This window comes from Macaca nemestrina, chromosome 7 (genome assembly GCF_043159975.1).
Source record: "Macaca nemestrina isolate mMacNem1 chromosome 7, mMacNem.hap1, whole genome shotgun sequence".
NCBI lineage: Eukaryota > Metazoa > Chordata > Mammalia > Primates > Cercopithecidae > Macaca > Macaca nemestrina.
This window is the reverse complement of record NC_092131.1, coordinates 51,645,350-51,706,297: the sequence shown is the minus strand read 5'-3', so window position 1 is coordinate 51,706,297 and position 60,948 is coordinate 51,645,350. Positions and strand designations below refer to the sequence as shown.

At 41.1% G+C, this 60,948-nt stretch overlaps 1 long non-coding RNA gene across 3 annotated transcripts; it reads left to right on the top strand.

The window, feature by feature from the left end:
• The first annotated feature begins 1,277 nt into the window (after window positions 1–1,277).
• Window positions 1,278–34,031, top strand: LOC105473596 (uncharacterized). Of its 3 annotated transcripts, XR_011625858.1 has the most exons (8): window positions 1,278–1,970; window positions 3,230–3,425; window positions 13,256–13,434; window positions 15,506–15,571; window positions 15,913–16,087; window positions 18,503–18,729; window positions 23,224–23,297; window positions 26,179–34,031. It is a non-coding gene; the product is annotated as an uncharacterized lncRNA (long non-coding RNA). The 3 variants fall into 3 exon arrangements; XR_011625857.1 differs by having other exon boundaries at window positions 15,913–18,729; XR_011625859.1 differs by having other exon boundaries at window positions 3,230–11,597; window positions 15,913–18,729.
• The last annotated feature ends 26,917 nt before the right edge of the window (window positions 34,032–60,948 follow it).

Below are 60,948 nucleotides of genomic sequence, written 5' to 3'. Positions count from 1 at the left end.
TTCCTCTTGGAACCTGTAAGTAATAAACTCTCCTTTCAAAGAGAGTTGTCTCTGTGTCTGTCATGAAACTGTCCGCAAAATTATGGCAGTGAGAGAAATCTAACATAACTGACTTCATCTTGCTTCTAACTTCACAAGCTAACTGCCTTTGCTCATTCTAAGCTAACTATGGGAGGGATTTTGTTTATAGTTTAACTTTAAGACAAATATGATAGCAGTTCCTTCCTAAAACTAAGCCCCACCTTACTTGGGGACTAAAATCACCTTTTTAAAACTAATGAAAGTCCACAAGGTTACAATTGTGATAGGAGCCTGAATTCTGCAAAGATGTAGGTAGAAACCCTAACCAGTCATTGTTTTATAACTTGCTTTTTAAAAACTACTTACTACTCAAGAGTCATGTAGCCACGAAATTTATAACTTCACCAATTGCCCCTATGGAGAACATTGCTATTGTAAAACCAAAGACTGGGGTTTGAGATATATTTGAGATCTTGAATTCTGTATGAACCAACTGGCACCACGTGAACCAGTAACCCACACCCAGGAACTAACTCAGCACAAGACAGTGTCGACCCTCTATGATTTCATCTCCCACCCAGCCAACCAATATTCCTCATTCCCTAGTCCCCTGCTTGCTAAACTAGCCTTGAAAAACCCTAGTCCCCAAATTCTTAGGGAGGCAGATTTGAGAATTATCTCCCATCATGCCATTTGGCTGGCCTGCAATAATTAAATCTTTCCTTGCTGTGAACACTCTTGCTGTGCTCAGTGCATTGGCTTTTCTGGGCAGTGGGCAAGAAGAACCTGCCTGGGCAATTACAACCATACCTGATTAAGACAAATCCCAGGGCTGGGTACAGTGGCTTACACCTATAATACCAAAACTTTGGGAGGCCAAGAAGGAAGGATTGCTTGAGCCCAGGAGGTTGAGGCTGCAAGCAAACCATGTTTATGCCACTGCACTCCAGCCTGGGCAACAGAGTGAGACCCCGTCTCTCAATCATTATCAGTCAAATCCCAGGTACGTTTTAAGATAACCCCATAACCACAAACAGTAGGGTTGAAGAATAATATGCAAATAAAAAAAAATCTCAAAACTGAAGTGAAAGTAAAAATAATGCTTTGAACACAAACATAGCTTTTATGTATAAATTTGGAAGTAGTTCTTTTCCCCCTCTCTTCATTACTTCCTTTGTCCTCCAGCTTTGGAAATTACTCACTACAGTAAAATAAATGATTTCCTCTTAAAAAAAAATGTGGAAAGAAGAAAGCCTTTGAATACAATATGTTGGTATAATTTATTATTTTCTCTCTCTAATCGTGTTTGGAAAATAAGTTATCCAAATCCCAGGCAAATAAATATTGGAACTCTGGAATTTCTATATAAATAAATACCCATTTGCTATAGAGTTCTTTAATAAAGAACCTACTTTTAACAAAATTATGGACAAGATTAACATTACCAGAAATAATCTCCAATACAATCTTTAGCAATTTAGCAGTTAATTTCATCTCATCAAAACATGTTCAGACTTGGACCTTATATTTTGAATTGTCTTATTTTATTTTCCAGAAAATTCTTAAGTGATTTCTTTTGTTTTTAGTGCCTAATTTTAAAACATCATGCTCTCGGGTGAGACATAACCTGTCCACGTATGAAACTAAGCATGTAAAGAAGAGTTAAATTATAATAGCTTCTTGGAGTAAAGAATGAAGAGGGCAAACGTGATGAGGAAAAGGAGACTGTCAGTAATTGCGATGCACACACAAGGGAGAGCATCCACGGTGAACACTTCATGGACAAGATGGAAAGTGTGCTCTGCACAGAGACTCTATGCTGTGAAAGGAGGGAGAATCAATTTATGGGCCAAGAAAGACCTGGACAAAATTATCCATTTTGAAGGAAATCATTTGTGCTGAAGCAATGAAAACTTTCTGGAGAGCTATTTGAGGAGGCACATGTTTAGGTAATATATTGCTGCTTTGCATTTCTATAACACCTTCCATGTAAGAGCTGCAGAGTGTAACACAAACATTAACTAATAAATTAAGCCTCGTGGCACCTCTGCATGATCGATAGACATAACAGCCATTTTTATAATGTAGGAAAGGCAGCACCCTGCTCAAAAGTGCTGAAGTCATTTACCCAAGGTCATGAAGTGGGGGAAATTGGCAAAGTGTTCCAAAATGAAGCGTTGAGTCTCACCACACTCACACAACCTGCCTCCTTCGATGGGGTCATAGAGGGAATGAAGGGGGTGCCATGTATGCCCTGGTTTCCAATGATTCACTTCAGGAGATATCTCTGTAATTTAACTTGAAGATGGTTTGGAAATAGTAAGTCTTAGATCAAAGCCTTAACTCCTTTCTCTCTGGTTTACTCAGGAATTAATTTGTTTGCTAATGCTGGTCTCTCCTGGGACCACACTGGCCTTTAGCTATGGAGTTCTGTGTTCATGTTACTTAATCTGATTATGCAAAGGACTTAAAATATTTCAAGAATATCAAACCACACAAACATGTCTATGTAGGCACTAATGTAATTATTTTAATTGTTATTTTAGTTTCTAAAAAACTCATAAAATCGCAATTGAAAAAGTGTGCCGTCTCTCCAAAAGATAGTGCCAAGTCCATAACAGAATCTGTTTATTTTTTTCACTTTGGTAAGACATCACTATATATCTTCCTAAATGTTATTTCTCTCCATTATCATAACCTTGGCTTAGTAATAGCCTGTTCCATAGTAACATTGTCTTTTATTCCTCGTTCTCTCTGATAACCACGTATTTTCTCCACTAGAAGGATCGGCAGAGAGAAAACAAAGCAAGGGAGTCAAATATAAATCCCCAGTGCTCCTAATACCTCTTGGAAAGAAAACGGACATCTCTGTTAACAAAGTTATGATGATTTCTACTTTGGTACACACTTCCGAACTTCTCAGAGAGGAACCAGCTCACCTCTAAGTCACTCATGTTCTCAATTTACGTTTTTTTTCTATAGAAAGAAAAAGACTTTTGTTTTAAATTGAAGCAAAGCATAATGCACTTGTCACTGTTTAACATTCAGCCCCGTTTCTTTTCCAGAGCGGTCCTTTGAGAGCATTAACACTCACACCCCATGCAACTAGAATTCATGACACTGGCAAATGATGTTTCTAGACTGTTTGCATTGGCCGACATGTCCTCACCCTGTTTTCTCCCCAATCCTTACAATTCTCCAACTGCAGGTGCAAACTGGGGTGCTGTCAAGCAACCTGGTGCTGAGGGGGCAGAGCCAGGATGGACCCAGATTCTGGATTCCACCATGTGCCTGGTGGATACCATGCGGATGTGGAGCAGGCAATGCTGGGTGCAAATCCCCGCCGGGAACTGTTCATCCTGAAAAAAACCTGCTGCACATTGCCCTGGTCACCTCAACGAAAAGTGAGTGCTTATCCTAATAGGGGTATGTGCACATCTGAGGACAAGGGTGGTGAATGTTCATCATTTAGGAGAAAATAAACCCACCCCAAATGATTCCAATACAGGCTTCTGGGATTCCGATTTCAACCTTTTGGTTGAAATCCTCAGAGATAATGTAGCTTTTTAAAAAGCACAGTTTGTCTTAGAGTTAGGATGTAAATAAGCTTTGGTGCACAGCTCATTTCTGACACCTGTGGGCAAATCATCAGGGAAAAAGGAGAGGAGGTGAAGAAGAAGTCAACAGAAACACCCCTTGGTCAACCCACAGTCAGAGATGCTGCTGCTACACAGACATTTTAGGTTTGGGTGCTTCTGGGCTTGTGTTAGTCCATTTTCATGTTGCTGATAAAGACATATCCGAGACTGGGAAGAAAAATAGGTTTAAGGGACTTACAGTTCCATATGGCTGGGGAAGCCTCACAATCATGGCAGAAGGCAAGGAGGAGCAAGTCACATCTTACGTGGATGGCAGCAGGCAAAGAGACAGAGAGCTTGCGCAGGGAAACTCCATCTTATAAAGCCATCAGATCTCTTGAGACTTATTCACTGTCACGAGAACAGCGCAGGAAAGACCTACCCCCATAATTCAGTTACCTCCCACCAGGTCCCTCCCACATGTGGGAATTCAAGATGAGATTTGGGTGGGGACACAACCAAACCATACCAGGGCTCCACAATTTCTTCAGAACTGTCTTGAGTATCAAGGTTGATAAACTCAAAGAAAGAGATGAAGACTTTATGCTAGGAGAGAAACCATCCCCTCACCTGCCCTGGGAATGAGGTTGCTTCTCAGCATGGGGCTCTGTGATTTGGAGCCTGGGTCCTAGTCAGCCCTTTTTTGTCTCACTCTGGAGACAAAATAGATAATGTCCAGTAGATAATGTCCCTGCTGCTGGCATCTCATTAGTAATGCTGTTAGGGGAAAGACAGCCTCTTCTTTGGGAATTCCTACTGCAACTTTGAAGAAGCTGTAACAAAAAGAGAGAGAGCATGAAATCAGTCCTTCTGATCTTCCAGGGAATCTGGATTTTGTGATAGAATAGAAAACTATTTCCTAATTACTCAAGCCCTTGTTTGACTGAAAATGGGCAAGATCAAATGGTTTTGCCACAGCAGAGGAAGATTTGTGGCTACCAATTCAGTTAAGATTCTCATTCTGTTAAAAAAAAAAAAAAAAAAAAAAAAAAAAAAAGCTGAAATTTTATTTTCAACTTGATTTCATGTATAATTTGACAATATGGGAGTAATTATTTGTTTTCTGTTTGTATTAATATTGCAAACCACAGAAACTAACATAGAGTAACTTAGGCTGAAAAAAAGTTACCAGAAGGATTTTATTGCAGATTTAACACGAGGGCTGGAAATAAAACAGGAAAATGGGCAAGAACCAGAGGAAATGACACAACAGAGCCATCCACAGCTGGCTTACCTGCATCTTAGTCCCTCCCTCAAGATGTAGCATCCTAGGCATATGCATTCTCTTAGATCTGCCTGAGTCAGTTTATTCCCCAAATGCCACCCTCAGCTTCATCTTGAGATTCCTCCAGAGTAGAAAGGGTGTTCAGATGCTAGGCAGCCAAGCACCACAAATGTCTACTGCAACTCCTCACATTTTTGTCTACCTAAAAATCTTCTTCCATACTCTTAAACTCATTCTCATCAGTTAATCTCTTTTTTCCTCTCTCCCTCACTTACTCACTCCCCCTGTCTCTCTCCCTTCCTCTCTCTTTCCCTCCTATGCTCCCTTTCAGTGCTCTCTTACCCTTCTTTCCCACTTCCCCTCCCTAGCACCCTGATATAGTTTGGGTGTGTGTCCTTGCCCAAATCTCATGTTGAATTGTAATCCCCAGTATTGGAGGTGGGTCCTGGTGGGAGGTGATTGGATCATGGGGGTGGGTTTCTTATGGATGGTTTAGAACCATCCCCTTGGTGCTGTCCTTGCAGTAGTAAGTGAGTCCTCATGAGATGTGATGGTTGAAAAGTGTGTGGCACCTCCCCCCTCCCTCTCTTGCTCCTTCCCTGACCATGTGACATGCCTGCTCCCCCTTCACCTTCTGCCATGATTGTAAGTATCCTGAGGCTTCCCCAGAAGCCAAGCAGATGCCAGCATCATGCTTCCTGTGTAGCCTGCAGAACTGGGAGCCAATTAAACCTGTTTTCTTTATAAATTACCCAGTCTCAGGTATTTCTTTATAGCAATGCGAGAACAGCCTAACACCCACTACCATATCACTCTTATGAAAAACCTTGATAATAGCATTTTTATTATGATAAGATACACATAACATGCAGTTTATGATTACTGCCTTTTTTAAGTGTAGAATTCAGTGCCAATAAGTACATTCACAATGTTGTGTAGCCATTAACACTTTCTATAGCAAGCTAATTTCAGTGAAGGCTTTCCTCTGATTAATGTGGTCTGAGGGGACTAGAGGTAATTTTGTAGAAACTAAGATGGAAAGTGATCCATTATCAGGGAAGGTGCCTGGCATGAAAAGGCACATTTTCATGCCTTGTCATAGAAGGCAACATTTGCCATTTATAGAATAGAACCACTTTTCTTACCACTGTGGCTTATCAGCATGTAGCTGCTGGTTTGTGTTGAAAAGTAGACTGCTCCCAGGTAGAACGCTTTGGTTCAAGCATGGCCAGTTAATTTAGCATTGATGTCTCTATCCAGGTCTCATTAGTTGCTTCATAAATAATTCTCCAGTGCAAAGTTAGGAAGTTAAGTAAATTCCCAATAAATGAAATAGAATCCAGTGTAACTCCAATAAACACTGGAATTGTCTAGATAACTAAAACATTAATTATTTACTTAATTATTTACTTTGTTTGCTAATGTGTTATCTGTATCTACATTCTGAACATATCTATCATGCTTACACATCATCTAAAAAGAAAATACTTCTCTGGCCCTCACTTTATCACAACTCTGCCATCACTGACTTTACATAAGACCCCCAACCACCGATGTTCCTGGGCAGGGGAAAAGTCGCCTCCACTAAAACATAACTCAGCACCGTTGACAACACCCATGCAATTGATTCTATTATTCTTCATCTTTTGGAATTTTAAAAGCTAAGTGACATAAATCCCTGCCATTAATAATGTCCTCACAATTATTATAGTTCTTCGCATTTCCTGACCACATTAGGCAACTTACCTGCTTAGGAAGTAGATTTTATAATCTATCAGTTTTCATACAAATATTTTAAACAGAGAAACCGGGACAGGTGTGAGAGTGGGGAAAACAGTCTTAGAGAACCTGGGTTCAATGCCTTCTAAATAAGGTGAGAGAGAAAGCAAAGAGTTACAAAACAGCCTAAAAAGTCATCAATTGTGTCGTTGTTGACAAATGGGTCAGAATCAAAGTTGATGGTCAGCCATATGATCTCCAGCAGCCTTGGAAGAGTGTGAGTTATCGGCATCCCATGCAGGACCTCTGAATGTACAGAAGTGCTGAGGAGGGAGCATACACCCGTGCGTGAGTATGGTTCATGTCGCCCCTCGGTTGGAGGGTGGTAATTGACCTGTGACACTGAGTTGAACCTGGGCTCTAACCTAAGGATTCAACAGCATCCTTCCGCTGGGGGAAGCACCTGCCTCCTACCATTGAGAAGTAACAATTATGCTTCTCCTTGGAGCTCACTGTTTGATGACAGTGTCATCTCCCAGCATTCTAGTCCCATTTCCTCCTGTGCTGAGAATCAACTATAGAGTGGAATTGGCAATTTTAGGGAGCCTTGAAATGTGAATCTTTTTTGTCTTTTTACTATTTTTTATCCACATGATGAATAGCTGGTAAACAAAATCACAGAGAGCTTAAGTCACAGATGAACTCAATTTCTGGTGCTGGTATCTCCCGAAATTGCTTGTCTTCTCCTTTCTAGGTTTTCACTCAGAAAGGTACAGAATTACAAGTTGATGAGTTACCATGGCAACCCCTATACATTGTCTTTTAAATGTCCCAGACATTCAGAGTCTAATTTGATTGTAGGGATTTTAATTCATGACTTCTATGTTTTGTATAATATCATGTTTTTAAAGTTAATGAATTGTAAACAGAAAAATGTAGTTAAATTGGTTTTGATTGAAAGATAGCTTATTTAGCAATGCTGCTCCCATTTATGTTGCTCAAACAACAGAACATTATTTCAACCTATTTCAAATCTATACCACTGAGAGACTGCTAGTCACTTCTGCAATAGGCTGTGATCCTGGGAACCTGGGATGGGAGCCTCATTATTAGTAGAATCTAGTAGATTTGGTCTTGCTACGTTGGTGTCTGAGGCTGGCTCTTTCTGGTTGTCTCATGATGCCATCAGAGATTAGTAAATAATAAATTATACCAAGGAAGAAGCTCATTTGATTATTTAGTATGACTTGCGAGGGAAATTAGGGACAATGAATAGACCTATTCTCTTTGCACTTGATTTGCAAAAATATTTGTTTATTAAATGAGTTATTACATGGACAGCAGTTAGAACAGTGCCTGGCACTTTGTAACCACTCCGTGAGTTTCATCATCATTGTTTGCATTTTTACAATGATTCCCAATACAAAAGCCTTCAGCATCTTGGGCTCCTCAACATGCTGGGCTTGCGTGATCCGCATCACACTGTTTATCTTACTCTTGACTACTTCTGCTGTGAGCCCTGGATTCAAGTGTTCCACATGCCCTCTCACCGTTATGTTTGGACAATTTTAAAGAGATTTCTGTTTTAAAGAAATGTAGGAAGAAGAACTTCGCAGCCTCTTCGGTTGCAGTCTTATTTGGTGGTTAAGGTGAATATAACTTAGATTGTGCATATCATTATTAGGGGAATCTTCACTAACCTACAGAAGCAATAAAGAAGTTGTATCACACGGTCTTGAGCTTCTCAAGTTTATTTCTGGTGCTCTCCAGAGCCACTGGCATCTGTTTCAATGCCCTTTACCCGAAAATGGTTGGGAATGGACACGCACATTATGGACAGTGTAGATGGCATGGTGGGAAGAAAGGGCTTTTCACTGAAAGATCAGGTGATTCTGAGAGGGGACATTAGAGTCTGGGAGAAATAAAAGGTGAAACAACCAACAATAGCAATTCCCTTAGCCGTCCTCCTGCAGCATAAATAGGAAGAACCAGCTAAACACAGTTACCTATGACACCTGTTTTCCTGGGGTATGTCCCACCCTCCCTCTCTGCTCACTGGCTCCTAGCACCTCCTCCACCCCTAATGCCTCACAAACAGCCTAGCCCCTTCCCTCGGAAAGCTCCTAGCACCTCCTCTACCCCTGATGCCTCACAAAGAGCCTAGCCCCTTCCCTCAGAAAGCTCTACACCTCCCCAAAAGAAGAGAAGAGTAACCTCAACATTTTCCTCCACCTTGCAATTTGAGTAATGCCTCAGCGCTTCAACCAGTCTTTGCAGATATTTTCCTCGTCTTGAGTATCATAATCTCTGGAGGAAGATAATGACGGGTCCAGAGAATTAGATAAATTGGGGCGTCCCAATCTCAGACCATTCTCTACTCCTAAGAGAGCTTGCAGCTGAGGTAAACCTTAATATTTTTTTAGAGTCACTAACCCAGTTTCATCTCAAAGAAAGAATATCTATTCCATTGTCATGACTTTGGTCTTTTTCTTCTGATAAAACAGGCCCCGCCACCTGACCGTTTTCTGCCCCTGAGCCCTGCTGCCTCTTTAGAGAAACACTTAGTTGTCAATGGTTGTTCTCCTTGTTTTCTATGTGGGATGAGGCTTGTAGTTATGTGCCACTTTTTTCAAGGATTGTGTCACGTAGTGGGACATGGTGTTGGGGAGGGGTGGTGGAAGGATTCAAGAAGGGGATTGCCAATTCCATCACAGGGCTAGAAAGAACAGTAATTCTCCTGGTCTCTAGTTGAGAGCAAGGGGAGGTTTGTGGACTCTGTGAGGGAGACAATGGGGCACTCTGCGCATAAAGGACTGTGTGCACCGCATGATAGGTGCTCAACGAATCTTTCCTCTTGAAATTTAACTACCTTCTTGATATTACATTGCTCCTTAGCTCCTCCAGAAAAGAGAGTAAGAAAAGACAAAAGGGAGGATAATATGATTTTTCACTGACTTTTTAAAGCAATGGGATGTTTATTTTATTAAAGACTTTTGATACATACTAATGGCTTTAAGCATGGTAATGAATATAATGCATTTTACATCTTCCCTACTCTTATGCCTGTCTTCATCTTGGACAGAATGATTTTTACCGTAATTAGGGAACATGAGCTGACAGAGAAAGCTACAGAGTGTCACTTGCTCATATGTAAAGGCTGGATGTATAAGAAGCCCCCCATTTTTTATAAAACATATTCAGTCTGTGGTCTAATCTATGTCTCAGCAGTTAGCAGAAAGTGACTCTGATTTGGGCCCTAAGAAAGACACCAAATAAAAACCCCAAACTCCACTCTTCTAAGATCTTGCAACCAAAGCTGACTATTGGTGGCTACACTGTGTACTACATGGGATTAGTGCTACATGCAAATTATGTGGAAAAATAAAGCAAGATGACTCCACAGATTTTTACCCACAACCACAGCTGCATCTGTGTGGGGAAAGGCAATCCTGCCATGCCACCCACCCCCATCTCAGGCCTAAGAGTGCTGGAGATGTGTTCAAATGAGAGTCTGTGACTCAGCCTGCCAGACCTTCCTCTCCAAGTTCTACTCAACGTGGAAACCAACTGAGGCCAGAGACTCAGGTGTCGGCTCCCTAGCTCAGTGTCAACTTAGAACCAAGCAGCAAAAAAGGGTTGGTAGCTCAGTGGAGAGATGGAGTAGCAGATGGAGCCATTTTAGCCTTAATTAACATAACAGCTGTAAACAATCTCTCCCCACCCCCATAATCTTACCAACAACACTGAGGGGTTTTACCTGTGTTTATTGGCTGTTTGTGCTGTGTGTTTCAAATAATTGATAACATATGTGATTTTGTTAGTCCATACTGAGCCTGCTTAATCTGCAGGCTCAGATTTTTTAAATCTTTGTCAGATGTTCTACATCTGAATCATCTTCTAGTATTAAACCACAGCCAAGAACTTTTATGTCTTTTATCACATTAATATAAAGATTCGTGGAAATCTGGGGACTTGGTGGTTGAGAATTTTTCTAGTTTCTCCAATTCGTTTACTTTTTAAAGGCAAGCTGTAAATATTGGTGGTAATGATGTGCTGAATGGAATTATATTTCTATATCCACTTCAGAAAGATTAGACTAATCCAGGGGTCAGAAATCAGTGCAATTACAAACTATCCAATGCTTGGTTGGAGTTTTGAAGGAAAGTTTTTTAAGAGTAGTTTGTGGTTTAAATTGCATATTCCCTCTGTAGTTTACTCTGAGCTATTTGAAATGCAGTACATATGTGTAAGATCATCCGTTATATCATGCATAATATATAAAATGCAGATAACTGTGTAAGGCAGCTCACCAAATGGTACCTGGCATGTAACAGGCATTAAATGAATATGAATGAATAAACTAAAGAAAATGTGCTGTCCCTAATAGGGTCCATATCTGATTCCTGTGGCCAAGGAAGTGCAGGAGTCTGTAGGAGGTAATACCAAACATCCCCAAGTATGGCCTGGGGAAACACATCACCACGATGGACAGTGCTCTTTGATATGGTGAAAATGGTGAAAATATGCTTTATTTACTTGAAAAATTCTTATAAATCAGCCACAGAAGTATTTCTTGTGTGGATTTTAGCTTTTCCTCTACAAACTCTAAGTTATAGAATTGAGCCCCTCCGGTCTCTGTTGGAGATAGTCAGAGAGGCTGACTAGCTGGTGTTGAATTTGGTCTCAAGAGCCTCTTCATCATCCTCTTCATCATCCTCCTTCAGCTTGAATATCAGTAAGGCAAAAATAAGCTACATGTAATGTGGGCATCAGGAAGGTGAAAGAGTGGTTTACAATTAAGACAGCAGTCTCCAGACATTAAAAGATGAGGGAAGGGTGTAGGGATGGTGGACTCCCAAATAAAATTTTAAAAATCTCCCCCTGCAAGGAACCATGTAAGGCAATCAAAAGATATAATAATAAGCAACATCCATGCAACTCCTGCCAGGTGCCAAAAGCTGGATGACCTCACTATGCTCATGGAAAAGGAGGTGGTAAGTACTGCTCATATCTTTTTCATTTTCCTTTTGAGGGAACCAAGAAACAGAACGATAAAGTAACTTGCTTAGGTTACACCATTAGTGAGAGGCAGAGCTCGGTTTCAAACCCAAACTGAGCTATTAATATTTCAGTAAAGCACCTTTGTATAAATAAGGAGGTAGTTCCTAAGATCTTATCATGGTTGTGTGGCTGCAGACCTCTTCACCACTCCAAGCACTTTCTTTCTTTTTTTTTTTTTTTTTTTTGTGAGACAGGGTCTTGCTCTGTTGCCCAGGCTGGAGTGCAGTGGTGTGATCTCAGCTCACTGCAAACTCCGCCTCCCGGGTTCACACCATTCTCCTGCCTCAGCCTCCCGAGTAGCTGGGACTACAGGTGCCCGCCACCACACCTGGCTAATTTTTTTGTATTTTTAGTAGAGATGGGGTTTCACCGAGTTAGCCAGGATGGTCTCGATCTCCTGACCTCATGATCTGACCGCCTTGGCCTCCCAAAGTGCTGGGATTACAGGCGTGAGCCACCGCGCCCGGCCCACTCCAAACACTTCTAAACATAGCATGGTGTTCCCCTACAACTAATCATGCTGGTGATCTTGAGAAAATCCCAGACCCTTGAAAATCCAGGGCAGCCACTCCATGGTCCCTGCTCTCCCTGCATGAACCATTTGCATCTCCAGACCATATTCCTCTCTGACCCCTAATGTTTGTCAGCCTCTCACCCCTGCACACACCAGGGTGCCCATTCCTTCCTGCACTGCCTTCTTCCTTATTCTTCAGCTGTCAGATTGACTCCTCCTTTAAAACTCATAAAGTTTTTCGTGGCCAGTCCAATGCCAGGGATTATAATGCTGTACTCATTCATCCACTCAGTCAACAAACATTTATCAATATGCTTTCAGCATCCAGTTACAGAAAATCCATCTTAAACTGGATTTAGCAGCAATGAAATAGTTGGTTCGCATTCCTGGAAGTCACGGCAGGAGACCAGTGTTTAGGTTGCCTGGTCTGGAAGCTTTAGTTCTATTTTTCCACAAATTCTTTTAATAAGTTTGTGTGTGTGTGTGTGTGTGTGTGTATGTCAATGAATTTGTGATTCTACCCTCCTCTGCATGTTGGCTTCATCCTCACTTTGTAGAAAGATGGAATAAAGAGAGTCGGTTCTGGAAGCAGAAGACAGACCTTTCTCAGGAGTCCCTAGCAAGCTTCTCACTGGTGTAATTGAGTGGCATGCTTCTCCTGGACTAATCACCAGCAAGTGGGATGAAATGACCCCAGTGCTATCATTCCCACACTTGGAGCCAGGGTTGTGGTTGGCATGTATAAGGGAACTTAATTCCTATGTGAATCTGTGAAATAAAATAATTCATAGTTTGTAGCTCATACATGCACAAGTATTTCATCCTTACCAAGCAGGGAAATATTGCACAAAACTAATTCAACTATTTTTGTTTCATTTCTTGATATGTGCACATTCTGCTAACACTCTCTACATTGCTACTCATTGTGAGTAAGGAAGGACCTAAAGAAATAAAAGAACCATGGATTGCCTTATCTTTCCCTTCCATCATTTTCAGCATAAGTATTTGACTAACACAAAGATGTAACATGAGTAAGAAAGGCTATGAAAAGCTTCCTTGATCATTTGTGTTTCTTAGAATGCCACTGCCTTCTTTCTGTGTCTAAGCAAGTTACGATTGGAATGGAAAGTATAGCCACCCAGGGCTGTCAGTACTCCTGCCTATTCAACTGCAGACATGTTGATACAGAACATGATCATCGAATTCTAGTGAAGCCACAGTGATGGCCATCCAGCAAGAGTGAAAGCAAGCAAAAGGTAAGTATGTTACGAAGGTAGCAAATGGAATGGCTAAGATAGCAGATGTGCATATTATGTTTATCTTCTCGGCTCCCTGTGTGCTGTGTTGTCCCATCAGACTTACTTGCAAACCAGAATTTCTAAGATAAAATTATTAAGCATTTCAAGATGGTGATAGCAGAGCATTTCCCCAAACACAGGGCCCTTCTGAGCATGAGGCCCTGTCACATGTCCATGAAGTAGACCCCGGATGAGTAGTTACCTAAACAAAATTAGGGTTCTGCTAGAAAGGAGGGGATGGAGGTTGAATTCCCAGTCAACCTTGTCCTGCATTGGCATTGACTTCATTTTTTAAGTGAGGGATCAGGGACTCAAAACTGTCTGTCTAGTTGTTGTAAAGCTGATATTCAAACCTAGATCAGTCTATGAAACAAGTACATGTCTGCTACACTCTTCCTATTCTCGTATTGATAACCTATAAAATGGTATATTAGTCTGTTCTTCTGTTCTGCATTGCTATAAAGAAATACCTGAGACTGGATAATTTATTTTAAAAAGAGGTTGAATTGGCTCACGGTTCAGCAGGCTTACAGGAAGCATGATGCCTGTATCTGCTCAGCTTCTGGGGAGGCCTTAGGAAACTTAAAATCATGGTGAAGGTGAAGGGGCAGGTGGCATGTCACATAGCTGGAGCAGCAAGGGAGAGAAGTGGGGAGGTGCCACACACTTTTAAACTACCAGATCTCACAAGAATTCACTCACTGTCGCAAGGACAAGACCAAGGGGCATGGTGCTAAACCATTCATGAGAAACTACCCCCGAGATCCAGTTACCTTCCACCAGGTCCCACCTCCAACACTGGGGATTACAATTCAACATGAGATTTGGGCGGGGACACAGATCCAAACTATATCACATGGGAATCAGTTTTACGTCTGGATTTGTGTGTTCCAGTGGATTGTCACTAAGTAGAAATCTATGCTGCTGGATCCCTCACAGAAATCAATTGGAATTCTGTAAACAAGAACACTTCCTAATGAATTCTAGGGAGAATCATTTATGTGGGTTTATATATTCAATTTGTTATCACTGCTTCTATTGCTAGGAGGTGTGCATAAAAGGAAGGATTCCAGTATTACATTAAGGGAATCCAGTAAAAGTCCCTTAAAAGGAAGCCAGATACCAACTGTTTGAATTGCTTAGTCTCATTTTGGAACAGCCTTTTTAAATGTCTGGGCCTTGAAGCTGGAGATTCCGCTTCCCCTTCTCTGGGCTGGTGTTTCACAGGGCACGGCTGTAGGGGTGTATTTCAGAGAATGACACTCAGATATTGGGAAGAAAATGATGAATGAGCAGACATTATTTGAGCAATGCAGTTTTCAGACAGGGACTGCAATGGAATATATTTTCAGTGCTTCTGTTGGTATTTAACTCACAGACTGTATATACAGTAAATCAGAAAGGCCAATAATACAGTACATAGGGGGATGTTTTATGTAGGGTTGTGACAATGTAAAACAGCTGCCCTAGCAGAAGGGGTGTGGATTTATGGTCACTCGCTTGCAGGTGGTGACAGCCAATATGTAGCATGGTTCTCTATCTATACCTGGAAGTATTTATTTTTTTGGTTCATCCTGAGGTAAAGGAAAAATGTAAGGCAACTATGGACCTTTTGACACAGATATGCAACCTGTGTAGCAATTGCAGAGCTTTTAAAGGATGGAGAAAGAGCTTAATATAACATACTCACTCAAAGTTCTTTTTAAGACTCAGTTTCTTGGTGGCAGTACCACCCAGCAAAGGCCTCCCTTTTTTTTTTTTTTTTTTTTTTTTTTGCTTGCATCCCTGATGGTTCTCTCATTTTATCTGTGGGGCGGGGCCAACTTATCCCGTAGGCACAATAGGTGCAGCGGCTGAACCCACACCAGTTTCGGGGTACACAAAAAATGTTTCAATTTTAGTTTCTTTTAAAATCAGAAGAAAAATGAATATAATAATAACAAATATATAGTCATTGATCCAGCATAGATTATACTTGTCTTTACACCAACGAAGTCATAAAATATTTTAACTATTTTTTTAAATGCAGGAAGAAGCCCAGAAAAACCAAAGTGCCTGAGGTCCATCAAAGCTGTAATGACTCCCTACCATGAAGGTGACGCTAGGCTTAAAATCTCACTTTTTCCCATGTCCCCAGGCAGGCACAAGAGACTGCCCGTGGCCTTGGGCATTTGATGAGGGTGAGCTGTTTCTGGTCTCGAACTCTCTCTGAAGAACCCCAGCTAGGGTTTGGGGCCTGTCCATGAACCAGGCTCCCTCAGCCCGTCCAGAAGGCACTCCCACAACCTTGACTCGATTTTCTCCCTACCTCACCCCAGAGCTGAGACACTTTCATGACTCCTTTGAGCGTCTCTCCAGCTTAGCAGTTTCCTAGGGCTGCTGTAACAAATACCACAAACTGGGTGGCTCACACAACTGAAAGCTATTCTCTCCCAGTTCTGCAGGCTAGAAGTTCAACTCGAGGCGTCAACAGAGTTGGCTCCTTCTGAGGGCCGTGAGGAGGCATCTGTCATGTGCCCTCCCCTAGCTTCTGGTGGCTTGCTGGCAGTCAGATATCCCTCGGCTTGTAGACGCATCATCCAGATCTTTCATCTTCACATGAAGGCATTCTGTGAGCATGTCTGTCATTCTGTGAGCATATCTGTGTCTATTTGCCGTTTTTTGTTTTGTTTTGTTTTTATTTTTTGAGATGGAGTCTCGCTCTGTCACCCAGGCTGGAGTGCAGTGTCGCGATCTCAGCCAACTGCAAGCTCTGCCTCCCGGGTTCACGCCATTCTCCTGCCTCAGCCTCCCGAGTAGCTGGGACTACAGGCGCCCGCCACCTCGCCCGGCTAATTTTTTGTATTTTTAGTACAGACAGGGTTTCACTGTGTTAGCCAGGACAGTCTCGATCTCCTGACCTCATGATCTGCCCACCTCAGCCTCCCAAAGTGCTGGGATTACAGGCGTGAGCCACCGCGCCCGGCCCATTTGCCCTTTTTTATAAGGACACAAGTCATATTGAATTAAAGGCCCCTCCACTACGACCTCGTCTTAACCAATTACCTCTGTCCTGTTCCCAAATAAGGTCACATTCTGATGTACGAGGAGATAGGGTTGCAACATCTGAACCTTTGGGGGCCAGGGAGGTGTGGGGTAATAGAACTCCTAACATCAGTTCATGATGACGCTTGGATCTCAGTGTGGGCTTGAAGCGTGAGCCCCTTCTGCCTGATGTTCCAAAAAGCAGCTCAGTGCGAGTGAGGCCTCTGCACCTCTCTCAGTTCACTCTTCTCCATCCCGAGGGAGGTGTGCGCCCCCTCACTTCCAGGAGTGTAATCAGGGATTCTCATGCCCGGTGCCAGGTAGAGGGGAAGGGAAAAGAGACGGGGTTCTCCATCATCTCCTGTATAACCTCAACGCCTACTCAGCAGGAAGCGGGTAAAGAGTGGTTGGAGGAGTTGAGGTGAAACAGAAGGTCGCCAGACATGGGAACAGAGGAGGAGGTAGCCGACAGGTAGGACCAGAACCCGCCAGCTTTATCTGATTGTCTCGATGTCAAATTCACACTACTCTTTTCATGAGCAGGTTGGAGGATCCAATCCAGGCCAGGGTCAGGAGCATAGATGCTGAGTCTGAAGAGCGAGTGTGGGTGTCGGGAGGCAGGGGGGTTTGTAGGGCTGGCATGGAGCCCAGGACACGTGTGGGAAGCACTGAACTGTTCAGCACAGCAGCTGTAGGCATTAGCCAGTTTACTTAATCAGCAGTGCAAGCCCCGAAGGCTCAAGCCCTCTTTATACAAAGATCACAGTAAACAGGAGTGGGCACAGTGGGAAAAGAATAGACTTGAGAGTTAACCAGATCTGAATTTAAATTCTAATTCTGAGTCCACTTGGCCTTAGGCAAATCACTTTATCTTTCTGGCCGCAAGTTCTCACATCTATTAAATATAAAATGGGAATAATAATAACAACAATACCTACCTTATAAGGTTGTTGTGAGGGTTAGGTGTACTTACCTGAAAGAGAGAGTCCTGGCAGGTGGTAGGTGATGAATGAATTGTAGCCAGTAATGGTGGTGAGAGAATTTTGTACTAACTAAATAGTATCACTCACACTATGTGCTTGAAGTCGGAACCAAGGCTTAAACTTCCAGGAGTGGTTCTTTAGTTGTGGGCTTAAAATGTACACACAGCGTCTCAAGTATTGTCCCTGGGTTAAAATTCTTGTAAAATAAGTGTCATTTTTCTCCCTATGGGGTACAGATAGAAGTGGTCAGGATGGCACACTGAAGTTTATTCTTTCCTATTATCAAAGGGGTGGTAATGCCCAGTTATTGTCCTGGCAGTTGGACCTCTGCTCTGTTGTCCTTAAAAGTGAGTGGAGGCCAAGTGCAGTGGCTCACGCCTGTAATCCCAGTGTTTTGGGAGGCTGAGGCGAGTGGATCACTTGAGGTCAGGAGTTCGAGACCAGCCTGGCCAACATGGTGAAACCCCATCTCTACTAAAAATACAAAAATTAGCTGGGCGTGGTGGCGCATGCCTGTAGTCCAAGCTATTTGAGAGACTGAGGCAGAAGAATTGCTTGAACCCAGTAGGTGGAGGTTGCAGTGAGTTAACATCACACCATTGTACTCAAGCCTGGGTGACAGGGCGAGACGCTGTCTCAAGAAAAAAAAAAAAGAAGTGAGTGGCAAGATAATATAATAAGCACTGATGTGGTGCTTACCATGTGCTAAATCCTGTTCTTTACATTTATAGATATTACCTTATTAAATCCCCACCATAACCCTATGGAGTAAGCATTATCCTCACTCCATAGGGTGAGGATATTATTATCCTCTTTTTAAAACCACTTTTTATGTGCAATATCTACCTTTAAAAAGATCTATTAGTAAACAGAGCTGAATTACAAAAAATCAATTTCACTCCAGCAAACCTCGAGTGCCCAAAGCCGACAACAAATGACTCAGTGAGTAAAATAAAGGTAGAACAAAGCAACAAGGACAAGTAAGACTTTAAGTGATTATTATCACCTCATTTTTACAGATGCTAAAGGCTAAGGTGCAAGAACATGAGTATCAAGGTCTGGTTCCAGTATCAATGCTCGTGGCCACTACACTCTGCTGCTGCCTCATATTCTATATGCCTTGTACACTGTAACTCCACTGAAGTGCTGGTGGTGGTGTGTGTGTATGAGAGAGAGAGAGAACTGGGGCATCGGGAGGCCCCCAGCCCTCACACCTACCAGCCCAGCCACTGTGCAGAACGCAGGGGTGAGTTGCTTCATTTCAGGTGTTCACTCTGCTTTTTGCAGAACGTGTTGTCCTTTGAAGGATATTAGTACAGGAAATGAATAAAGAGCGGCTTCAAAACAAATGTGAGACCAGGACAGCTTCCATCTTATGCATTTCAGATAAATAAGCCCTCACAGTAATCAGCTCTTCGGGGCCAGACCTCTCTCCTGGAATATGAAGTGCCACAGCACACTGTAAACAACAGCGACGTGACTCATTTCCTGAACTGTGTCGTGGCCATCTGCTCAAATATCTCCCTTCCTTTTCCTGTATTCTAATGATACAGCAACTCTATGGACAATTATGTAGCCATTAAAAATGGCAATTTAAATTTTCAAAGTTAAAATGCATAACAATGTGGGCAAAATGCCTCCAATACAATGTCGAGTGAAGCAATTGCACACGAGAGGTGCATGTATGGAAAATGTGTATGCACGAGGCCAAGGCCTAGAAGGACATGGAAAAGGAAACTTGTTTTCAAAAGCTGGAGACTTCTTTTTCAAAGTTTCCCATTTACTTTTAAAAATAGAAATAAAGCAAGATGCTTCGTTGTGCAATTTCACTGCCGTCAACTACGAACATAATGTTTACATACAGACCCAGTTTATTTGGAGCTGGGAGGATCTCTAAGATTGATAAAAAAAAAAGTTATTAAAATGGCAGATTTTTCTGGATATGGGAAAATTTATCATAAGAGAAGTAACGTCCTTTCCTTATCCTGTTTGAAATTTTTTAACGGTTGGAGAACTTGTGAGGAAGGAGATGAAGAATGAAACGGTGATCTTTTCTTTATCTCATGTTAAATGTTATCTCACACCAGATACAGAAAATAAATAAGCAGCTTCCAATCCTTTTTAGGAAGGAGGCAGGACATAAATAAACAAAATATGGACTAAATGAAATATAACTTAAGCAATCTCCCTAGATACATTTTTCAATAAACCTGAAGTCTATTCGGCATTTTTGTAGTTCTTCATTTCCTTCACTCACTTAAAGTCTTACTTGCCCTTGTTGCCTTGTCCTACCTTTATTTTACTCACTGAGTCATCTGTTGTCAGCTTCGGGCACTTGAGGTTTGCTGGAGTGAAAAGAATTTTTATAATTCAGTTCTGTTTACTAATACATCTTTTTCAAGGTAGATATTGCACGTAAAAAGTGTTTTTTTTTTTTTAAAGAAAATAATAAGCCAATGCCCTTGTGAAGCTATACTTCATATGCTCTATTGGTCCAGGTCAGCTAAATTTCCAACACATCTTCAGTACTGATGCATCAAAGGACTTAGTGAAATTAATCAACTACATTTTAGGATGAAGCCTTCATTCCACAGGATGTGTGGGCCATTAACAGAAGTGAATTTTTCCCAGCTCAAAATGGTATAGAAAGGAAAATGTAAATGAAATGACTTGGAGTAAGTTCAGTATAAGGCTAATTTTCCTTAAGGGTAAGCTCGTGGTTTAGGTTAGAACTCATCAAGTTAATTGTCTTCTGATCCTTGAAAGTCAAATCCAGACATCTTCTTGATGATTCCCATTACCAAAGTCTCTGGAACAAGTGATGTTTCCTGAGCCTCCTTAAAGACTCTGATACTAAGGAGGTCCTGTGGGAACCCAGTGCTAATAATGTGTGATACTGGAATGAAAAAGCAAGGGAGTAAATGAACTTGCTGAGAAGGACCCGAATGAACCATTGTTCCTGAATGTAAAAACTGATTCCTGAAGATTATGGCCAAGAAGTAGGTCCCAGTGGAAAAGAAGGAGAATCAGAGTTTGGAAATGTGATGAAGTTTCCATTGGCATAGCAGAGGGTAGATCTTGTCACTAGTTGACATGTGATACTGCCAAGGTGTGGCCCTTGGGAGAGTATAGCTAATGGCCTCAGCGTCACCTGGAGGTCTGTTACAAATGCAGATAGACCATTAAAGGATTTTTGTCTCTTTGTTCACTTCCATCACCCTAGTGCCTTTAACAATGTCTGCACGTAGTTGCTGGATTTCTTGAGCCCAATTCAAAATCATTGAACTAAGATCTCTGCGGGCAGGTCCCAGGAATCTGTATTTTAACAGGATCCCCAGTTGGTCCTCAGGTATAGTTTAGTGTGAGAACCATTGCCCTACTGTACATGGATACTGGCCAGTGTACTACAGTGTTGATTTCCCTGAATGCACCACAAACTCTAGAAACCTAAAAATGAAGGAACAGCCACACCTTGGTTTCTACTATGATGATGATGATGATTCTCTGGTATTGCATAAAACATTTACACCCAATATATCCAGGGGTTAGGTAAGGCAGTTACACTTATTCCCGTTTCACAGTAGAAAAACTTGGACATATGCAAGGTCAGATAATTAACAAAAAAGGAATCAAAACCTCCCCCGCTAAACAAAGTTTAGGAGATGATGTGCTAAGCCTGAATTGGACAACGTGACATAATTAGCGAAGAGTGAAGGACAGCACTCCACTTGGGTCTACTATTGTTATGACCAAGGTCATTTTAAAGTGTCAGGGCCACTCTCCAGGTGAGTTATAGGAAGAGTCCACAAAGAACCCAGAGAGATGAGGTCTTTCAACCACCTCTGCTACTCTACCAGTGATCTGAGAACAAAAGGCCCTCTTGGGCTAAAAGGAACAAGTTATGAAGTCAGAAGGGGGTAATAGGGAAGGGAAAGTGAGCCAATCCCTGGGGCTCACCAGGAGCAATTGACTTGTTTAGTACTAACTAACCCATGAGTTTACCTTGAAAGAAAGCTTTATATTGAATTTACTCTGAGTCGTTTCATTTACATTTTCCTTTCTATATCATTTTGAACTGGAAAAAAATAGGTTTTGTTAATTTTAGCTCCTTGGAAAAAGGCACCGCATGCATTCCCAGCATTATCATGCCCAACGCTTCGCATAGTATTAGATCACTTTCCTATAATCACTTCATTCTCTTTTATGAGACTTGAGGTTTAATTGGAGTTTCCAATAAGGGACTTTATGTGTTTAATGGATTTCGGTATAATAATCAGAGTCTGAAATGCTAGTCAGAAGGCCGGTTGACTTCTAATGAGGCTACACTTGGGAGAAAAGTGTTTTAAAGATACTACAAATCTATGCTATAGAAGTAGACATGCAAATATTTAGGGAAAGATGTGAAGTGTCTGGTTACTTCGAAATCACAAGCTTGTATACTCCAAAACCAATTGTTAGACTGGGTTAACTGGTGAAAAACATTCAAACTGATGAGTGGGCAGTTCAGTTTTTGAGAGGGACTCAGTGAGAACAGTAACAGGACGCTTGGGCATGTTCTCCTGTTGGACACTTCTGGAGGCCTCAGGGATTGGGCTCACCCTCCTTTCCCTGGTAACCCCTCCTGACCCCTCAGCCTGGGCTTCTCTTCCTCCTGCACGCTCCCCTGCAGAATGGAACGCAGACTTTCCAGCCTTCCTAACTGCACCCCTTCCTCACCGTCTCCAAAACATGCACCTGCTCACTTCTTTTTAATTATTATTTAAGGAATTTTTCAACTGGACACTCTAAGGAAAATGGGATTAACAAAAAAGAAAAAGAAATGAGGAAATTAAATATTATGGGAAATCTTATAGCTATATCAAAGCAATTTCCCTATTTTACGGTATATTGCTGGCAAGGCATTTTCTTACTTTCCCATCACTCTTGGGAATATTTTAAATACAAGACAAGCACTCTTACCATGGTGCTATATTATACTTAATATATTTAAATACTACATAGTGCATATCTCAAGTATTATGTGCTTTGCCTACACATGGAAACTCATTTTTAAGTGGCCTCACCCACAACCAAGGACCCTCTGCCCTTCCCAAGGTGGAAATGTGAGAGATGGATCTTCCTTGCTTCTCCCTCCAGGTGACAAGCTTTTTTTTTTTTTTTTTTTTTTGCTGTTGCCGAGGCTGGAGTGCAGTGGCACAATCTTGGCTCACTGCAACCTCCGCCTCCTGGGTTCAAGTGAGTCTCCTGCCTTGATCTCCTGAGTAGCTGGGATTACAAGCACACACCACCACACCCAGCTAATTTTTGTATTTTTAGTAGAGACAGGGTTTTACCATGTTGGTCAGGCTGGTCTCAAGCTCCTGACCTCATGATCCACCTGCCTCGGCCTCCCAAAGTGCTGGGATTACAGCCGTGAGCCACTGCGCCTGGCCCATAAGCTTTTGACCCTGGAACTGCATGGACAGTCCTTGCCTTTCACCAAAGTGTAAGTGATGCTAACCACACTCGGTGATCAATGATTCTGAAATTGGAACGTGTATGACAGACAGCTAAGGCACACAGTAGGAATTTAGATGCTTGGTCACCGATCCTGCAAATGGATTCAGCAGGCCTGAGAGGGACTCAGGAAACTGAATCTGCATTTGTGCCAACCTCATAACTCCTGGGTGATTCTAAGGACTTCTCTTGATCCTGCCTGGAGAAGGACTCTAGATCTAAGATCTGATTCTAAGGACTCTAGATCCTGCCTGGAGAAGCAGGGTGCCCTGCCCCATCTGCACTGGACACTTAGGACCACAGCCGCTGCCCTGTGAGGTATGAATTAGGCTCTGGGTCACTCCCTGGGGCCCCATTTATTCCATAACTACTTGAATTCTCTGGGGTCAAGCTTTGAGCTTAAAGATGAAGAATTCTTCCGTGGGTATAATCTCCAAAGCTTCCTCTCCATGAGCTGCAGGACACCCTGTATTAATTGGGAACATTAATTAAGCTCCTTTACTTATCCTGGAAGGTCTCTATTGTTTCAATAAGTGGTTTAATTTGTCAGCCACACTGGCTCATAATTTCAGGCTATGGACTCAGTTTCTTCTTAATCTGTTGCTCTAGTGGTTCCCAAACTTAGACGGGAACAAGAATTACTGCAGAGCTTATTAAACAAAGGGTGCCAAGCTCACCCCAGGCTTACACAGTCAAAATCTCTGATGTCTGTGCCAGAGATTTTGGGACTCTGTGTTTGACAAGCCCTACTGAGGGTTCAGATACCAAACATTGAGAATTGTTGCATAATCCAGTTATTCTCAAATGGCAGGATGTATCAGGATCAGCAAGGGGACTTGTTTAACAATGTCACTGGGCCCTACCTCTCAAATGTCTGGTTTGGCACATTTGGTTGGCATCTGAGAGTTGACATTTCTCTCAAGTTCCCAAGTGACATCGTTGTTTATGGACCAGGGCCCACACATACAGAACCACTGACTAAGGTAGTATCTGGGCCCAGGTTGCACTTACAGCCATGTGTCACCATCAGACCACACATATGGTGACTTTAAAATAGCTTCTTATCAAAACAAACACTTCCACTGAGCCCCACTCAATTCCTGCTTTTAGGCTGGGAGGGCCTTTTGTTCTCAGATCACTAGCAGAGTAGCAGAGGTGGATGAAAGATGCTGTCTCTCCAGGTTCTTTGTGGTCTCTCCCCATAACTCGCCTGGAGAGTGGCCCTGACACTCTAAAATGACCTTGGCCATAACAATAGTAGAGCCAAGTGGGGTGCTGTCCTTCACTCTTCACTAATCGTATCACGTTGACCAGTGCAGGCTTAGCACACCGGGCAGTTCTTGCTCCTGCCTTTTGATCCTGCACAAACACTTCCCCAAGACTGAACCCCTCCTCAAATTTCATTTCCCCCTACCTCAATAGAACTTCTAAAGCACTATTTGGTAATGTTGGTTTTCCAGGCCGTTTCTGGAAAGATGGAGAAGAAAATATATCAAACACTGCACTACACAGCACTTCATCAACATCTCCACCTTGGTTGTCTCCTTCTCTCCTGTCCTCCCTGCTTCCCACCAGTTTTTCTCTTGATCTCTTTCCTCCTCTGATTATGTAGAATAATTTCGGTATCCTCCCCCTTCTCATTTGCATCCACCCACCTGAATCAATTGAACACCCCCATCTTCCTTCAGCAACTAGGGGATCTTCTTTGGGATTCTTCCTCCTTAGAAATTAGGAGAGGATTGTAAAAATATATCGTTTCCCATCCCCACTCCACCTTGACACCAACTCCAACAGTGGGAGCAAAGAGGTTCTCTTTAGGGGAGAACATTTGCCTTTAGGGAGCATGTGATCCACCTCTCTCTGATCCCCTTCTTTCTGCATGCAAAGTGAGGGAGGCACAGCTGGGACATAGAAAGCTCCCTTCTATGTGGGGCTTATGAGGTTGACATGCATTTAGAGCCTTTCCTGTGGGAGAATCTATCTGACCGTGCAGTATGGATACTTGGAGACTTTGGGTCAGGGCAGGGGAGTGAGAGAGAGAGAGGTGGGGACGGGGAGGGTTCACTTAGAGTGGAGTCTTCAAATGCTTTGAGAGGCTTACAGCCACCCAAAGCTATGTCTCCCTCATCACCCTCGGGTTCGCACTACCCCTGTAAATAGACCCTCTCCTCAGCCACACTCACTGGGGTTCATGGCATGGCAGTCTGCCCACCATGTTGAGTTATCCCGACAGCCACAAAGGGTTTAGAGCTTCTTTTGAGTCTGCTGCGGCAGCACGGAGTTTCATGACACAGCATGGGATGACTCAGCAAAGTCAAATGAGGGCAGAGAAGACAATCAGAGGGAATTACAACACTTTGAGTAGAATGATGAGAAAAGGCCCTTATTAAAGAGCACCCACGAAGTTCAGATTGCCAAACACTGCAGTGCCATCTGCCGGCTGAGGGCCCGCTTGCATAGGCCCCCATTCTGGAAGCTATTCTCCAGGCCCCAAGCCATGGCCAGGATCTCTGAGATCACTGGAGATACTTTTGCTATCTGTGTGACCTAGACTTCAAAAGAGGTCATTCTGTGAGTCTCTCATGCTCTAATGGAACCTCTCTCTGTCCTTGAGGAACTTGGATGATCTAAAACTCAGAGGGATCTAAAACTGTTGAAAGGCATTGAAGGTGTTGAAAGGAAAGAAAGAAAATATACTAAACCTAGCAGCTAAAATATGTCCTGTGGGTGTTTTGTATGTGCCTAAAATTCTTCAAGATACCATAAAATGTTCACCAACTACACTATTAATGTCACTGTGTAAATGATCATTGTACTTCTCATGCTCCTAATTGTTAAAGACCACCAGCTGCAATCCAGCTCCTTGGTGGACAGGCATAACTATGGACTTTGGATTACATCCCCTCTATTTCTTCTGCCTTATATTTATGGACATAAGTGATCCTTAAATTTGCTAATGAAGGTGGATCCTAGTTTCAGTGAGATCAACATTGCTGGCTGACTATTTATCAATGTATTTTAACCAGGAATTGCTTCCAGAATCATAAAGGCAGCAGAAATCCAGGCATGTATTTGGAATTTGTCTTTAAATTCTAATACCTTTGTCTAAAGACTTTACTGCTACATCCATTTCTCTACTGGATGAGCAAAATACTTTTCCCTGGACACTAAGGTTAACTTCTTCTTTTTCATCTCCTAGAAGTGTTAGCCATTTGGACCTTTGTTTAACAGCTTCTGTGAAGCGTTGCACTCTGACAACTTGCCTGATGGATGGAGCTGTCAGCGTATCCCCAATCCAGAGATGAGGAGGACATTGCCTCACCTACCCACTCTATAAATCACATGAATAAAAATTAGTACCAACCTAAGCCCAGGGATCCTTTCTCATTTCAGTACTCTTTGTAGATTATAATCTTCAGAATGTGCTTTAGGAAAAAAAGAAAAAGAAAAAGACTTTAATGTTGCTTTGCTCTAAAGAATTAGCAGTGATTTACTCTATAAAATAACTCCTCGTGGCTAAGACATTTGAAAAAATTAGTACTATATGCACAAACCTGTCCTCTGTGACCTGGAATAATAACTTCAGGGGTTGGAGGTCTGATCTGAAGTGCAGAGAGGGAGATATTAGTCAAAATGTCAATACCCAAGGGGGATTGAGCAGAGTGGGCAGGGCAGAGATGAGACGCCAAAGTGAGGCAACCAGAAGCACTCGGGAGAGGTATCAAGGAGAAAAGAGAGCCTTTCCTCACCCATCAGAGACAATTACTTCTGTGGTTCCCAGGACATTTCTTTACAGATCTACCTACATTTTTACATGTCGGTGTTCCCTGGTAGCCTCTGAACTCCTTGACTTTAGGAACTGAGACTCATTCATCTTTGTGTCCCCAGGTTCCCGGCCCTAGGTCCCATGGCAGGCATTCAGTGTAAGATCTATGAGTGAATGAATGGGATCAGGTACTTTAGCAAAATAACTAGGGTAACTCTGGATGAGAAAAGAACTACAGAGGTTTGTAGAAAAAAAAAATCCAGAGTATAAATATGTAAAAAGAAATTGTGGGAAGTAAACGGCACCAATAAGCATGCGATCTCATACTTCATTCTTAGCTGAGAAAACAGAATCCTTACACTGCAAGCACATGATGCTGTGTTATATTCTCAAGTTCTTCACTGGGGAAGAAACCAGCATTTAGACTATGATTTCCCAGGTCACCACTTTGCCCTGCTCCAAGTTCACACAGAACTGGTATTTGTTCCCATTTCCTTGATGACCATTGTGTCTCCCTTGGGACTTGGGGTAGTTTTAAATTAACCATGGAGTGGTTTCCAGTTCTGGCCCCACTGTGTTCATGTTACTGAAGTTTCAGAGTTTCAGCTTTCACCATCTGTAAAATGTAAATGACAACACTATGCCTTGGCTGCTAAGCAGGACTAGAATAAAAAGTAAGATGTTGTCAGGAAAGCCTGTGAGGCGTTTGCATGGCACAGGGGTAAAAATAGCCAAAAGGCAGATAAATGCAGTCAAATATTTTGTCATTTGCTTTGCCTTAAAATGTTCACTACTCTTCATGAAAATGAAAAGATGTCCTTTTGCAGGGTGACAGCTGCTGTTGGTTGCAGGAAGCTGCTGTCTGCTACTGATAAACAAATGACAACTTCCCCTGAATGGGTCCATATATTGCCGGAAGCAAATTTATGATTAAATTTTTGCTGGCTTTTTTTTTTTTTTTTGACCCCAGAAAAAGATTTGGCTGGAGTCAGTATATTTCCCTCTTGACCAAATCCTTTGGTGTTTTGAAAACTTTCCAAGTGAGAAATTGAACCCTTTTACCCAGCTTGAGTCAGATGCTCAAAACACAAGATAAAAATAGCTGCTCGGGAAGCTGTCACACTGCTTTGCTCTGCCCCCAGGATGGTTAACCCATCACAGGGCCTTCAGCGCACTGAGAGAGCTGCCCCGGCTTTGGTTAGAGATGGTCTTTCTCACTTTTCATTTAGGATGTCCTTGTTACAACCCATGTGAAGTCGCCTGTGATTATGAACAGGAAACTTGAGGGTGAGCCAAATGTCAAAGAGCTCTTTCCGAACCATCTGCACTGAGGTGCTTTCCTCATGGAAGGGATCAGTTTTGGGGCTTAACTCTTCCTATTTCTAGTAGTAGTTTATGGTTTTACTTCTCTTTGCTAGACAATTTAATAAATCCGATTAATCGATATGTCAATTTTAATAAGAAAAATGGCATGGTTGATATTAAAAGCTAACAGTCAATGAATATATTTCAGGCACCTTATATGCATATATAAACATCATTTCATTTAGTCCTCATACATGATTCATGAAATAGATGCTATCGGCAGTCTCTCCATTTTACAGATGGGGGAAGTGAGGTTCAGGGAGACTGTGTGACTTGCCCAAAAACTCATAGCTCAAAAACGGCAGCCAAGAAACGAAACTCAGAGCTGTCTGTCCAGAGTCGGAGCACTTAGCCAGTGTGTCCTGCCAAGCGAGTGATGCTGGGCATGGCATCCCTGGCCCATCAGTACTGCAATTCCAGATCTCAGCCTCCCCGAGCAGAACCCTTCAGGGTTTTTTGTTTGTTTGCTTTTTTGAGACAAGGTCTCACTCTGTCACCCAGGCTGGAGTGCAGTGGCACAATCTCAGCTCACTGCAACCTCTGCCTCCTGGGCTCAAGTAATTCTCCCACCTCAGCCCCCCAAGTAACTGGGACTATAGGCACATGCCACCACGCCCAGCTCATTTTTGTATTTTTAGTCGAGATGGGGTTTTGTTATGTTGGCCAGGCTGGTCTCAAACCCCTGACCTCAAGGGATCCACCTGCCTCAGCCTCCCAAAGTGCTGGGATTATAGGTGTAAGCCTCCGTGCCTGGCCCAGGTCTGGATTTCAGACAGATGATTCAGGCCTGGGGCTTGAATGAATGCCGAGGCCTTAACTGCAGGTTGCAAGAGGTATGAGGTTCAGGTGGCCAACAGTCTAGGACCCAGTGGCAAGACGCATTACTGCCTTGAGGAATAACAGTCACTAAGATAAATGTAGGCCTGGGAGTCAGCATTGCTGGGTTGGCATTAATCTTGTTTGTTTGGAAATCTGTAATGCATTTTGGATACCCATACATCTCTGGGGCTTAATTTGTTCTTTTTGAAGTTGAGAATTGGGGTAAATGAGGATTAATCGTGTAACTTAGTGGTCAGGAAGTTTACCATGCGGTAAAGGAATTAAAGTGCCTGAATCTTGTTATGGGCCACAGGGTCATAATGAACTGGGATGCAGGGTAATTTTTCTCAGATACCTCCCAGTCTTATCTCTGAAGTACTTGTTTAAAGTTTTTGAAAAGCAGGGTACAGTGAAACTAAAAGGACAAGTCTACTTCTGGGGGTGTTCAGAAAGGCGAGGAGCCTTTTACACATCAGGCCATCCAAGATTGCAGGCATGAGCTGCTTCACTTGGATGCAGGTGAATGGGTGTATGTGTGAAGGGGCCCTTTCCTTCAGTTTGAGAAGCAAGAGGTCAAATGAACAGGAACTGGTGCTTGGGGCTTCCACTGGGAAAGCAGCAAAAGTGTTGTTATCAGCCCTTGGCGAGTCATTGTTTCAGCCCTTCAGGGTCCTAGGAATAAAATCTCACATCATTGGGTTCATCTCAACTGACTTACTTAAATTTTAAAGTAAAAATTTAAAAACATGTGTTTGTCTGGTTATTATAGAAGTCATAGCATTACAAAATAAATTCACAGGGGACTGAAGTTTACAATATGAAAAACAAGGCTTCCTCCACCTTGTTCTATCCCTAGGCCCGCTAGTGCTGCTGCCCAGGGCAGTTACTTAAAGACTCGATCTTTACCCCACCTCTGCCCAGCCCTGAGCTCCCTCTTTAATATTCCAGATTCTGGTTCTTCAAGTGGTTTCCTCCATGTCTGCAAATATTAAGTTTCTTCTGCTGGTATGTTTTCGCTGTGTGTCCCCACCCAAATCTCATCTGGAATTGTAATACCCACATGTTGAGGAAGGGACCTGCAATCCCCATGTGTCAAGGGAGATAGGTGATTGGATCATGGCGGCAGCTTCCCCCGTGCTGTTCTTTTGATAGTGCGTTCTCACGAGACCTGATGGTTTTATAAGCGTCTGGCATTTCCCCTGCTTGCAGTTCTCTCTCCTGATACTAGGTGAAGAAGATCCTTACTTCCTCTTCGCCTTCCACCGTGATTGTGAGTTTCCTGAGGCCTTCCCAGCCATGCAGAACTGTGAGTCAATTAAACCTCTTTCCTTTATAAATTACGCAGTCTTGGGTATTTCTTTACAGCAGTGTGAAAATGGACTAATACAGCTGCTGACTCTTCCTCCTATGACAGATGAGTTCTTAGTTCACTTACATTACTCCCTTTCTTTCTCACAACACAGTTACATTGCTCTTGTAAAGTCCTCTCTATGTTACTTTTTTCACTACAAATATGACTAAACTTCTTATTTTTAATCCTATTAGTGATAGGTAAATTATCTTGACTCCTCGCTTTATAATATGAAGATAGAGTGCAGTTGCAATATGTGTGCACTTAGCTCATATGTATTAACTAACTTCATCTGGCCAGAAAAGAAGAGGAACGTGGGTATGAGGAAGAAGTGAGAGAGAAAATGGGGGCAGGAGGAAGACAGGCCGAAGGTGTGGGGGAGGCAGAACTCTTAAACAGTGTGAATGATGATTTCAGCTGCACCTGCATTTTGCCCAGTAAGTGAGCTGGGATGGGAGGTATGATCAATGCTCATTTGGTCTCATTCACTACCACTGCCCTGCCTCATATTTGTGAGTATCTCCCTGAAATTAGTACAGGTTGAGCATCCCTAATCTGAAAATCCAAAGTCCAAATGCTTCAAAAATCCAAAACTTTTTGAAAATGCTTATTAGTAGCATATAAATTCAGAGTCAGAGATGATGGTGATGCTAAATACCAGATTTTCCACATGGGTGGCTGAGATAGTGACACCTTTGCTTTCTGATGGTTCAATGTACACAAACATTGTTTCATGCAAAAAATTATTTAAAATATTCTATAAAATTAAATGTAAGCTATGTGTATAAGCTGTGTGTGTGTGCATGTGTGTGTTGTGTGTGTGTGTTGTGTATGTGTGTGTGTTTAGACTTGGGTCCCATCCCCAAGATATCTTCATTATGTATAGTATATGCAAATATTCCAAATCCCCCCCCAAAAAATCAAAAATCTGAAACACAAGTGTTCCCAAGCTTTTTGGATAAGGGACACTCAACCTGTATCACCTGAAAACTTAAGCAAATTCTTGGGCCCCACCCCAGACCCACTGAACCAGAAACTCTGGGGTGAGACCAGCAATCTGTGATTTAACAAGCCCTCCAGGTGATTCTGATTCAAGCTTAAGTCTGAGAACAACTGTTCTGAATTGAGTGTAATTCTAATGTTTAAAGAAATGTTATTTTTCATACAATATAACCCTGAAACCCAAGCTGATTATGTCCACTGATTACTGATTTCATTTGGTAGGGAGGGAACAGTAATCTTGGTAACACTGATATTTTGTTCTGAAGCCACAGTTGTCTTTCACACTTTCTCCATAGGTTCATTTTTAAAAAATGAAAACGAATTAAAAGTATTTACAGTTTATGTTATATACATTTTTCCGTTAGAGCCAAGAAGAAATGATTACATTTTTTTCTCTCTGACTCCAATGTCATGACTTAAAAGGAAAGTGATAAAATTGATTTTTCTTTCTTACAGTTCATCAGTTGGTCACCATCCATCATGTCATAGTAACCTTTGCTTCGTAATTGAACCACACCTTTCTTATAGGTGGCTATTGTCTTGTTCGGGAGTTTCCAATTGCTGTCTTTTTTAGTTGCTGGAAAAAGAATCATATTCACTCATCATTGTATTTCTATTATCTTCCAGCTTCTTCTTTGGGCTCTCTCTTGCTTGTAATCAATTTTATTTTTTTCTGAAGCCCACTGACTTCCAGGTTACTTTGATTTGGGCCGTAATTCGTATCACCTTTAATGTATCCTAAAATCTTTAAATGCTTTTTTTTTTTTTTTTCTTTTTTTTGGTCCTTATCATCCCTATTCTTCCATTCTGTGCCCTTTTCACAGTCTAAGGGACTTCCAATTTCTTTGTAATCATATATAGCTCATAGAATCCCTTCCTCCCCCCAACCCTAGTTCTCTCCCTCTAGAACCTCACCTGTTCTGGCTGCTCTCCGAAGCCACCTGCCCAGCTTTTATCCTGGAACTTCTCTGAGCTACTTTCCTGAATTGAAGCCTCTGTTTTCTGGATCCTATATCTACCTCTTTCTTGCTTTATATCCTTGTGTACTGGAGCATATCCTTAAGTAACTCCCTAAAAAAATGATACAAGAGAGGTATAGGAGGGTAAGTTTTCTGTATCTTTACATGTCCAAAAATATCTTTGTTCTGTCCTCATGGCGAATTAGGAGTTTGACTATGTATAGCATTATAGATTAAAAGCAAAATAAATTTATCTCAGACTTCTGAAGGAATTGCTCCATTGTCTATTAGTATTTAATGTTGCTGAAACTTACTTTTTCCATATTCTTTCCCACTACCCTTTAAGTTTAGGGTTTAGGCCAGGCATGGTGGTTCACCCCTGTAATCCCAGAACTTTGAGAGGCCAAGGTAGGTGGATCACTTGAGGTCAGGAGTTTAAGACCAGTCTGGCCAACGTGGTGAAACCCCATCTCTACTAAAAATACAAAAAAAATTGGCTAGGCATGGTGGCACATGCTTGTAGTCCCAGCTACTCAGGAGGCTGAGGTGGGAGCTTGAACCTGGAGGTGGAGGTTGCCATGAGCCAAGATCATGCCATTGTACTCCAGCCTGGGTGACAGAGTGAGACTGTCTAAAAGAATTTTTTCAAAAAGTTTAGGGTCTAGTCACTCTCCTTAATGTTTTAAAATGTTGCAATGATGTATTTAGGTGATCTCCCTCCTTCTCCCAGCCTTGACTGACCTCGACTTATCTGGCCTGATATTGAATAGGTTATTTTTGAAGATTTTGGTCTCTTTATTAGTTTCCTATTGCTGCCATAACAACCCCAAATTTAATGGCTTAAGATAACACACATTTATTATCCTGCAGCTGTGGAAGCCAAAAGTCCGAAATGAGTCAACAGGGCTCCGTGTCTTCTTAAGGCTTTTTGGAAGAATCCATTTCCTTGCTGTTTCTGGCTTCTAGAGGCTGCTTGCATTTCTTAGCTTGTGGCCCTTTCCTCCACCTTCAAAGCCAGCAGCATAGCCTCTTCAAGTCTCTCTCTTACTGACTCTGTTATCACATTGCCTTTTCTCTCTCACCTTCCTACTTTCTTCTTATAGAGACCCTTGTGATTAGATTACCTGGATAATCCAGGGTAATATCCCCATCTCAAGATCCTTGCTTAATCTTCTAAATCCCTTTACCATGTAAGGTAAATTCCAAGGGTAAGGATGTGAACTTTTTTGGGCAGCCATTGTTCTGTCTAGCACAGTCTGTCCTTGGCCTCCTAAATTCATATCCAACCCACATGAAAAATACATACACCCCATCCTAATATCTTCAAAAGTCTCAACCCATTACAGCATCAACTCAAAGTCTGAAATCAAGTCTCATCAGCCTAAAAGCCCCTCAATTTCATCTAAGTCATCCAAATCAGGTATGAATGAGACTGAGCATGACCCTTCTTGTGGCAAAGTTCATCTCCATCTGTGAACCTGTAAAACTCAAGAAACAAGTTATCTCTTCCCAAAATTCAGTAGTGGGACAAGTATAGAATAACAGTTATAGACATTCTCATTTAAAAAGGGAGAAAGGGGAAGGAAGAAATTACTGGTCCAAGCAATTTCAAAATCCAACAGGGCAAACTCCATTAGGTTTCAAGGCCTGCACATAATCCTATGGGGTTCCAGGTTCCACTTTCTGGACCCTCAGCTCCACCATCTGAGTCACTCTTCCTTTTTCATAAAAGGGTAGTAGAGTTTGCAACTGAGTAGTAATCATCCTGTTCCCTGCCTGTAGAATGCTGAGAATCTTCTTGTGTTTCCATCCTCTCTCTTCCCCCTTTCAGTGTAATCTGGCAGTGTTTCAGCTAGTATAAAATCCTCAAAAACCTACAACTTGGGGAAACTTTTTTGCCTTAGTTTTAAAAATAATTATTACTCCTAATTTTTTCTGTAACATTGTTCTTAAACTCTCATTGATAGTGTTGAAGTTCCTAGATTAACATCGTGTTTTCATGTTTTCCCTCATATTTTGCATTTCTTTGTATATTTACTGTGTTCTGGGTGATATCCTTCTAAACTTTCTAATACACTATTTTATTTTGGTAAGATATTCTTAATTTCTAAGAATATTTCTTATTCTGTCATCGTTCCTTTTTCATAGCAGCATGTTCCTGTTCTATGGAGGCAGAATTCTCTCAACAGTAAGAAGCATACTAACTTGAATTTGCAGACGTTTTTTCTGTATCTGATAGTATCTCTGTTTTCTTCAGAATAAATGTTCTGCCTTTTACAAATCTTAATATTTCCTGTTAATCCGTGCTCTTGGTTTTCCTCAAATGTCTAATAATCTTTGTCAACTGTTCACATTTATGTGTGAAGGGCCATGTTAGGATATAGGGATCCTCTGTTTATCTGTTCTCTGTCTTTTCACGCAAGTCACTGGGCTGACTCTGGCTTCCATGAAAGTGAAATGATTGTGTCAGTGTATGGCCTCCTTTTAGGGGGCATAAGTAGGGAACACCTCTACAATTGCCGAGATAAAGCGTATTTACTCTTGTGTTAGTGGTGTGGGAAGTTCTTTGCTGTACTTCGCTCTAGGTAGAGCTTCCTTTCCTTTTCTTTCTCTGGAGTTCCCTCAAGATCTGCTCTGCTCCTTGCCATGATCCCTTTCCAAGCAGAACTCCCATTCTATTTACTATTCCTTCCTGTAGGTCTTAATTTGGCCAGGTAGGGAGGAGGAGGAGGAATAGGAAGAGGACCGATGCCAAGAAGTAGAAAGAACATTCCCTGACTTGGCTCTCATAGCTCAGAGACTGCAAGGAGAACAACTTCCTTCCCTGCCAAGGCTTCTTTCTGTAAATATTCCAAATTTCTTTTCAGCAGCTCCAGTTTATCCACCCGATTCCTATTTTCTTTCTCCTCAGGAAATTCATCAAAAATGTCTGAGCTGCTAATGGCATGTGTCTTAGTTTGTTCAGGCTACTATAACAGAATACCACGGACTAGGTAATTTATAAACAGAAATTTATTTCTCAGTTTTGGATCCTGAGAAGGCCAAGATCAAGGCACAAGCAGATTCAATGTGTGGTGAATAGATGTTCATCAAAGATGCTGCCTTCTGTGTCTTCCCATGGTGGAAGGAGGCAGAAAGCGTGAACAGCTCCCTCATGCCTATTTTATAAGGTCACCAATCCCATTCATGAGGGGTCTGCCCTCATGACTTAATCACCTTCCAAAGGCCCCAACTCTTAATACTATCACATTGGGGGTTAAATTTCAACATACGATTTTTGGGGAGACACATTCAGACCATGGCAGCACTCTGACTGTTTTCAGTACTACCGCAGCTTTTGTTTTCTGTTAAATTTTGCTGACTATTTGATAGAATTTTGTGAAAGAAAGCAGTAAATCTATATGCTTAATTTTCCATCTTGAATTGGGAGATGTTACCTAAACTCTTAATGATCTTGGGGCTTTTAACATCTTAAGTTACACTTCTGACTTCAGAATCTTAGAAATACTTCCTACTTGAGGCCTGACTATAGATAACTACTTACCAGGATGGGACTTTTCAGCCTGCTTCAATTGGAATAAGTATGTTTTTTCCCTTTTATTTCTTTCTTCTTTATTTTTTGAGATAGGGTCTCACTCCATCGCCTAGGCTGGAGTGCAGTGCTGTGATCATCATGACTCACTGCTGCAGCCTCGACTCCTGGGCTCAGGTGATTCTCCCATCTCAGCCTCCCAAGTAGCTGGGACTACAAGCGTGCGTTATCACACCGAGCTAATTTTTTATTTTGTGTAAAGATGGTGTTTCACCATATTGCCCAGGTCTTGAACTCTTGCACAAGCAATCCACCTGCCTTGGCCACCCAAAGTGCTAGGATTACAGGTATGAGCTGCCATGCCCAGCCTTCTCCCTTTTCTTTTCTGCTTTAGGTAGATGGAAGGTAAATACTTCCTCTTGCTCTGGGAATGTTTCCAGATTAAGCCCTCTTTGCCCTCGAAGAAAAAAAAAATATTTTTTGTTTGTTTGTTTGCTTAACTGCTAAGAATTTATAGGAGATACATTTTGCCAGGTAATGTATGTGGAGAGGTAAAGATGGAATAAAACTTGGAATTGAGAACAGCCTGGGGCAGATTGGGAGCAAAAGGAAAATGAGATGGCCTCGATACAGGGCCTTAGACATTTAGAAATTATGTTGAAAAAGTTATTCAAGGAGGGAGAGATCTGGCTGCCCTGGAAGAACGGTGTAAGTTGCATTTAATGCACAAGGGATGCCATAGTTTCAGCAACATAACAACTATGTAAATAACCATATAAATATTGAGAGCTTACTATATTCCAGACATTATGCTAAATGTTTTACCCAAATCTCCTATAATCTTTATAGCAAGTCAATGAGGTAGGTATAATGTGTGATATTGTCTATTGCCATGTAGTATTCAGTCACATCTCTTTCCATGCACATTCCTACATTGCTGATGTTGGAAATCTATTATAAAAACTAGATTCCCTTAAAGTTGGTGTTCTGGATGCTACCTGGGAGAGGCAATGGTCCAAGATTTGGAAGATAAAAGTGAGGTCATGGCTACTTCTTACTAGCAAGTAAGGTCAGAGGAGAGTGTTTGCTACAGAGAATTCCACAATACAGTGTTATCAGCTTTGTGGGAAGAAGAGGCGACTGTGGGCGCAGCAACAGCAGCTTCAGGGCCTATAGAATTCGGTAATGACGATATGCCATTGAAGTATATAACCTATTGATGGCTCCCCTGACTTGCACTACTCCAGTCTTTCTAACAAGTTTTTAAACACCATTTCCCTGTATTAAATCTCTTTCTGCTTAAAATACCTAGAATGCTTATTTAGCCTTAAACTTATGTGCACTATTACCACCTCCCATTTTATAGATGAAGTAAATAAGGCTCAAAGAGACTAAGTACCCTGCCAAAAATGAACCAACTATTTAGTGGTGGGGCTGGATTTGAATCTAGGTTTATTAGATTTTAAGTCCAGTGCACTTAACCACTATGCTTTATTGTCTCTTGTTCTCCATCTAAAGTTGGCTCATGCTAATGTAGACTGGTTAGCCTTTAATATACAAGGGTACTTGTAAGACTGGTCCACCAGCCTTACCTATGTTTTTAGGATGAGTGGGTCAGGACTATGGCCTATGGGTTTCACTGGTGTCGAACTTTTACCTTGAGCTTATTAACCAAGGTACTCTGAATGAGATAACACTAATCCCTCAAACAATTTGACCAGCTCTAATTTTCTGGAAATTTTTACAGCAAATTCAGTTAATTTTTTGTGATATATGAGGAACAGGTAACTGGGAGCCTGCAAATTGTTTTCAAAATGAAAATAATAGGAATATTCCTGATCCTGAAAGCAGAAAACTTTACTATTTCATACTCCTATAACCCACCACCACTGATACTTTATTAAAATGTGAATAAAAGCAGAGTATCCCAGAGGCAAACCAATGATGCAGAAGATATATTTTGAGAATTTTTGTTTTTCCATCTCAGGAACAGTTTGTTGTCCTAAAGATATTTGTCATTTTAAGAGAAAGAACTTCTGAATAGTGACAATTATACATTTGTTTGACTCAAATAATAATAGCAGCTAGGTTATTCAGATTTTGGTCTCATCAAATCAGCTCAGCTTCCTCTTGCGATTTTCCAGTCTTGTGGAGAGGAGAGAGTGCTGCGAGGATGTGCTAATGGACATTTCATTTTAGATGGAAATGCTTTGTTCCTGCAGTAATGCTCTCATGCTTCTCTCTGCATCTGGGTTGCTGAATCCTCAGAAAAGCCTAGGATTACCTAGCTTGTGCTCTTAAGCCACACATCCATTGCTCTATGCACACACTGAAATCACAGACATGTCACTTCCAATTGCAAGGAGCAAGGTGAGCCCATTGTAATTGCGAAAAGCACTAAACTCTGATATTACAGAAATCACTAGTGGGTATTATAGAGAGGACCTGAAGAGTTCTGATTGTTATCTCCAAGCACTTACTTTTTATCTAATCTGAATAAGCTGAGGATACCCAAGATCTAAATGAAAGAGGTTGGGGCTGGGGACATTATGTGGTGTCATATTAGGAACCTGTGTTGATTCATGCAAAAAGGAAGGGAGAGATTGAAGGGGTGAGGTTCATACAGGTGAGAGGGTTAGAACAATACACTTCGACCAGGCATTTCATAAAAATCACAGGCCTACCCTAACTGTCTCCAAGTATTGCTCCAATTGGGCTGAAAAACAAATTCTCTTTAATCAGAAAATCATTTGTGAGGATTAAATGCTCATAGTACTGCCAGGCATTTGTATGCGAAGGAACTGTACGTAGAGTCTTTGTAACCTTCCACTTTCCAGGGATTCGGTATATACAGTAAATTTATTCAAATAGGATCTGAGGGGGATATTAAATTTGTTATTTTTTCTTTAAAAGGGTAATTTGTAATCAGAGTTTGGGGTCTTAGCATAATGATGGTACAGAGGTTCATTCTGAATTTAAGAAAAGCAAGATTCAGTTTTTCATGGCACTAAATTCTATTTTCCCTAAAAGGAGTTAATGGAAACCTCAACTCAAGTACACTGCAAGGATACATTTTTTATCTTGTCTTTCTGAACCATCATTTTCTCAGCAGCCTCATTCACTTATGTGAAACATAACTAAGAACCTGAAAGGCAACAGAAAACACCTCTTAGCAGCAAAATGCTGTTCACAAAGCCCAGGTGCTAAAGGTCATGCCCTTTACCCAGAAAAGAATCTTTTGGTGTTCAGCAGAGCCTCTTATTTTGCCCACAAATCAATGAGCTTGATTATCTGGTAATAAAACAGATTGGGAGCAGCAATTAGAAGGGATGGCCATGTAGCTACTGCAGAGGCAAGCTGAAACACAGGAGTAGAAAGAAAAACTGTAAAATGTAGAAATAAAAATTCATAATTTTTTGTACCCCAATGTATTATACTCTTTAAATGAATTGATTTAGAGAGTATAAGTGGAATTTTGTTACACGGATATATTTCATAGGGGTGTTTATTCTGCTTCTGATTTTTCAACTGTTTATAAATACAAAAGCCATTCTGAAGCTCATGAGCCATGCAAAATCAGGCAGTAGTTGTTTGCGACTTGTAGAGGGACAGGCCATCTTTTGCTAACCTCTAGTCTAAAGCAAAAAAATATTAGCAACGAATTGTGTATTTGTAGCATATACAAATTTTTTAAATATTGATAAATGAATTGTGGTATATCCATAGGATGAAATACTGCTGAACAATAGAAAAAATAAGCTATTGATTTCATTCAACAACAGCAAAAAAGGATTCAAAGAACACAGCCAGCTGAGGTCATTTCATGGATTGGAAAATAGTCAACACCTTAAATACCCTGAATGAACTCCAAAGGCATGTATTACACCCTTGTATTATCATGTTCATAATGGCAAGCCTCAGGTCAAGGAAGTGTTTGGTCTTCTTTTAAGATGCAGAGAAGAGAGAAGCACACTTCAGAAAGCTTACCATCCAGAAAACAAAACCTAAAACTGATCATTGAAAAGGCCAAATTTTGATTTATCTGAGATTCCTCAAGTATTCAGATGAATTTATTTCACATGAGTGTCCAACAGTCAATGTTTTACTTTATAAGATTTAACCTGGGGGAGAGAGAAATTTAAAGGATTGTTATTTATTTGTGGCTACAAGGTACATATGTATACAAACAAATATTAACAAATTTTGTCAATGTATATATGTGCATATAGCAACATTATCATACTGTTTAAAGTAAGTACATGAGTATGTTTAAGTGACCATGCCAAAGCTTTCTGCAATCAGAAGGTTTCTAAAAGGTGTTTGAAGGTTTAAGGATAAGATACTGATGTCTGATTAGACTTTTCGTTTTTCCATTGCTTGATGATTTAGGCTGTTTGTCACAGCTTCCTCCTATTCGTTAGAAAATTGTGTTTTCCTCACATGCTATGTCTACGTTTCTTTAAATGTCCGAGACACAAGGTTTAGAAAATAAAGTGGATAGTTTCTGAAGCTTATCTTAACAATGAATATCCTAGACTTGAGGATCTAGGACTAAGATGTAGAGCAATCATTATAATAATAATAGCTAATGTTTAACAACGTCGCCATTTACAAAGCACTTTCACCCACGCATTTCTTTTGGTTGGTGTGATCTTGATTTTTAAAAATATTTATAACAGGTAACTCTTCCTTTTTAAATGCCATTTTTTATTGAATACTGACTTATTTATCCTGTGGCGGAATCTCATGAGCTCTATTTGTCTGAGTCTGCACAATGTCATTTAACATATTCCTCTATCCCCCATAAGTTTGTAAACTATATTTGCATCTGAAGACTTGATTAGATTCAGATTTAATTTTTTAAAAGGTTACCTCATGGCAGGGCTATGAAATTCCCATTGAATCCCTTTAGAAGGCTCATCATATCTGGCTGTCTTTCCATTAATGCCTTTAAGATGGATTAGTCAAATCAGGTTGTCAAGTTGATCCACCCTTTATAAAATTCCCCATCAAAATTTTACCTAATGCTTTGAGCAGTCACTGATCATTGCCTAGAATAGACCCCTTGTTTCATTGAGTGTTCCAAAGTGCTAATTTTCTAATTCCACTATTCTTTATGCATTTATTAGCTAGAATTCCATAAGAAGAACTTGCCCTTGTCAACTAGACACCCTAAAATACATTCAATATGGGAAAGACAGGATAAATGTCTAGCCCATGCTTTTAACCACTGTGCTATCCTGGAAAGATAATGCTTTCCCACAAGTATGATCTGATAGGGTGGGCCTGGCATCAGAAGTGTCTAGCTTGTGAAGTTTCTCATCCTTAGGTCTCAGGAGACTATGCAGATTGAAGCAGGATTTCTGTTGGGAGATGGAAAGAGTCTGGCAGAGTTTCTGCCCCAGCCCATGAGGCTGCCACAGGTACAGAACTGGAGTGTGATGGGGAAATAGAGGCCCTGGAATATGGAACAGGCACACTGCATAAGGTTAAAAGCAGGAGGGGTAAGAACACCACTGGAAATGAGAGGGTCTAGAGTCTCCACCCAAGCAAGAGGAAGCTGAGCCAAAGTGTAGCTCGGCTCCTTAAAGGGGACAGGGAATGAATACTAGACAATGTGGGACGGAGCCCTGGAGGGAGTGTTCTGAAAAGTGTTCATGAAGGGCTGGGTTTGTATGACTGAAGAATTTTGCTGTACCGCCTGGTGTGGAGGTGCTATGCCTTAGCTGGTTTGGCACCAGCCACCTCCACATGAACCCTAACTGGAAACTCCACTTCCGTGACAGAACAAAAAGGACCAGATTTCCAAAGGGACACAGCTAGAGGAAATGGAGCCAATACTAACTTTATATGGCCAATGCCTTCATCACTGGTTCAAACTGGTACCCAGTCAGTGAATCTGACTCCCAGCACAATCACATAAATGCCCCCAAAACGTCGAGTTGGAGTATTTCCAGTTCTAGAGCTGTGTTATCTAGGCCAGAACAGCTAAGAGATGTAAATGCAGATTCTCCAGGGCCTCTGCCCATCCTCTCAGCACCTGACTCCTCTCACTTGGAGCTCCAGAGACCCCTCCCTGCTATTATATTCAGGAAGTGGCTGTAAAAACCAAACCACTCTGACTGATTAAATTAAAATTTCTTGTCTTCCTGCTGCATTACTTACAAGAGAACCAAGAACTATTTTTAGATTTAAAAAATAGCAGTTTGCTGGTGCTTGCCATCCAATTTGTAACAGATTTCCAGAGATTAACACTTGCTAGGTTTTTGGCCACGTTTAATCACAAAAGTAATTCTCAATTCCATCAATACGCTCAGCTCGAGGGATAAAAATAGCACTGCAATCTGGTTGGGTGCCTCTCGGCCATGGGGCTCTGCTTCTCCAGTTGCTGTTTTGATGTTGTTATGGAATTGCTGACCCGCTTTAGGGACATGTGTGTGCAAGGCAGCACATGAGGGTGGCCTGGTATCTGATGTGCTGTTAGGCTCAGTGACACCCTCCATGTGCTAGAAAAGTGGTCTCTCCACCGAGCAAATGAAGAGAGTAATTGTGTCTAATTATCTGGCTAGGTTTTATAACTGAGAAACTATATAGTGCAATCCTAGCTACTTGGGAGGCTGAGGCAACAGAATCGCTTGAACTAGGTAGAGGTCACAGTGAGCCAAGATTATGCCACTGCACTCCAGCGTGGATGACAGAGCAAGACTCCATCTCAAACAAACAAACAAACAAACAAAACAACAAAAAAAAACCACTTTAGATAAGAAGTATTAATATTTCTTATTAGGTGAAATATTACTCCATGACAGCCATCCTGGGTGTGGCTCCTCCCTTCCTATTGGGTGTCCACTAACCAACCTCTAAAGAAGGGAAGAAACTCCAGTAGGAATTGCATGTCAGCTTCTGCCCTGACTTGCTTTTGTTCCTCTGTAAAACTCCAGTTGTGTAGATCTGCCAATATGGAGCTGTGGCTTACCGGAAATAAATGTCACTAAATGCCACTAAATCAGTTTACATTGGTCATCCTGTAAAGTTTTGGTTCTCGTCTCTAGAAATTACTAATATTCTTGGATCTCCACATACCTGTGGTGGATTTTTAAGGTGTGAAGAAAGTAGTACCCCCAGCTGTCTCCAGAGAGAAGGTGTGGGGCTTCACCTCTCTGTTTTGAGAGCTTTCAATCCTCTGTGCTGCTTTTGCAGTATGTTAAACGATGTCTCATTGCTCATCATGTATTTTTCCGTGGGTGAAAGTCTTGGTGGCAGAACTTCTGAATCTATCAGATACAGTCTTCCTTTTCCTGATAACTGCCACCCCAAGAAGACATACAGGTCCCCTATGCTCACAAGTAAGGTAAAAAATACACACACACACACACACACACGAGCATTCTGGCCACTCCAAATGTAAGTAAATTTGAAGACCCTGGAAGAGTCATTGACTTTCCTCCTGACAGAGTCCTCCATAGCCCTTCCTGCCTCCTTGTCCTTCCAGGCCCTCTTTTCTGCCATATTCTTCATGAAGCTTAATAACTTGGGAAACACCAATCCCTTACTTTTCTCCTTGGCAAATGGATTTTCTTAACTGATCAATTATATAATGTCTTACATTGATGGACATGATTTTTCATAACATCATGTATTTTAGAATTAGGGAGGAAAAAACAAAGAATATCTAGTTCAGCATTTATCCAAAGTACAATCTAAAACACACTGAGCAGAGAGATGTTATAGAGAACGGTTTCCACAATCAAGCAAGTCTGGAGAACATTAACCGAAATTCCCAAGTCACACTGGCTAAATTTCAAAGGCTTCTCTCAGACCTCCTTGTGGTAACAGGCTAGTCTAAATACGTTAAACCCATTGTTTCCAAATTTTGGTTTAGGATAACTTTTCCAGATAATTTTTATTTTTCTTTAGAACGTAATTCAGAAATGTCAATCCTATCTATTTTCTCCATTTTACAAATGAGAAAACAGGCTCAGAAGTTCAAATGGCTAAGATTAGTTTGTCACTATTTGGAACCTGATAAAGTCTTACAAATGTAGATTTATGACTCCATTAAGCTATGACCCATGTGGTCCAGTCTGAGAGCCACGGCACCCTGGAGTCCTGATAAGTAAGCAGCATCAAAGAAGGGGCCCCAGGTGGGGATTGTCAGCAACTGTTGTTGGCTAACCGCAAACAACCCACCGACACATCGCTCCCGCACATAGCCCCAGCAGACCGACCCTGTAAAATTTCCCTCCAGCCCCTGCCTCTTGGTAGACAGTCCCTTCTCTGCCACGCTGCCTGTTGCTTCCTTGCAACATAGTTTCTCTCTAAATAAACCTACTTTCTTTTTTATTATTATTGTTATACTTTAAGTACTGGGATACAAATGCAGAATGTGCAGCTTTGTTACATGGGCATACATGTGCCATGGTTGTGTGCTGTACCCATAAACCCATCACCTACATTAGGTATTTCTCCTAATGCTATGGCTCCCCTAGTCCCTCAGCCCCCGACAGGCCCTGGTATGTGATGTTACACTCCCTATGTCCTTGTGTTCTCATTGTTCAATTCCCACTTATGAGTGAGAATATGTGGTGTTTGGTTTTCTGTTCCTGTGTTAGTTTGACGAGAATGATGGTTTCCAGCTTCATCCATGTCCCTGCAAAGGACATGAACTAATCCTTTTTTATGCCTGCATAGTATTCCATGGTGTATATGTGCCACATTTTCTTTATCCAGTCTATCACTGATGGGCATTTGGGTTGGCTCCAAGTCTTTGCTATTGTGAATAGTGCTGCAATAAACATACATGTGCATGTGTCTTGGAATAGTTTCAGAAGGAATGGTACGAGTTCCTCTTTGTACCTCTCGTAGAATTTGTCTGTGAATCCGTCTGGTCCTGGGCTTTTTTTTGGTTGGCAGGCTATTAATTTCTGCCTCAATTTCAGAACTTGTTATTGGTCTTTCAGGGATTCAACTTCATCCTGGTTTAGTCTTGGGAGGGTGTGTGTGTCCAGGAATTTATCCATTTCTCCTGGATTTTCTAGCATATTTTTGTAGAGGTGTTTATAGTATTCTCTGATGGTAGTTTGTATTTCTGTGGGGTCAGTGGTGATATCCCCTGTATCATTTTTTATTGTGTCTATTTGATTCTTCTGTCTTTTCTTCTTTATTAGTCTTGCTAGAGGTCTATTTTGTTAATCTTTTCAAAAAACCAGCTCCTGGATTCATTGAATTTTTATAGGATTTTTCATGTCTCTATCTCCTTAAGTTCTTCTCTGATCTTAGTTATTTCTTGTTTCCTGCTAGCTTTTGAATTTGTTTGCTCTTGCTTCTCTAGTTCTTTTAATTGTGATGTTAGGGTGTTGATTTTAGATCTTTCCCATTTTCTCCTGTGGGCATTTAGTGCTATAAATTTCCCTCTAAAAAATGCTTTAGCTGTGTCCCAGAGATTCTGGTATGTTGTGTCTTTGTTCTCATTGGTTTCAAAGAACTTATTTATTTCTGCCTTAATTTTGTTATGTACCAGTAGTCATTCAAGAGCAGGTTGTTCAGTTTGCATGTAATTGTTTAGTTTTGGGTGAGTTTCTTAATCCTGAGTTCTAATTTGATTGCACTGTGGTCTGAGAGACCATTTGTTATGATTTTTGTTTTGTTTTGTTTTGTTTTGTTTTTTGCATTTGCTGACAAGTGTTTTACTTCCAATTATGTGATCAATTTTAGAATAAGTGTGATGTGGGGCTGAGAAGAATGTATATTCTGTTGATTTGGGGTGGAGAGTTCTGCAGATGTCTATTAGGTCCACTTGGTCCAGAGCTAAGTTCAAGTCCTGAATATCCTTGTTAATTTTCTATCTTGTTGATCTGTCTAATATTGACAGTGGGGTGTTAGTCTCCCACTATTATTGTGTTGGAGTCTAAGTCTCTTTGTAGGTCTCTAAGAACTTGCTTTATGAATCTGGGTGCTCATGTATTGAGTGCATATATATTTAGGATAGTTAGCTCTTCTTGTTGTGTTGATCTCTTTACCATTATGTAATGTCTTTTGTTGTCTTTTTCAATCTTTGTTGGTTTAAAGTCTGTTTTATCAGAGACTAGGGTTGCAACCTCTGCTTTTTTTGCTTTCCATTTGCTTGGTAAATATCTCTCCATCCCTTTATTTTGAGCCAATATGTGTCTTTGCATGTGAGCTGGGTCTCCTGAATACAGCACACTGATGGGTTTCGACTCTTTATCCAATTTTCCAGTGTGTGTCTTTTAACTGGGGCATTTAGTCCATTTACATTTAAGGTTAATATTGTTATGCATGAATTTGATCCTGTCATTATGATTCTAGCTGGTTATTTTGCCCATTAGTTGATGCAGTTTCTTCATAGTGTCAACGGTCTTTACAATTTGGTATGTTTTTGCAGTGGCTGGTACCGGTTTTCCCTTTCCAAATTTAGTGCTTCCTTCAGGAGCTCTTGTAAGGCAGGCTTGGTTGTGACAAAAATCTCTCAGCATTTGCTTTTCTGTAAAGGATTTTATTTCTGCTTCTCTTATGAAGCTTAGTGTGGCTGCATATGAAATTCTGGGTTGAAAATTCTTTAAGAATGTTGAATATTGGCCCCCATTCTCTTCTGGATTGTAGTGTTTCTGAAGAGAAATCCACTGTTAGTCTGATGGGATTCCCTTTTTGGGTAATCCGACCTTTCTATCTGGCTGCCCTTAACATTTTTTCCTTCATTTCTGCCTTGTTGAATCTGATGATTATGTGTCTTGGGGTTGCTCTTCTCGAGGAGTCTCTTTGTGGTATTCTCTCTATTTCCTGAATTTGAATGTTGGCCTGTCTTGCTAGGTTGGGGAAGTTCTCCTGGACAATATCCTAAAGAGTGTTTTCCACCTTGGTTCCATTCTCCCCGTCACTCTCAGGTACACCAATCAGACATAGATTTGGTCTTTTCACATAGTCCCATATTTCGCCAAGGTTTAGCTTGTTCCTTTTCATTTTTTTTTTTCTCTAATCTTGTCTTCATGCTTTATTTCATTAAGTTGATCTTCAATCTCTGATGTCCTTTCTTTTGCTTGATTGATTCAGCTATTGATACTTGTGTATGCTTCATGATGTTCTTATGCTGTGTTTTTCAGCTCCATCAGGTCAATTATGTTCTTCTCTAAACTGGTTATACTAGTTAGCAATTCCTCTAACCTTTTTTCAAAGTTCTTAGCTTCCTTGCATTGTGTTAGAACATGCTCCTTTAGCTCAGAGGAGTTATTACCCACATTCTGAAGCCCACTTCTGTCAATTCATCAAACTCATTCTCCATCCAGTTTTGTTCCTTTGCTGGCAAGGAGTTGTGATCCTTTGGAGGAGAAGAGGCATCTGGTTTTTGGAATTCAGCCTTTTTTGTGCTGATTTTTCCTCATCTTTGTGGGTTTATCTACCTTTGGCCTTTGGTGTTGGTGACCTTCAGATGGGGTTTTTGTGTGAATATCCTTTTTATTGATGTTGATGCTATTCCTTTCTGTTTGTTAGTTTTCCTTCTAACAGTCAAGCCCCTCTGCTGAAAAGTCTGTTTTCTTTAACTCACTACTATCTTGGTACATTCTTTTACTGCCCACAATGCTGGCCCCAGTCAGTTGCAGCCTATGACAGGCACATTTAAGGAAGCCCTGCCCAAGAAGAATTTGTATTGTTTCCTTGAATCTCTGAAAGGAAATGAAAAAGGATTGAAGCAACAACCTTAAGTACCCTTTCCTCACTTTCCACCTGTCAGTTACCCAAGGCCTCACTGGAAAAACTGAAACTAAAACATTATCTTTATCCCAGCCCATGAAGCTTTCAGTGTCTCCCCTCTTGTTCAGCTCTTCACTTGTGTGTAGTCCCTATACATCTTTCCAGAGGCCCTTACAATGCTCCTTCTGTCTCTCTAATCTACTATTTCTGATACAACATCTATTTTTTGATCCAACATCAAAAGTGCCAGAAGAACTTGTCTGGCAGAGATGAGCTCTCCTCAGGGGAGGGAATGGAGAGAGGAAAATTGAAATGGCAATGGCAGGCATCTTTTGGACAGATCAGAGAAGATGAAAAGTCAAGGACCACTCTCATGATAATAAATTGTATCTTATCACACATTTGTTTCTTGGTGAAGCATCCACTATGAGAAGGGAATGAAATAATTCCCCTGATTCCTCATTCCTTGGTTTATTTTTTTGCATTGCATCAATAATTATTTTTCTTTTGAAGATGTATTCATATTCATTTGTATCCACCATTAACTTTATTTCATAATTTAAAATATTTATCTATTTCATTTCTCTTCATTGACAATGTATAGTTGAAGCATAGGTTCAAGGTGTTTCTAATGCTTATGTTTTCTAAACCTCTGCCATCTGATAAAAGGAAAACTTCAGCAGAATTAAATTTAAAGTAGTTTAATTGAGCAGTGAATGATTTGTGAATCAGGCAGCCCCCAGAATCACAGTAGATTCACAGAGACTCCTGCACAGTCACATGGTGGAAGAGAGTTATAGACAAAAAAGGGAAGTGACATACAGAAGTTGAAAGTGAGGTACAGAACAGCTGGATTGGTTACAGCTCGATGTATGCCTTATTTGAACACAGTTTTGAACGCTCAGCAGTGTATGAATGGTTGAAGTACAGCTGCTGGGATTGGCCAAGACTTAGCTGTTGTTACAGGTGAATACCACTAAGTTAGGTTCTCAATTTTGTCTGCTTATTTGGCCAGGTTACAGTTCATCCACAAGGACTCAAATATAGAAGTACAGAGTCCTTCTCAGGTCATATTTAGTTTGCTTTAACACATCTAATATGAAAGAAAAGTGTTCTGATGTAAGCAATCTTCAATTTCCCCAGATAAACACTTCCTGAGACCAGGCACAGTGCTGTGTAGACATTTTGAATTAGTGATCTTTGTTAACTCCTTCTGTTCAGACTTCATTGTTTGCTTATTTGGCCATTCATCATGTATTTGGGAAAATCATGCTTGTTGTGGAATTTCATGTTTCTTCAGATGAGGGATAACTTCTAACCTTTGAACCTCTTGAATATTTGAAACCTGGAAAGCAGCATCTCAAATCATGAACTTGAAACAAACCCAAGACATCCTTATGGAGCACCTGGGTGGGAAGGGAAGGAAACAAGAGGGACTGAAAGGTAACAATGAGGTATTTATAAAACAAAGAGAGATACAGAAAAGTCTGCTGCTTCTCACTAGAGGCCTTCCTTATGCTCCTTCTGAGACCTGACTTGCGTTAAGTGTAGTGAGAGGAAAATTTGAAATTGCTTCAAACTATTTTAGGAATATAGATTGTTGCCTAAAGATATCTTAGAAATAATTTCTCCTTTATGGGTGAGTAAGATGTTTATTCCAGGTAGGAGTGTAGAACAAAAACGCTTAAGTGATTTCACACTTTGTTTTTTGTTTAAGATTCTACTTGCAGACGTGGTTACTAAATGTAATGTGGTATCCTGGAAGGAATCTTAGACTAGAAAAAAGACATTAGATGAAAACTACAGACATTTGAAGCAAGTGTGGACTTTAGTTAATAATAATGTATCAATATTGGCTCATCAGTTTATTTTATGGTAATATTGTAAGATATTAACAATGGGTGAAACTGGGTATGAGGTATAGGGGAACTCCCTGTACTATCTTAACAACTTTTCTGTAAACCCAATATTAAAGTTAAAAGTTGATTTTAAACAATCCTCCTGTGGCATATTGGGGTTTGCAGGCAGCTTTTTGGAACTAGTAAGAGGTCAACACATGACTGTTAAGAGTCATGTCCCAAAAGCTCCCCATTCCTGATGTAAAGAGAGGTCCAGATCTGAACTCCATGAAGCAAACCCTTGCCTGTATAGGGTTACTAGATGGCAAGAAGTGACATGGTGCTCAGTGCTCTCCTGAAACAAGGCCTGAAAACATCAGGAAGAATTGTGTGTAGATTCCTCAGGTTGCAAGTCATTTTGATAAGGAGTTGAGGCTGGCTCACCTGGTCCCTGCTTCCCTGCCTCCCAACCTTCCTTCCTTCTTTGTTATGTATCTTTTAACCCTGTATGTTGCTAAGGCAGCTGTCCCTGTTCCTTTACAACAGATCCCACAGGGATAGAAATAATGAGGGGACCTCTCTGGTCTGTACGCTTTGAGGAATGACCCTGGCTCTCAGATTCCATACCTGGTACTGCTATTTACCTCCCAGCCAACGACTCATCAGGAGTGGCAGTCATTTTATGGTAATGTACCATTCTGAGGTGGAAATGCCAAAGATGTCACTGCTTCTGACAACTTACATAGGCAAAAGTTGACAGAATACTTATTGAACTCAGGCCCTGAATGCGCTGTGCACTGCAATCTTCTGTTACCAAAGCTCATTTACCCACACATTTCTATTTCAGGGCTACCTCAGGGAGACGAAAACTTTGAGGACAAAGATGACAACTTCTGGATGAGAGCAGCCAATTTCAGTCTTCTCTGGAACATTATCTGTGCTGAGTTCTAGCACTAGGCTATTTGCATGTGGTTTTAAAGGTCTTCTCTCAGAGCACTGGGCTTTTATATTAGCTGGATTTTCCCAACCTCTGCACAGCTGGCATATAATAGGAGCATTAGAGAACCAAGTTCTGAATCCTTTGGATTCATTCCTACCTTTTCCCACCACTCCTGCTCTATCCCTGTGACGCGACTACCTAGTGACTTTTTTGTTTGTATATTTCAGCTCTTCTTTTTTTCTTCAACTTTTAAGTTCAAGGATATATGTGCAGGATATGCAGGCTGGGTTACATAGGTAAACATGTGCCATGGTGGTTTGCTGCATAGATAATCCCATCACCTATGTATTAAGCCCAGCATCCATTAGCTATTTCCCTGATGTGCTCCCTCTTCTCGGCAACAGGACTCAGTGTGTGTTGTTCCCTCCCATGTATCCACATCTTCTCATCATTCAGCTCCCACTTATAAGTGAGAACATGCCATGTTTGGTTTTCTGTTCCTGCATTAGTTCGTGAGGATAATGGCTTCCAACTCCATCCATGTCCCTGTAAAAGATGATCTCATTCCTTTTTATGGCTGCATAATATTCCATGGTATATATGTACCACATTTTCTTTATCCAGTCTATCATTGATAGATATTTGAGTTGATTCCATGTCCTTGCTATCATGAATAGCACTTTAATGAATATACACATGCATGTATCTTTATAATAGAATGACTTGTATTCCTTTGGATATATACTCAATGATGGGATTGCTGGGTCAAATGGTGTTTCTACCTCTAGGTCTTTGAGGAATTGCCACACTGTTGTCCACAATGGTTGAACTAATTTTCATTCCTACCTACCATCAGTGTAAAAGTGTTTTTCTCCACAACCTCCCCAGCATCTGTTGTTTCTTGACTTTTAATAAACCCCATTCTGACTGGCATGAGATGGTATCTTGTTATGGTTTTGACTTGCATTTCTCTAATGATCAGTGATGTTGAGCTTTTTTTCATGTTTGTTGGCTGCATGTATGTCTTCTTTTGAGAAGTGTCTGTTCATGTCCTTTGCCCACTTTTCAATGAGGTTGTTTGTTTTTTTCTTGTAAATTTAAGTTCCCTGTAGACTCTGGATATTAGCCTTTTGTCAGATGGATAGATTGCAAAAATTTTCTCCCATTCTGTAGGTTGTCTGTTCACTCTGATGATAGTTTCTTTTGCTGTGCAGCAGCTCTTTAGTTTAATTAGACTTCAGTTGTCAATTTTTGTTTTCATTGCAATTGCTTCTGGCATTTTTATCATGAAATATTTGCTCATGCCTATGTCCTGAATGGTTATGCCTAGATTTTCTTCTACGGTTTTTATAGTTTTGGGTTTTACATTTAAGTCTTTAATCCATCTTGAGTTAATTATTATATGTGATGTAAGGAAGGGGTCCAGTTTCAATTTTCTTCATTTGGCTAGACAGTTCTCCCAGCATCACTTACTACATAGGGAATATTTTCCCCATTGCTTGTTTTTATCAGGTTTGTTGGAGATCAGATGGTTGTAGTAGGTGTGTGGTCTTATTTCTGAGTTCTTTATTCTCTTTCATTGACCTGTGTGTCTGTTCTTGTACCAGTACCATGCTGTTTTGGTTACTCTAGCCTTGTAGTAGTTTGAAGTCAGGTAGCCTGATGCTTCCAGCTTTGTTCTTTTTGCTTAGGATTGTCTTGGCTATTCAGGCTTTTCTTGATTCCGTGTGAATTTCTAAATAGCTTTTTTCTAATTCCGTGAAGACTGTCAGGGTTAATTTAATGGGAAAGCATTGAATCTATAAATTACTTTGGGCAATATGGCCAACTTTTCATAATACTGATTCTTCCTATCTGTGAGCATGGAATGTTTTTCCATTTATGTCCTCTCTGGTTTCTTTGAGCAGTGGCTTGTAGTTCTGCTTGAAGAAGTCTTCCACTTTCCTTGTTATCTGTATTCCTAGGTATTTTATTATTATTGTAACAATTGTGAATGGGAATTCATTCATGATTTCGCCCTCTGCTCACCTATTGTTGGTGTACAGGAATGCTAGTGATTTTTGCGTAATGATTTTGTATCCTGAGATGTTGCTGAAGTTGATTATCAGCTTAAGAAGATTTTGGGTTGAGACAATGGGGTTTTCTAGATATAGGATCATGTTATCTGCAAACAGTCTAACTTCCTTTCTTCCTATTTGAATACCCTTTATTTCTTTCTCTTGCCTGATTGGCCTGGCCAGAACTTCCAATACTATGTTGAATAGGTGTGATGAGAGAGGGTATCCTTGTCTTATACTGATTTTCAATGGGAAATGCTTCCAGTGGGTTTGTCATAAATGGTTTTTATTATTTTGAGGTATGTTCCTTCAATACCTAATTTATTGAGAGTTTTTAACATGAAGGGATGTTGAATTTTATTGAAGGTCTTTTCCGTATCTATTGAGATAATTATGCATTTTTTGTCTTTAGTTCTGTTTATGTGATAAATCAAATTTGTTGATTTGCACATGTTGAATCAACCTCATATCCTGGAGGTGAGGCCAACTTGATTGTGGTGGATAAGCTTTTTGATGTGCTGCTGGATTCAGTTTGCCAGTATTTTATTGAGAATTTTTGTATCATTGTTCATCCAGGGATATTGACCTGAAGTTTTCTTTTTTTGTTGTATCTCTTCCAGGTTTTGGTATCAGGATGATCCTGGCCTCATAGAATGAGTTAGGGAGGAGTCTCTCCTTTTCAATTTTTTTGGAATAGTTTTAGTAGAAATGGTACTAGCTCTTCTTTGTATCTCTGGTAGAATTCTGCTATGAATCTGTCTGGTCCTGGGCCTTTTGTTTTGTTTTGTTTTTTGGTTGGCAAACTATTTATTACTGCCTCAATTTCAGAATTCATTATTGGTCTATTCAGGGATTCAGTTTCTTCCTTGTTCCATCTGAGTAGGGTGTATGTGTCCAGGAATTTATCCATTTCTTCTAGTTTATGTGCATACAGGTATTTATACTGTTATCTGATGGTTGTTTGTATTTCTGTGGGGTCAGTGGTGATATCCCTCTTACCATTTCTGATTGTGTTTATTTGACTCTTCTCTCTTTTCTTCTTTATTAGTCTAGCTAGCAATCTATTTTATTAATTTTTTCAAAAACAAAACAGCTCCTGGATTCATTTTTTTAAAGGGTTTTTCATATCTTTATCTCCTTCAGTTCAGCTCTGATCTTGGTTACTTCTTGTCTTTTGCTAGCTTTGGAGTCTGTTTGCTTTTGTTTCTCTATTTCTTTTAGGTGAGATGTTAGGTTGTTAACTTGAGATCTTTCTCGCTTTTTGATGTGGGCATTTAGTGCTGTAAATTTTCCTCTTAACACTGCTTTAGCTATGTCCCAGAGATTCTGGCACATTGTCTCTTTGTTCTCATTAGTTTCAAAGAACTTCTTGATTTCTGCCTTAGTTTTATTATTTACCCAAGGGTCATTCAGATGTCAGTTGTTCAATTTCCATATAGTTGTGTGGTCTTCAGTGAATTTCTTAATCTTGAGTTCTAATTTGATTGCACTGTATTCTGAGAGACTGTTATTAATTAAGTTCTTTGCATGTGCTGAGAAGTGTTTTACTTCCAATTATGTGATCAATTTTTGAGTGTCATGAGGTGATGAGAAGAATGTATATTCTATTGTTTTTGCATGGAGGAGAGTTCTGTAGATATCTATCAGGTCCACTTGATCCAGAGCTGAGTTCAGGTCCTGAATATCTTTGTTAATTTTCTGTCTCAATGATCTGTCTAATATTTTCTGTGGGGTGTTAAAGTCTCCCACCATTATTGGGTGGGAGTCTAAGTCTCTTTGTAGGTCTTTAAGAACTTGCTTTATGAATCTGGGTGCTCCTGTCTTGGGTGCATATATATTTAGCATAGTTAAGTCTTCTTATTGAACTGAACTCTTTACTGTTATGTAAAGTCTTTCTTTGTCTTTTGTGCTCTTTGCTGGTTTAAACTCTGTTTTTTCAGAAACTATGATTGCAACCCCTGTTTTTTCTGTTTTCCATTTGCTTGGTAAATTTTTCTCCATCTCTTTATTTTGAGCCTATGTGTGTCTTTGCACATGAGATGGGTCTTCTGAAGACAGCACACTAATAGGGCCCAGCTCTTTATCCAGCTTGCCATTCTGTGTCTTTTAATTGGGTCATTTAGCCTGTTTACATTTAAGGTTAGTATTTTTATGTGTGAATTTGATCCTGTTGTCATGATGCTATCTGGTTATTTTGCAGACTAGTTTATTTGGTTGCTTTATAGTATCACTGGTCTGTGTACTTCAGTGTGTCTTTGTAGTGGCTGGTAATGGTTTTTCCTTTGCATATTTAGTGCTTCCTTCAGGAGCCCTTGCAAGGCAGGCCTGGTGGTGATGAGTTCCTGCAGCATTTGTTTGTCTGAAAATGATCTTATTTCTCTTTTACTTATGAAGCTTGCTTGGCCAGATATGAAATTCTGGGTTGGAAATTATTTTCTTTAAGAATGTTGAGGCCGGGTGTGGTGGCTCATGCCTTTGGGAGGTGGCGGGGGGGGAGGATCACCTGAGGTCAGAAGTTCGAGACCAGCCTAGCCAACAACTGTGAAACCCTGTCTCTACTAAAAATACACAAATTATCTGGGAGTGGAGGTGTACACCCGTAGTCCCAGCTACTCGAGAGGCTGAGGCATGAGAATTGTTTGAACCCAGGAGGCAAAGCTTGCAGTGAGCTGAGATCATGCCACTGCACTCTATCTAGCTCAGGTAACAGATTGAGGCTCTGTCTAAAAAAATTAAAATGTTGAATATTGGCCCCCAATCTCTTCTGGCTTTGTAGGGTTTCTCTAGATGTGCACTGTTAGTTTGATGGCTTCCCTTTGTAGATGACCTGGCCTTTCTCTCTGGCTGCCCTTAATGTTTATTCTTTTATTTTGACCTTGGAAAATCTGATGATTATGTGTCTTGGGGTGGATCTTCACATGGAGTATCTTACTGATATTCTCTGCATTTCCTGAATTTGAAGGTTGGTCTGAATTGCTAGGTTGGAGAAGTTCCCCGAATGATATCCTAAAGTATGTTTTTCAACTTGGTTCCATTCTCCCTGTCTCTTTCAGGTATTCTAATCAGTCACAGGTTCAATCTTTTTACACAATTCCCTATTTCTCAGAGGCTTTGGTCATCCCTCTTTATTCTTTCTCTGTTTTTGTCTTTCTCTCTTATTTCAAAAAGATAGTCTTCAAGATCTGAGATTCTTTCCTCCATTTGGTCTATTCTGCTATTGACAATTGTGATTGCATTGTGAATTTCTCGTATTGTGTTTTTCAGCTCGAACAGGTCAGTTATGTTATTCTCTAAATTGGCTATTCTGGTTATCAACTCCTGTATTGTTTTATCGTGGTTCTTAGCTTCTTTGCACTAGGTTATAACATGCTCCTTTAGCTCAGAGAAGTTCATTATTACTCACCTTCTGAAGCCTACTTCTGTCAATTGAGCCTCAGCCCAATTTTGTGCCCTTTCTGGAGAGGTATTACAGTCATTTGGAGGAGAAAAGGCACTCTGGCTTTTTGAGTTTTCAGAATTTTTGAGTTGATTCTTTCTCATCTTTGTGGGCTTATCTACCTTTGATCTTTGAGGTTGCTGACCTTTGAATGGGGTATTTATGGGGTCTTTTTTGTTTATGTTGCTGTTGTTTTCTGTTTGCTTTTCTATTAACAGCCAGACCACACTTCCATAGGGCTGCTATAGTTTGCTATGGTCTGTTCCAAATCCTAGTTGCCTTGGTTTTTCCCATACCTAAAGGTATCACTAGTGAAGGCTGCAAAACAGCAAAGATGATAGCCTGCTCCTTCCTCTGAAAGCTTCATCCCTGGGGAATACTGACCTGTTGCCAGTCCAAACACTCTTATAAGAAGTGTCTGAAGACCACTGTAGGGAGGTCTTACCCAGTCAGGAGAAATGGGATCGGGGACCTGCTTAAAGAGGCAGTTCAGCTGCTTTTTGGTAGAGCAGCTGTGCTGCACTGGGGAGGACCCTTCTTCATCCAGACTGTTTGTCTTCTCCAGAGCCAGTGGGCTGGTATGACTGAGTTGACTGAACTGTAGAGATGGCAGCCTCCCCTCCCCCGGAGAGCTCCATCTTAGGGAGAGATCAGAGCTCTGTCTGTAGAACCCTTGCTGGAGTGGCTGAAGCCCACACAGGGAGGTCCTGCCCTGTGAGGAGGAATAGATCAGGGTCCCACTTAAAGAAACAGTCTGGCCACACTCTGGCAAGGCATCTGTGCTGCATTATGGGGTGCTCTTCTTCTTCCAGACCATTTTTATTCTCTAGAGCCGGCAGGCTGGAATGACAGATGCTACTGAACCACAGAGATGATGGCCACCCGTTCCCCCGGGATCTCATTCCCATCTCAGGCAGACTCCAGCCTGTTGCCATTGGCTGGCTGGAATTCAAAGTCGGTGGGTCTTAACTTGTGAAGTTCCATGGAAGTAGGGCCTGCAGAATGATGCTTCTTGACCCTCTGGATTCAGTCTCCTTCCTAGGTATATCTACATACAGATCTCCCACCTTGCTGAGGAACCCGGGGCCAGAGTATGTGAAACTCCTGGGTCTCTGTGTGTTCCTGAATAGCTGCTCTGCTGAGACTCCACAACTCTGTGTATTGGACCCAAGGCCCTGGTGGAGTGGGCTCCTAAAGGGATCTCCTGATCCACAGGTTGTGAATATCCATGGGAGAAGCATGGTTTCCCAGGCAGGGTTGCACAATCACTCACCACTTCCCTTGGCTGGGGGTGAAGGTTCCTTTGGCTCTATACCACCCTGCTTTTCTTCATTCTCTGTGGGTAAAGTTGTTTGCCTTGTCAGTCCCAATGTGAGAACCTGGATATTTCAGTTGAAGGTGCTGAATTCACTCACTCCTTTCTTTGCTTTCCTGTGTGCCACAGACTGTAGCTCCTTCTCATTGGTCATCTTAGCCCCTCCCACTATGCAGTGACTCTTGACCTTTTAGCCTTGTTTCCTGCTCCTGGCCCTAAATGTGCCCCCTTGGATCTGAAGGTGGATCTGGTCTCATACTTTTTCCTTTGGCAAATTCCTCAAACCTGGTCTGCCTTTCTTCTTGGTTCTTTCTGTTCCAGCTCTTCTGGTTACCATCTTGCCTCAGCAAGCCCCTAGCCCTAGTTCTCCTCCTAGCAATGACCTTCACCAGCCCAGAGAAAGCTCCTTTCAAGGGCAAGAATAAGGGAGACCCCCTAGAGTTTGCAGCCCAGAAGTAATCTTGCTTGCCTAAGCACCAAATAATTTTTCCTTGGGCTTTCAGTAGGGAGCCCTAGAGCTGTTGGGCTGCTTCTCATGATGTCTGGGATGATGACTGGGGAAGACTATGAAGATAAAGGATTTCAAGCAAAGGAGTTAGGTTAACAGGGTGGCGTGCTCCTTGTTCAGGGCTGACTGGGAGGCTTGCACAGACAAAGCATGTAAAAATGTCTGAGTGGATGATTTGCCACATGAGAATTTCTTCTCTTCCCGTATTTAATGTATTGCTAGATATGAAATATCAGGCATAGTAAATAAACCTGAAAATATTAAATGAAAGATTAAATCAGTTTTTAAAATCCTCAGTGTTAAAAATGTATGCTTTGCAAAGTATATATTGTTTCTTGCAAAAGAAATAGTCCTCCGTATGATTCTCCAGTGATTTTTGTTGAAGACATTGCCAATTTGTTATTTTAATGGGCTTTCCAAAATTAGCTGTGATACTCATTATTCTTGCATGGTTGTTTTATTCTTCCATTTCTCATACAAACAAGGGAGCCAGGGGACCTGTGGATGTTAATTATTCCATAACCCTAGCACTGTGACAGCAGGGCTTTCACCTCCGTGTGGAAATGGTAGCAAAAATACAAGGCTGAGGCCTGAATGAGGATTCTCTTGGTCACAGTATAAATATGAAAACAAAGTATGTCTGTATTTAAATTCTGCACAACAGATTATGTCTTTAGCCAGTGTGCATAACTGGGTTCTTAATAGCGGAGGTAACACTAAAGTGAAAAACCACAGAAGCAGATGTCCGGAGGATCATCATTCCTTTTACTTTCTCCTTAATTCAATATTTTTTTCACTTATTAGTTGCAAGTATACCTTTATCTTGGGCCTGTGAATTTTATTCTATGAAATAATGTGTGATTTCCAATGTATGGACCCCCCCCCACCCCCTTCTTTCACAGATATATCCATCACTACCTTTATTCCTGCCATCAAATATGCACCCACCACTCTTGATCAGGCAGACCCTGGTAGAAGAAATTTCTGATTAGCATGTGAATTAGGCTGGCCTTCAACATCTAAATAAGCATCTGAGTCCGGAGAGAGGGTCTTGGTGAATTGGTGTGGATAGTCCTTGACCACGAGGCCTGTGTACTGAACGAGGCACTTGGAGAACCGTCTCAGCTGAAAAGGACATCAGAGAGTCACTTCTGAGTTCTTAGTAGTCACTCCAGTCACCTATCTTTCCTCCTTCTCACTTTCCTATCTGTTTGCCCTGCCCCTGGCCCCTCTAATTTCCCATTGTCCTTATTCAACTGTGCCTCACTAAATATTTGTGAGTGTTTATATTTCCTAAACATGACATATGCATGTAGCTGAACTTGAGGATATTTTATTCATCATATCCATCAGCTGCAGAGAAGGGAGAACAGAACAAAGGGGCAAGAAAGAAGCTTGCTCCCAAACTGTGAGACTGTGTTCCAAACAGCCAGAGAGGCCCAGACTCAAATTCTTGTTCTACCATTTGATATCTGAGTGCCTCTGGAAACCTACCGAACATCTTTTAGCCTTAGTTTCCTCATTTGCAAACCAGACATAAGAATAACTATGTTTCAGAGTTGTTGTCAAGGTTAGAGACAGTGTGTAAGTTCCCAGCTCACAGCAGATGTTGAGAAGATAGTTGCTATTACTATTTTACAGAGTTTTATATATATAATTTTATATCCTGCTTTTCTTACTTAACACTATAATATGGGCACTTTGCTACATTCTTAAAAACTCTTTGTAAACATCATTCTAAAATGCTAGAGAAGCCACATGCAGGGGCACACAGCTGTAGTTCCAGCTGCATGAGAGGATCACATAAGCCTAGGAGTTCAAGTCTAGCCTGGGCAAAATAGTGAAACCCTGTCTCTAAAAAAAATATTAAAAATAAAATACCGAAGAGTAGTTAATCAAACAGATGTACTGCAATTATGTAACTCCTTATTATTAGATCCTTAACTCCTTCTTTCCTTCTTCCTTCCTTCCTTCCATCTCTTCCTTCTCTTTCTTTATCTTTACCTCCCTCCCTCTTCCTTCCTGCCTTCTTTCTTTCCCCCTCTTTCTCCTTCCTTCCTTCTTCTTTCCCTCCATCTCTTCCTTCTCTTTCTTTCTCTTTACCTCCCTCCCTCTTCCTTCCTGCCTTCTTTCTTTCCCCCTCTCTCTTTCTCCTTCCTTCCTTCCTTCCCCCTCTCTTTCTCCTTCCTTCCTTCCTCCTCTTTCTCTCTCCTTCCTTCCTTCCTTCCTTCCTTCCTTCCTTCCTTCCTTCCTTCCTTCCTTCCTTCCTTCCTTCCTTCCATTATAAAGGTGCTACAATGAACTCCTCTGAGCACAAAGCTTTATCTACATTTAGGCTCACCTTCCATGGGCTTTATTTCTGGAAGTCAAATTACTTTGTCAATGTGTATGGATGCTTTTAAGTATCCTAGTGTATAGTGCCAAATTACTTTCCAGAATGTCTAGCAGCTGCATGTGGCCCATTTCACTACATCCTTGGTAGCCAGAGCAGACACCACAGGTTGCCTACCCAAGAGTCGTCATTTCCCCCTTTTCCCTGTTACCAGAGGCTTGATTTCTTCAGATGTCCATCCTTCCTCTGAGAATAAATCCTTATCAGTCTAAACCAAATTTGCTAATCTCATTTCTCTCACCAGAGGTTGGTTTAGAGATAGGCATGTGACCCAGTTGGGGCTAATGAAATGAACTGTGATGTTTACTAGGTAAATGTTTTTAATTCTTAAAAATAGACCTGAACAGTCTCCTTTTGTGTGTAGAACATTGTTATGTATGCACATACACCTTGAAACATGACAGCCTGAGAGTAAAACCAGTGGAAGAGGAGAGACTAATAATGCTGTTGAACCCTAAATTAACCAACTCAGGAGCTGTCCTACCTTGGGACTTCTTTGTATGTGAAATAATATATTATACATACTGTTTTAGAAGTTTGCTTTGGGTGTTGATATTGCAGCCTAAGCATTCTAACTGGAACACTAGCATTGTAATTATTAAAGATCTTTCTCAAATTAATTCAAACACACACACACACACACACACACACATTTTAACTTTGATTCAACCTGCTGTTCTTTAATTACTGATGAGAGCACATGCTTATTATTCATATGTTTGTTAATAATTTGCATTGTCTTTTCATAAAGATTTTTCAAAGATCAGTGGTCCACAGAAGAGGATCATCTGCAGACTAGACTGAGCAGATGAATGTGGCATAGTTAAGGTCACATGAAGGTACCTTAGTGAGGGGAGTTAAGGTCACACTGGAACTAAGCCTCCAGATGTCCAAAAACTCCTGTTGCTTGTCAGGCAAATACTCCTCCAACTTGCAAAATGTCTTCAACCCAGTGAAATCAGCTTCTGTCCAAAATATGGTAA